Here is a 72,089-nt window from a genome sequence, read left to right on the forward strand (position 1 = left end):
GTGTATGGAATGGATAAATCTAGATATGTTTGGTGTCTAAAGTTATTGTTTGTAATATTTTGATTCAAGAAGGAATCAATTTAAAACGTAAAGGAAAATTTTAGAAACAAAGAGGTTTCTAGAATTAATATTCAAGAAAAACATTTATCTTGCTTGCATATTGAAGTATAAAATACTGAGGGTATTGACTGTGGTCAAACTCACTATTTTAAAGGGGTGACTATTTTAATCAAACTATGGCTAGCAACAAAATTTAAATAAAATAATGAGAGTGTTTAAGTATGCACACATAAGAAAAGAAATGACTCCATGAAATCATTTCTACATCTCAAGGGATGAGACTTAGACTCCCTAAAGAGATTCACGGTTGATGGTAACCTATCGTAATACTAGTAACCAAACTAGTATTAGGCTCAATAGGTAATAACAAGTCAATCAAGTGAATAATAGTACTCAAATTTTGTCCCATATGAGATATGAGTACTAGTGTGTTGCCAAAATGAGGGTTAAAACCGAAAGATTTTTTAATAGAACTCGGTCTTGAAAAGACTAGTATTTTAGGGTAGCAAAATCTCGTAAGAGTTCTACCAATATAGACCTAGGGGTGGTGCCGCCCCTCATGAGAATTGGGAGTCATTCTCAAGAAAAGTCTATGAATGGAATGTGCACATAGCCATTAACAGTGCAAAAGCGAGACATTGAGGTCTCAAGTGAACATAACAAATGTCTATGTGCTATCACCGATTTGTTATCAAGGGATAGTGGTTCAATGCTTCGCAACCAAAATTTCAACAAACTTTGTGATAATTACACTAACGTAAAATTCAAGTCGAAAGACATTTTACTTTATGCACTAATGCAAATGTTTCTATAGGTAGTGATTATTTAATCAAGTGGGGGAATATTATATTTTAATATAATGTTTGATTGATTAAATAAGTGTTACAAAAGTGATTATTTAATCTAGTGGGAGAATGTTATATTATTTCCTATAATATAATGTTAGATTAAATAATGTGACAAAATGTGATTTGTCACACCTTGTAACATATTATTGAAAGTCACAAAATTGGACACATGTGTGTGCCAAAATGTGATATATTTTGAAGTTACATAATCAGTTACAAATTTGTAACTCCAAAATATTATCCAATAATATGTAGATTGTATGTTACACATTTGAGATTGGATTCCACAAAGCCATTATGAAATATAACTATTTTAGACATGTTTTTAACTCCCATTGGGTGTTTGGAGGTTACAAAATCATGTGGGAAAGGATTTTGAACGTTTTAGAATGTTTTGGAAAAATGACATTTTTTATATGAAATTGGCATGTGGCCGTAGCCAGGAGCATTGGTGGCCGGCCTGGGGGATAGCGAGCCATAACCGCGGGCAGGCATGCTAGTGGCTGCGTCCAGAGATGTGTTCAGCCAATTTTCAACCCTTTTTTCCACTTTAAAAGGTTTTAACACCCCAAGTAACTCCCCAAACTCCTTTTTAATTCTATAAACATAAAATTAATCAAACAACCATGGAAGTTGGTGGAATTTAAAATTCAAATGGTGTCTCAAAACTCTATAAATAGAAGCCTAATGCTCACTTGTAAAATAACTCTATTTCTATCCACTAGAGTACTTGACTAGAAATACACCAAAAGTCTTAGAGCATGATTGGTATAGTATTCAAGAATGATTTTATGTTTTTAAAAATTAAAAGATGTGGGACCTACAAATAAAACTTGATTGGTTAAATGTTTTTGAAAACTAATTCGAAAAACTACTTCAATTTTAATGAAGGATTTTGAAAACGAAAATTTATTGTTTTCAGTATAATCTTACTATTTTAAAATATATTTTTTTTCTTGTTAATTTTCTTTTATTCTTCTTATAGTCTTGATTTTTTTTTCTTTTGTCATTTTTACAAGTTAATCTACTTTTTAAAATTTTTATCTATATAAATTTAGTAAAATAATTAATTATAAAATCATATAATAGAATATAATTTAATTCTAATTTACAATATATTTGCTAAAAAAATTATTGATCAAATAAAAATTACAACAAATAAATAAATAAAAAATTTCACTTCAATTATTATTATACCAAAAATAAAAAATATATATTACATATTCAATTTTTAGATTTTCTACTAAAAAATTATTCAATTTTATAAAACTCAAAAATAGTTAACGGACAATACATTCAATCACATTTTCATAAACATATTTTCAGATACTAAATCTAGATTCTTTTTTCAAAATCATACTTTGTCAAAATACAATTTTTAAATCACTAATCAATCATGCCCTAAAAAAATATAACTTTAATATAAAAAAAATCAAAGTTAATGATAATGCAATATTGTTATGAATTTAATTAATGTACTATTATTAAATTTTACTTTCAGCTAAACCAATCACGTATTCAGTTTCTGTTATATTTTCAAATTTAATCCCAATCATAGATTCAGTTTTTCAAAACTCAAAAACAGTTTACTGACATTGAACTAATCACATTTTCAGAAACATATTTTTAGTCACTAAATTCAGATTTTCATTTCAGAATCTCACTTTTCAAAAATACAGTTTTCTAATCGCGAACCAATCAGACCCTTAATTATTCCAGATAGTTATTTCCAATATTGAGATAATCCCTTGGTGCTTGAGATAGGGGAAATAAGCTTTTGGGCAAAGGTTGTAAACCTTGTTCAAGTTGGTGATCCCCAATGCTCTTCACTTTGATTGTGTGAGTGAGAGTGTTTTACTTTTTTGTTCTAGTTATTTCTTCTCCCATTGCTTTTATCTTTTATTCTTCTATTTTATCTTTACATATTTATTTATATCTTTTGTTTTAAAGTTGTAGTCCTTATCATTCTCTTCATATATTTGTATTTTGAATATTGAGTTGTAATCTTATTTAATCAATCATTGTATCTTTGTTTTATTTTGCATAGAGTTATAATAGTATTTCTTATTTTTCATTGAAACAATACAAATATCTCTAACACACGGTACATATGATATATATTACGTGCTGAATTCGAATATCAAATAGATTATGAATACTAGGTTACCCTATTTTACTCTACCTAATCTTTCATAACTTTGTTTTTTGGGGGCATACCTAATCTTTGATATATAATAGTTGTACTTAAGTACTATATCAATTTTTCGGACGGTAATAATACCAAATTTTTACTAATAATTGCACTTATATATCAAATCAACTTTCTTTGATAGCATTAATATCAAATCTATTAATAGTTGCACATAAAAGTACTAAATGATCATTTTTTTAATGTAGTATTTATATCAAAATATTTATTAATATTACACTTATTTTAGGTATTATTACTATATAAAAAAATTAAATTGATATTTATATGTAATTGTTAGTGAAGAATTGGTATTATTACTGTAAAAAAAAAGTTGATTTAGTACTTAAACACAACTATTAGCAAAAATTTAGTATAACTGCCATAAAAAAATTGATATGATACTTAAATGCAAATATTATCAGATTTAATATTTTTCATGCAAACAACCCAATGTTTTATAATGTGATATTTGTATCATACCCGTTAGAAATAATAGAATATAGTATAAGTAAAGCTTTTCTAATAGAATAACATTGTGGAATAGGCAGAATTGGCCTGGTATTTTTAGGGTTCAAATAAAATTGTGTTTAAACAACATCAATTTTTTTAGTAGAATTTACATGGAATATGGGAATTTTCCCAAAAGTTTAATAAATATGGCATTTTAAATATTGTGCATTTTATATGATATTTTGTTTTTTTTTACATTTTTATGGGGTTTGTTTCCCCATATTTTTGTAATAATTTAGTATTAATTCCATATTTTATTGTATGAAATTTTAGTAACTAGTTTTGAAAATTTTGTGAGAATATTTGTAGTAACTTTGATTATAATTTTGATTTATTTTATTAAAATTTTTTATATAATACTTTTTTATATGATATATTTTTAATATAAATATAATATTTTTTATTATTCATGTTTTACAAAAAGTTTTTTTCTTTTTTTTTATATATATATTTTTTTACAAAAATATGAAGATAGTGACTGTTCGTGTCTGTCATGCAAGTACTTAAGTGAATTGTAACTAGTTACTGTCAGATTTGAAAAATAAAATAAAAAAAACATATCAAAATATAACCACTAAAGAATAAGAAGAATGATGTGTAACCGGTTACCCCTATCAAATAACAAACTGAATGATAACTGGTTACTAAGACAAATCTAGAAATAAACTGAAGAAGAAGATGATAGTATCCAGTTACCCTATGGAAATAATAGCTAATTGATAACTAATTATCAACCTAGAAAAAAAAATCAAATCTGAAAAAGAAAAATAATAATGGACTATTAGGGTGAACTTATGCACTTGTTTTAGAACAGCCTAGCATGCAATGACATCTAATTTGATCTTGTTTAATGTTTTTTTAAATGCATTTGTTGCAGATTTTGCACACTAAGTCATGGCTTATGCTTTTACATTTTGGATTTGCATATTAAAGAGGGAGTATGAAACAGTTGTATTAATGAGGCTGCATTTTCTTGCATCACAACAAAGGCGACCAGACCAGTCCAGAAAATATTGTCTCTCTGTATAATCAAGCTTATCTAATATGCCAATCATTTCTATCTAAATTGTCATATTAAAATAGCAGCTTTCTCACTATAAATGCTGAAGAATCTAACTATAAGTGCTCCTTGTATCATACTTTACTTGTATAATTTTTACATATGATTTGAATTTATACATACTATAATAATAGCGACATTATATTATTAATATGTATATTTGTTATCATAACAAACTAATTTGAATGTTTAGTAAAATATTTTAATTTTTAAAATTCAATTTTTTTATTTTATTATTTTTTTTTTAAAAATAACTATTATTAGGGGCGACATATTGACGCAAAAAAAAAAAAAAACACATTGCCACAACTTATTAGGGGAGACACTCGTCGCCCCTAAAAATCTTTTTTGTTGTAGTGTTATTTGTTAATTGTTACAGGTGGGTCGGACATATAGTAGGATAGCTGCGATCTTAGCATTGGTGGGTTGAGCACATAGTAGGATGGTGGTGTTGGTGGGACTCCAGTGTTAGATCCTGTCCCGCTTTGTTGGGCCATGAATTTTCTCAAGAGTTCATCTTGTTGTTGAAGACGCTCTTCTAGACGTTGTGCTTGTTGACGATGTTCTTCTTCTTGTTTCTAAAAGTTTTCTTCAAACTCATTTCTAATGGTGTCATTTGAAGAAAGAGCTTTCAATGTATTTTTCATTGAAGTAGGTGTTAGAGTATTCTAGTATAATGTGCGGGACACACCGTGCCTTCCAACCCTAACACGTCCTCGATTCTCAGGAGTGCCCAACGCCCACGTCAACACATCATCAGAGCCATCAGTTGCCCATTTACCCTCAGCTTGGAGTTCCCGGTAATGATCCTATGAAACAATATTCATAGTGTTAGGAATGAGTTTTCTAATACACAGCGGAATGGTGGTGGGATTGACCCAGTGTACAACAAAAATTTTGTAACATATTTAAACTACCTTTAAATATGCAGATCCATTAATATACATACATTAATCATAAGCAAGTTAGGAATAGAAAGCATACCTCTTGAAGTCTATCAACTCTCCTTGCTATCTTTTCGTAATAAGAACGATCTTCCTATCCAAGCTGCTCCCAGGTACTCACACCAAGATCTTCCACAGCGTTCTCTACACCTCAAGAAGTGTGTAGGCATTTAAAGAATAAATGATAGTTTATTTGTGATTCTACTTGATGTACTCAACACATGAGATCAAGAGAATATGCTTGAGAATTGGTTTTTTATCTTTTCAGAGAGGGAAAAGTATCGTTCTAGTTTTCACAGAGCAAATAATGAATTGTTTGAGTTATCTGTATATTTTTTGATTAGTCATACTTAAAAGAAAGTATTCAAATTTTAAAAAAAATCTGTAATCAACTTACAATTTATCTTTTAATTAATTAATTAATTATCTTATTAATGAAAATATCAAAAAATTAATTTTTTTGAATTATCCATTAATTAAATAAATAAAAATGAAAATCATGTCCCCGAAAAAATAGCAGGACACGACACACAGTCCATGGACTGTGTGTGGTCGTGTACCACCCTAATTTTTAGGGATATTTGATTTTTCTATTTTTATTTAATTATTTATTCAAACTATTTTGTCAGATAAAAATCTAACAACATGATAACTAATTCAAATTTAAATTAAATATATTTTTAAGTAATTATCAAATATAATTAATTAATTGAATAAATATCAATCTTTTAAATTCAAATCCAATTTGAACTTATCAGATTATTATCTCCCACTCAAATCAAGATATTTAATTAATTCTACCAATTAATTAAATCCAATAATTTCGAAAATAAATATTTAATTTATTATAATTTCTAAAATTACAATTAATTAATTATTTAATTAAATTTCGAAATGAATTTGATTATTTAATATAATTTCGAAAAATATATTATAATTAAATATTAATTAATTTTGTTAATCACAACTAATTTGTAATTAATTAATTAATCACTATTATCATATAATTGCATATTTGGCCCGAAGAACAAATTTCTTCTTAAATATGTCTTTCAACTATTTTTCTTTTATATCAACTATTGCCTTGAATAGTATTGATAGAGCCGCTATGGGGACCTATGGACCTATAATTCCAAGCTTCAATAAATTTGAGATTATTAATTAAACTCTTTAATTAAATAATCTTAATGTATTAATCTCATGAATTAATTCCACTATAAATATGAGATTGCACTCTTGTAATTATAGGCATTTCATTTACTGAGTACTTTATAATGATAAAGCGTCCATTGATATAATCATTGCATACAAATTGACCCTCTAATAATGGTTCATAATTAATCGGGAATAAAATTACCGTTGTGCCCTTTTAATTATCTCTTGTTTCCTTAAGTACTATTGACTTTACTAGTGAAGGTTAATTCATAACTTAATTATGAATTTGAGCTCAATAATCTTTCGGTCCAAAAAATCAACTCTTAAGAGAACCATTATTCAATCTCTTGCGAGAAGGCATAGATTCCATATATGTATACTATGTCCCCAACCATTTACATTAATGAGTTCCCAAAACAAAATTTTCTAGCCTGATCATTCTGACAGACCCTAACGAGTGAATCAAATAACTCATATAACATAAACAGGAATTCATAGTAACTTCAGGATTAAGATCTATTTGTATATGATCATCAGTTGATATATTTAATTAATACTTCGAAACGGTATTTAACTAAGTATTAATAAACATATCTGGTCCAATTCTATATATTCTCTAATATATAAAGTACATTCACTAAAGTGTCCTACTACACTAGTGATCCGGATCTAGATCTCATGTATTCATAATACTAGTGGACCGTACTTGGAGTAATTAATCTAAAGATTCCATAACTTTATTTTACTGCGAACTATTCAAGTTCATTTATCTCAAACACAATCCTCTCATACCAATACGTGTTTGAGATCACATATATAAACTTATGAATTTTTCTGATATTTACATAATATTATCACAGAATAATATAGTCCATAAAATATATGCATAACAAATTAAATTTATTTATTTATTTCATAAAACAATGTCTACTACATATGCTTTCAGGGCACAATTCCCAACAATCTCCCACTTGCCCTAAAGCAAATGAGGCATCTCTCTCATTCCCATGTTTCTTACATGCTCCTTAAAAGATTTTATGGATAAATTCTTTGTAAAAGGATCTACAAGATTATGCTCTGAAGCTATCTTCATAACTGCAACATCTCCTCGATGAACTATCTCTCTTAGCAAGTGATACTTCCTCTCGATGGGCTTTCCCATCTTGTGATTTTGTGGTTCCTTTGAGTTAGCTACTGCCCCACTGTTGTTACAGTATAGGACTAATGGCTTATCCACATCTGGCACTACTTCCAGATCAGAATAAATTTTTTTGAGCCACATAGCCTCCTTAGTTGCTTCACAAGCCACTATATACTCGGCTTCCATGGCGGAGTCTACAATGTTGGTTTGTTTAATACTTCGCCAGACTACCGCTCCTTCTCCAAGTGTAAACACTGATCCAGAAGTCGATTTCTGACTATCTCTGTCTGATTGAAAATCATAATGAGTGTAACCTGTAACGCCCCAACTCCAATGACCGTTACGGTGTGCCTTGTAAACAGTGCTAAACTCAGTAATCGAGTTATTTGACCAAAATCGTGTAACTAAGTATGATTAGCGGTTTAGGGGTTAAAATTTTTGGTTAAGATGTAACGTTTCATTAGAACGTTTAATACATATGTTGGGATCCCAAAACTATAATTTCAGAGTCTACTACAAGAAAATATTTACAACAGGTCGTTCTATGCGGCAAAACAGGGTTTAACCCTAGTTCCTCTTTATACCTCGTCCGTGGCGGACGAGCAGCTGCATATGTACATGTCATCACCTAAGATCTCCAACTCAAGGATGGCCTAGCTTTCTTTTTCCTTTACCTGCACCACATAGCACCCGTGAGCCGAAGCCCAGCAAGAAAACACAATATAGCATGTATAATATCAACAGTGATTGTATTACTTAATCAAGACCAACAGTCCAAGCAAATAGGTGACTGCCACAAAAAGTCACAAATATGGGGACAGCACCCTTTAGCCATGTGACGATAGGATCACCAGGGCTAAACAAATAAGTGAGCATCTCACTAGCTTTAACAGGACAGGTGCATGGTGATTAGTCACCAACATAACCTTCCTCCTGACTCTAGAGTCATAACTGTGGAACATCGTTCCCTAGCCATATGACAAACAGTCACTGGGGCCATATGCCCTGGCTCTGAATAACTAGTCTCAGACTAGCCAAGCGCTTATAAGTTCGTCGACCTTAGGGTCGGTCCAGCGTTAATACCCCATATGAGTCATTCTTACTGATATCGATTAGATCTAATCTTCATTTGGCTCGGCGTTCACGACGCTATGCCATCTCTGACTCTTAGGTCAGTAAAACATGACCAGTGTTCAACTCATTGTGAACTTGACTAATAAATCACAGCTTCACAGATGGATCTAACACCATTACCGAATCTGACTAATAAGCCAGTGCCATACACAAGCAAGCCATGCCACCAAACATATATCACATGTCCAATATCCATAAACAAGGTATTCAGCATGCTTATTTAACAGGTACTAGTACAATTAGGACCATGCACGAACACAGAGGCTCAAGCTCTGAATGATATCATACTCAGTATATAAAGCATGTCCTATTCACATGTTTCTTGTGCATCACATGCATTATATTTAACAATCCAACATGCACCAATAATAGCCATGCATGTCACATTTAATAATCAACCAACATGCATCAAGAATAGCCATGCATGTCACATATACACAGGGTGCAATTTTCTTTCCTCAGATTCGAGCTAGAATGATTAAAAGAACGACCATCGAGAATGATCAACTTTTAGTCCTTTAGCGGTCACCTAGTCATAACCAAATATAGGATGCCATCAATAAAAATAATCAACATAGGTTCCCAAACCAATATCTAGCCTCCGGGACATCAATCCACACTTAATCGGGTAGTAGGATCAACCCCGAGGCCTAAAGCTAGCATCCCCAAGTCAAAAACCCATTTCTGGCCAAATGTGCCTCTATGGGCCGCGGCTAACCACAGCCATGCCGTGGCTCACCTCCCTGACAGAGGCAAAACCTCCCCAGAAACCAACATAGGCCGCAACTCACCATAGCCATGCCGCGGCCCTTTACGCAAAACAGCAAGTAACAACCTTTCTTCCCCTGCGTTTTTCCTTGAAACCAAACCTTCAAACCAGTCCTAAACCTCAACCTAACACCCAATTCAACCACTAAACATCATCTACAACTCACCCTCATCAAAACCCAAGTTAAACACCAACCTAGCTTCCAATAATTCCAACTATCCATCAAGAAACCACAAACTAAAACTTAAACCAAAAACAGAGTAAAACTAGAGATTCTATGGCTGAAACTTACCTCAAACTTGAGATTAAACTCTCTTCAATGGTTGAACTAAGTTTCTATAATCCCCAAGCTTTGATTCCCTAGCTTGTCCCTTCAATTTGGCTTCAAAATTCCAAAGAGTGAAAGAGGGAAAATGGTGCACGGGTGAGGGAGAGAGATAAGGTTGATGAGGCTCTGTTTTTGTTTTGTTCTTCTACAGCCTTGAGTTATATAAATCTTAGGGGTGAAAGGACTATTTTGCCCCTAAGTCAAATAAAGGCTTCTAAAGTCTCCCAAGGGTAAAATCATCATTTCCCGCTTATCTCGTTAATTATAATTAACGCTCTCCAATTCCCACTATTCTCAATAATCTCAAATGCCAATAAATCATATCCCATTACCATTTAATTCCCGGTAATGTTCTAATCATCGAAATGACCCCGAGACTCACCCCGAGCCCCGAACTTAAACCCGTTATGACTAGACCGAACACTTACATTCCATGATCGTCTCATGCCGACTAGCTCGAACCAATCCACCTTATAATGTGGCTATATTAATTAATCACAACCATGTACCCAAAATACACAATTATGCCCACAGCGGCCAAATTACCAAAATACTCTTATAATCATAAATACACCCATATGCATGCATTTACCATCATATAATAATATAATTCACATAAACATGCATATGATCATTAAATAGCATCCTAACTCAATTATGGCCCTCCCGGCCTCCTAATCAAGGTCCTAACCCTTATTAGGAAATTCGGGGCATTACATAACCAGTGGGGTTCAGGTCTCCACCTGAATATACAAGCATATAATCTCTAGTATTTCGAAGATACTTGAGAATATTCTTCACTGCAATCCAATGACTCAATCCAAGATTGGATTGATAACGACTGACTATCCCTACTGCATAACAAATATCAGGTCTTGTACACAACATGGCGTAGACACTACAAGAAAACGGGATCTTTACCTACCAATTGTAAGTGTAGGTAAAACTAGTCTAATGGTGGGTAATATGGTTTACCTACCAATATTGAATTGGTAGAGATTGGTAGGTAAAGGTTAGTGGGGAAAGAGTCTTTACCTACACTTATTAATACTGGTAGGTAAAAGAATCAGTGGACCCCACTAAGTTATAAATCAATTGATGAGTCAGCAGATGACGTGTTTGATGATGTGGCATCCTACATGTCTGCTGACATGGTGTCCATAGTTTATGTGTCTGATGACATGGCATCCTACGTGGCATACATCAAAACCGCCACTTGGCATCTTGTGGTTGCACCACGTGTCAAACAATAATTTGTCCACGTGCTACGAGAAATTCGAATGATTGTGTTACTTATCCCCTTTTTATCAGTTATGTGGCACTAAATGATTGGTCCACATAACATGTTGTAGTATACTTATTTTCACCTACACTTATTTATTTGTGAGTAAATATAATATTTTTATGTAGGTAATTTTAATTATGTATAAATTTTATTTAATATAAATAATAAATGAAAGTAATTAATTTGAAAAATATTTAACATTATTAATCAAATAAATTATTTAACTTTAATAAAAAAAATAAGCAAACATATATTATACAATATTCATTGCTTATTAAGAAGCACATTTCATAAAAAAAATATCTATACATTATTTTTAGGTCATTGAAAACTCAATAATGTCATTTTTCTTGACATTCTTCCTATTCTTCACTTTGGGATCATTGCATGAGAGCCTCCTTTTCTCTGACTGAACTTATTGTGAATGTCGATGATGACTTTGGGAGGTGGACACCGACAATGGCCGGAGGTGGGGTTCGAATTGACGCCAGTGAGAATGACTTTATAATTAATTTCAGCAAAATAAATATCCCCAATTTAATCATCATAAGAATTTCAGAAAATATATTACTTATTATTATGAGCATTTACGACACTTGAGATACCAACATATATTAATGTCATATTTCAATAGGAAAACAAAACTAAAAACAAACAATTTTTTTTAGATTAAAAATATCTCCAAAGACAAAAAGAGAATAAAATATGAAAAATCATCATATCATATATCACTATAATTAAACCAACAATAATTAAACCAACAGCATAAAAAGATAACTCATAATATAACTATAGATTGTAATTAGTTGAAAAAAAAACAAAAAAATATCCTTAATTAAGTACTATAAGAATTTCTTTAGATGACAAAAAAAACTCTATTTTTTTCCAAAATAGTGGAGAGAGAGAGAGAGAATCAAAAAGCATAGAGTATGCATTGAGAACAATTTAAACAATAAATATTTAAAACAAGAGCAAAGAACACATCTTTAGACTTCAAAGTCAATTTATTCACTATTTTGCATAACCAACATTCTTAACTAATTGTAAAACTCAATATGAAATAGCCACTACTTCAGAGAAAATTAGACATATTGGATGACTCAAAACACAGATTAAACCAACAATATTCTTATTATTCAAGAACAAGTCTCACGGTTAACCAAAAAAATTATAAATCAATGACAGTAAGAAAAAAATGTGTGTCCCTATCATTGTATTATAATTTTACTTAATCAAGTTTTGATGTCCTCCCAGCCAAATATAATGTAAGAATGAGTTGCCATTTAATATTCAACTAGCAATTTCTTATAAATAACAATAAACTATGGATGTCAAGAGTCTCACCTGTCAACATCCTTGAGCTCCACCACAATTTTCCCAGAACGGTGGTCATCAATATATTCAAACTCACCAATATATACTATAATAAAGAGAGGTAGAAGAACAATACAATTTAAATACAAAATTTTAATGAACTGGACACACATAAAAAGCCAAGTTTCACATATATTTACTATGCTTCTGCATAACCAGCAAAAACTTGGATGGACATTAGTTAAAACCTGCATTTCTAAGAGTTTAAAGAAGACAAAGATAAACAAAATTAAGTATGAGCATGAAATATTTTACATAATAAATTAAAAAATTCATAAACACAAAGAGAGACCTCTGTCAGTTTTCGTACAATCTTATGGAGACACTGGGACAATTGCTCAGGAGCACGATTGGCCATTGCACCAAGTAATTGAACACTACTTTGCTTTGTTGCTAAGCTTTATACTCAAGACCCTACAAAAGTAATGCATTAAATTAAATCCTTCATATAAATACTATATTAGGACAATCTTTCTCTAAACAAACAAAGAAATCTCTTTCAACCCCAAAACACGTCTCTTAATTGGCAACCTATATTACTAACACAAAACCATTGAAAAAAATTCAGTTTCAGCATCAAGTGGAAATAAGAAAACTGTATTTACATAAAAAAAAAATGCTCAACAAATATGTAATAATCAGAACCTAACCTTTTTGCAAACAAAACAAAGAAAAAAGATGAGGCTTTCACCAACAAGTTCCAACCCGACCTGTCATGGGATCAAAACACATAAGCCAAGCATGACAAATGAGATTTAGATGGAGAAAGCAAATTGGAAAAGATAAACAAGTAATCCAGGTTCAGTTAAATCAATCGTATAATAGGAATCAACTAAATGAAGTTCAAGTCCCCATTAATCTCTAAATAAACCCAAGATGAATTCCCACAAAATCAATAGTATATAACCAATTTTGCAAAAAAAATAGAAACTGAGAACTAGATTTTGCTTCCAAAACTTCAATCGACTCATTATATTAAACAAAAACCATCATATCCCAGTACCTATCTGTGTCCCACTAGCATAATTGAAAAAATAAGAAAAATCCATCAAAGCTTGAATAACTAAAAGCTCTGAAAATGAAACGAGATAGAAAGCAAACCTTGTGATTTGACTTCTTCAGATTTAAGAGCTTTCATAATTACCCAGATTCTTTGGTGGCTTTTCATCCTCTCGGTGTCCAGAGCACAACCATTCCCTTGGAATCTAGTTTGGACGACGGTGGAGGTCCGATAAAGCTTCGAAACCCACATAACCAAATGTTTGACAAGAGACAAGCATATATTGTTAGTTCCAAAACATTTAAAAAAAAATTAATCAATCAATCAACATAATGGCTATGCTTACTTGACAGATTTGATATTAAATTGAATGACCAAAGGAAATTTTGTTGTTTTGGAATTAAGATAATTAGTCATATCATCTCAAAAGAATAACAAATAAGTAAAAAGCAAGTTGAAAGTTTCACAACACAAAGACAAACATTACCAGTAGTTGTAGCAAAAAGAAATAAATCAGACAATTTTGGCTCAGTCAACCGAATGTATTGACCAAACTAGTTCCACACTGAACTTTAATGATGATGCAACTTAAATCCAACACATTTGAGGTTAAACAAATGCTCTCAAAGAGAAAATCTCATAGTAATTACAAACTAGAAAACCTAGGACTATGAAACTAAATGATAGTTGTAACAATACAACTGTACAAGTTTACCTCATCTTCGGCGTAGCCCTTAGCTTGCAGTGCAGCTAACAGTTCTCTAGACTTTTCAAACAAACCTCCTCTGACATATACCTTGAGTAAAGTTGTTAATATCACCTGAAAGCAATGTAGAGTACTGAAATGAAGAAACAGTGTATTTAAACTATGAAAAAGTAAACATCAATCTGTGAAGAAAATGAAAAGCAATGTAGGAAAGATTATTACACCAAGCCAACCAAAAATCGCAACATAGTTACAAATATACGTAAATAAATTAAATACATAAACAATGTCTCCTTATTTTTGCATTTGAAATTACTTGCCCTTCTTATTTAGACAGCAATGTGGCCTTTATGGTAGATAATTTCCTTCAGGCTTCATACTTCAAATATGCTCAAGTATGTATGCAAAGTTAAATAAGCCACTTTTTGATAGTGAAAGTACAAAAAACTAGACACAAACTAAACAGAATCATGGAAACAAATATAAATTGAAAAAAAAAAAAAACATTATTTCCATTGTAAGCAAAACCTTGTTTGGAGGTAGCCCAGTCGACTCCATATCTTGAATCAAAATGTCGGCCTTTTTATAGTCTCCACATATAGAGTACGATAATATAGTAACCACAAACAAATTTTCTACTTCTCCATTAAAACAAAGGAAAAGCAGATCATTAAGTTGCCAAACATAACATATAATCTCAAAGTTTTAATTCGTAAAAGTCGCACTTGAATCATTTTTTTTAAATAAATTCAAAAAAACAAAAGAGAAGCATGCATGTTCACTAACATTTATGTGGACAAAGACACACACAGAAACTATATATGACGTGAGGCAAATTAAATGGGCTATATGAGAGACACCGTTAGGAATATATATACATATATATGCGACACTTAGTAATGCATACATAGCCAACTTTGTATGTTCAACAGATGTAGCAATGGAGTGTTCAGCTAAATAATTTGCAAGATGTAGCACATGGGAAAGCTTGTGCCATCTCTTTCGCATTCCAAAATGACGTAATATTGCATTCAAGTCCTGAACTTTTAAAATATCTCCATAGCTGCAAAATAAGGTCTCGTTTAAGTTACAACTTATTGGTTAGGTTACCATTTTATCTTGTCAATTTGAGAGAACTACATTAAGACTAAGCAATCACATAAAAAATCAAGGGATGCACATGATTCTTATAATAAGAGTATCAAAAGAGAAGAAAAACTATCTATATACTAGAAGGCAAAATTCCACATTGAAAATTCTTCATATTTATAAGTAAATAGATTACTGAACATTGGCTTGATACAGGAAAGACCATATAATCAATGAACTACAATTTTAAGAGAAACCCCTCTCAGTTAGTTGAGTTAGGTTCAAATTTTGATATTTTATTGTATCATGTTCCACTAAAAAAGAGACCCCTTTCGAACTTTACAGATATAGGTGTTTTCTTCTTATTTGATACAAAACAAGATTAAAAAATTTAATGTCTGGGTTTCAAGTTGATATTAGTTCATGATCAACACAATATACAAGTGTAAAATCATGGTCCATGATAAAATTGCAACTGAACTTCAACTCTTAAAGATGACTTTGACCCAGCAAACGTTCTTGATAACTAAGAATACAAACCATTTCAGAACAGAGATATTACAAATCCCAGACAGGGTTTCATTTCTCAAATCTAAAAAAAATAACATAACATTAAAATTTTACAATAAATTTCACAACCCAACATGCCAATCGAACCCACAATTTCATTTCATGGCTCACCAAGAAAATTTAACAAGAATAAAATAAACTGACACTGATACAAAAAAAAAAAAAAAAAAACAAACAAACAAATTATTCACACGATCATTTCATCAAACAATACATATGCCAACTACACAATAACATATTGCACTCGAAACCTACTTTCCCATATAAAAAAAAACATCAAAGGCCTATTTAATTTTACAATTGCACACACCATGGATCATTATTATTTCTATGTTGAAATTGAAAATGATCATGTATCATTTCAATACCAAGTCAACACAATCCAAAGATCCCATTATATATAATATAAAATCTTATAATCTACAGATTCTCAAATGATTCCATATATGAACATTTATAGCACTGAGAGATATGGAGAAGAAAAGAGGCACCACGACTCCATGAGAGTGAGAGAAAGGGAGGGACGTTGTCGTGAGTGAGCTGTGACATCAATTAAGGTGAGAGAGGTGCCGAAGTGAGTATGAGAGAGAGAGAGAGAGAGAGAGAGAGAGAGAGAGAGAGAGAGAGAGAGGTGAGGTGGGTTTACCTACAGTGGCGCCACCGTGGGTGTGGGTGTGGGTTTGGAGTGCGGTGGCGGATTGGCGTCTAAGGAGCTTCTTTCTATCGTCTGCTGATGAAGTGAAAGAGAAAAAACTGGGCAAAACGAGAAGAGGATATGTATTCGGAGCTTCTTTCTTTAATTGAAGTTGAAACAAACCTCCACTCAAGCCACTGGTCCGAGTTAGGTCGATATCGTAGGGACTGGACTCAACATCAAGACCAGAACGGACCTTGTCGGGAAGCCTAGAGATGAATTCGGTCCTGAGCGAGTTAATTGAGCATCCTCGGCTGAGTCGGCGATTCCAGCGACCGTTATCACTGGGTCACTGGAATGGTCGGAGAGGCTCCGGCACTAGAATGGTCGGAGCACCTCATCGTCGCACGACCGTTATCACTCGGTCTCTGACTTCGCTCCTCCGGCGACTTAGAGGCTCCTTCCATTCGTTGAGGCTCTTGTAGGAGGTTGCGTTGGAAAGAGGTGGTGGTGTTCAAGATTCGGTCTTTACCAAATTTTTCAACTAGGTTTTAGACAATTGATTAGAAGAAGAAGAGGAAGACGGTAACACGATGGTCAAAAGTGGGTAGAGGTTTGGAAATAAAAAAGTAGAGAAATAAAAAAGAAAAGTAGAATACTTTACTAAAAAGGCGGGCTCCCAAATTTTGTACCGCCCATTTTTTTTTCCCACCAATTGTTTTATTATTTGATATACCATAATACTTATATGTTATGAAAATGGGTATTTGGTGTAGTGTAGGTAGAATTTTTAGTTTTTATTTTAATTTTAAATACAAATTTATTATAAATATATTTTATTTATTTATTTTTTTCCAACTATGTACACACATGGCATGCCACATGTTATACAATGTGTACACATCATATTATTTACTCCACCTAAGCTTCCAAATAAGCATTTATAATAATAAAATAATATAATGAAAATAAAAAATAGGGGGAAAATTGAGCGGGAATGGTTAAAAAATTTCCCTCCATAATATACGTAGGTAAAGATCATTACCTACTGATATTATTAGTAAGTAAAACTATGTTCCGAAATATAATATAATGGACTAGCATTTACCTACTAATATTATCTACCTATAAATATTGGTAGGCAAAACATTACTTTCCCTACCAATATATATTGGTAGGTAAAATATTGGTAGGTAAAGATCAGATTTCTTATAGTGAGATTAGACAACCTACCGCTGAGGCATAGGGATATTGTCTCATGTCTTCCTCTTCCTGAGGTGTTTTAGGACACTGCTCCTTGGAAAGGAATACTCCAGAACGGGTTGGCATATCACCCTTTTTGGAGTTTTGCATATTAAAGCGATCTAGCACCTTATCAATATAAGTTGTTTGAGACAGTGCCAAAGTTTTGTTCTGTCTATCTCTAAGAATCTTAATGCCCAGAAACATACTTGGCTTCTCCCAAATCTTTCCTTTGGAATTGTTCAACTAACCAGTTTTTTACCTTTGATAATGATGTTATGTCATTTCCAATCAGTAATATATCGTCAACATAAAGAACGAGGAATTCTACTACACCATCTTTGATTTGTTTATACACACAAGGTTCGTCGACTTTTTGTTCAAAACCAAACATTTTAATTGTGTCATCAAATCTAACATTCCAAGATCTAGAACCTAGTTTGAGTCCATCAATGGACCTAAGAAGCTTGCAAACCTTTTGTTCTTGACCTTTTAATTCGAACCCTTCTAGTTGAGACATGTAAATGGTTTCGTCAAGGTAACCATTCAGAAAAGCTGTTTTGACATCCATTTGCCAAATCTCATAATCCATGCACGCAGCAATGGACAAGAGTATACAAATGGATTTTAGCATGGCTACTATCATGCCCCGGCTGCCCCGGGACAAGCGACGGTGATCGATGAACCGGAAATATGACTCATTGCCTGAGTCCTTTGGTTAAAAGCGTGCTTCTAGTGTCATTATTAGGTTAAGGAGAAAATCAATAAAAAGGAAAGGATATATTTTATTAAAAACTATTCGTGGGCCCACCAGAACATTTACAAGTTATTTACAACTCAAAATGGCCATTACTATTTAAAATTTACAACCCGCCGACCGAAGCGGCAAAATTAGGGTAAACCCCCTAGTTCCTCTAAGAACTTCTTGGCCCTGGTGGTCAAGCGGCTGCATATGTACACAGCGTCACCTCAGCTCTCCACTCAAGGCTGTGTGAGATTTTCTTTCCCTTTACCTGCACCACATAGCACCCATGAGCCAAATCCCGGCAAGAAAACACAGTATTGCATGTGAACAATATCAGATGATGTAATTACATCACACCGAGCTTATAGCTCTAAACTGATGAGTGACTGTTGGATAAGCCTCTAGCCATCAGGTGAACAGGTGACTAATGAGTCACACCTTGGACAGGTGACTGATGAGTCACACTCCGGTTAGGTGACTAATGAGCCACGCTCAGGATAGGTGACTAATGAGCCACGCTCTGGATAGGTGACTAATGAGCCACGCTCTGGATTGGTGACTAATGAGCCACGCTCTGGAGGTCCCATACCCTCCTAGCCATGTGACTTGTGGGTCACCTTAGCCTTTTCTGGCTCTGGCTCTAGAATTCTAGCCTTGGGCTAGACAAGCGCTTATTAATATTCATTGAACTTGAGGTCGGTCCGGAATTAATGCTCATGTGAGTCATTCAATGCAGATGTCGATTAGATCTAATATTTGTTGGCTTGAATTAAGCATGCAAAAACCATCCTTGACTTATGAGTCAATGCCCTGACTAATGAGTCAGTGCTACCAGGCATATATCATAGGTCAAATATATAAACATGGGCATTCATCATGCTCACTTAACAGTTTCTAGCATAATAATGATCATGCACAAACACAGAGACTCAAGCTCTGAACAGTTTCATAGTCAATATTCATGGCATGCCCTAATGATATCTTTATGCAAATGAGCAAGCTTGCTAAGCATTCAATATGCTATCAATGTCCACATTTAACCATTCAACATGCATCAAAATACAACCATGCATGTCTCATTTAGGGGTGCAGTTCCTTACACTGTTTTCTTACCTCAGATTCGAGCTAGAATGAGTAAAAGAATGACCCTTGAGAACAATCTGACTTTAAGTCCTTTAGCGATCATCTAATCATAACCAAATAAGGAATACCATAAATAAAATGAACATCATAGGTTTCCAAACCAATATCTAGCTTCCGAAAGATCAATCCAAACTAATCCAAGTAGTAGGAACAATCCTGAGGCCTAAAACTATGTTTCCGGGGTCAAAACACGCAAACGGGGCGAAAACTGACCAAGGGCTATGGCCCTAGCACCTTGGGCCGCGACCCCCAACACTCCTTGAAGCAAGGGCCGCGGTTCCCTTCATCAAGGGTCATGGCGCCATTCATCAAGGGCCGCGGCGCCCTGCAGGCACAAAGAGCCTCACCTGCTTCTTCAAGCAAGGGCCGCGGCCCCCAACCCTGGGCCATTCCCAAACACGTTTTTATCACTCCATAGCCTCCAAAATCATACCTAAACATTCCCCAATCATAAAATCAAAGTTCCCAAGCTTCCCAATGGTCCAAAACCCAAGGTTCAATCGAACCAAAAATTCAACGACTCACAAAGTCTAATTCAAAGCTTAGAAACTCTAAAAACTCAAAACTTTAAACTTCGATTACCTTCGATTGGGTTTTTTTCTGTCAAATCCTTCGGTTAAGAAGCTTCTAATATTTCCTAGGATCGCTATGCCTCGATCCTTACACGATTATGACTCCTAGAACTCGAGATTTCTTCGAAAAGGCTTCAGATGGCAAAAATGAACTAACGAAGGAGAACAAGAGGTTTTCTAACGTACGTTCTATCTGATAAGCTACTTCATGCTTAAGTAACCTCAAATAAAACCTAGTGCTCGGGACCCCGAAAACACCCCCGAGGACATTATAGTCAAAACCTCCGAAATTTCCCCCTGATCTCAAGTACTCCCAATTTATCATCAAATAAATATTCTTATTACCCCATATCTGACCCCGTTATGACAAAATCTCTAATCCATTATATATGACTGTCTCATATCAACTAGCTCGAATATATCTCCATAATGATGGAATCTCATTCAGAATTCACAATTTGCACCCAAATACACAATTATGCCCTAAACGGAACAAATTGCCAAAACAGTTCAATTAACAAATGTGGACCCACATGCATGAATATAACATTATATTATGATATAATTCACATAAACATGCACATAATCATCTAATAGCATAATTAAACAAGTATGGCCCTCCCGGCCTACTAATCTCGCCATTAAACCACATCGGAGAATTCGGGGCATTACAGTTACAGGAGAAAATGTTTCTTCATAGTCAACCCCATCTTTCTGTGTGTAACATTTGGCTACAAGCCTTGCCTTGAAAGTCTCTACTTTCCCATCCGCTCCTCTTTTCTTCTTAAATATCCACTTGCAACCAATGGATTTGATATTCTCAGGTGGATCTTCAAGAACCCAGACAGAATTGGAATGCATTGATTCTATTTCTTGGTTTGTGGCTTCTTGCCATTTGTCCTTGTCAGAATCATTCATTGCATCTTTAAATGTCAATGGATCATCTTTGTTTGTGTCAGACACAAGCATTTGAACTTCGTGTTCATAGCGTGTGGGTTGCTTACTAACCCTCCCACTACGACGAGGCTCTTTACTATTCTAACTAGAACTAGCAGTTTCCTTTTGTCGTTTTTCATTGGTTGTTGCTGGTGACTTTGCAACTTCATTTGAGACCATCTCCTCCAGTACAACCTTACTGCAAGGTTTGTGGTTATTAACATAGTCATGTTCAAGAAAAGTTGCATTTGTCGATACAAATGTTTTATCTTCTTTTGGACTATAGAAAATTCCACCTCTATTCTCTTTGGAATATCCCACAAACATGCACACTTCAAAGCATGATTCCAACTTCCTGGTCTTTCCTTTAAGCACATGTGCAGGACACCCCCAAATTTGAAAATGGTGTAAACTAGGTTTACAACCCTTCCATAATTCTATGGGTGTCTTTTGGATAGACTTAGATGGAACAACTGTGACAGTCAGAATCCCGTGATTCGTAGAGGGAAAGACCGAGTAAAAAGTTGTGCAATCCCACATCGCCTGGGGAAGGTCAAGTATGATGATTCTAAGATTGTGTAGGTATGGGACTACACAGTTGAAGATGGCTTAAATGGATTGATGGGTACTACCTATATCAACAAGATGCATCTTCTTTTCGGCAGCCCATCACTTGAGATCTCCAAAGTTAAGCGTGCTTGACCTGGAGTAATCTCAAGATGGGTGACCTCCTAGGAAGTTTTCCCAGGAAGCGTGCGAGTAAGGACAAAGCATGCTGGAAAGACTCGTGTTGGTTTGTAGGGCCAGTCATCATTCTAAGAAGCAGCCATAGTGATGTTAGGGCATTACAAATAGTATTAGAGCCTTGACCCAGCCGGAAGTGTGGCCGACGGGGACGTCAGACTCGTAAGGGGGGGTGATTGTCACAGTCAGAATCCCATAATCCGCAGAGGGAAAAACCAGGTACTAAGTTGTGCAATCCCACATCGCTTAGGGAAGGTCAAGTGTGATGATTCTAAGATTGTGTAGGTATAGGACTACACAGTTCAAGAGAGCTTAAATGGATTGATGGGTACTACCTATATCAACAAGATGCGTCTTATTTTCGATAGCCAATCACTTGAGAACTCCAAAGTTAAACGTATTTGACCTAGAGTAATCTCAAGATGGGTGACCTCCTGAGAAGTTTTCCTAGGAAGCGTGCGAGTGAGGACAAAGCATGCTGGAAAGACTCGTGTTGGTTTGTAGGGTCAGTCGTCATTCCAAAAAGCAGCCATAGTGACGTGGGGCGTTACAACAACATTCAATATGTATAGAGCACATTGAATCGCGTAGCCCCAGAATGACAGTGGTAATGATGAGAAACTCATCATTGATCTAACCATATATAATAATATTATGTTCCGTCTTTCTGAAACATCATTTTGTTGTGCGCGTTCTAGGTGCTGTGGGTTGGGATTGAATACCATGCTCACACAAATGGTCCTCGAATTCAAAATCCAAGTACTCTCCTCCTTGATCAGATCGAAGAGCTTTTAATGATTTACCTAATTGCTTTTCAGTCGTTGCTTGAAATTCTTTGAACTTTCAAAAAGTTTCAGATTTTCTTTGTATTAAGGATAGGTAACCATATCTTGAATAATTGTCAATGAAAGTGACGAAGTATTCATAACCTCCTCTTGCTTGTACATTAAGTGGACTGCAAGCATTCGTATGTACTAGCTGAAGTGGTTCTGTGGCTCTTGAACCTTTAGCAGAGAAAGGTCTCTTCGTCATTTTGCCTTCTAGACATGATTCACAAACAGGGAGAGATCCAATAGATAGTTCTCTTAAATGACCATCCTTTACAAGCCTATTTATTCTGTCTAGACTAATATTGCCCAATATTGTTTCAATACCGGAATCAGTCTTTTGTCGTTTAATAGATCTAGGATTAGCTGTTTTAAATAATTCAGAATTATAAACAGATTTCTCTTTAGCTTGCAGTTTATAAAGCCCATCGATAGATTTTGCAGAACATATCTTAAAACCATATCTTGAAATAACAATCGAATTATTATTAAAAGAAATTTTAAAACTTTTTTCATGCAACATAGAACACAAAAATTAAGTTTCTAGAAAATCCAGGAATATAATAAACGTTCTCTAAAACAAGAAATTTATTCTTCTCAAATTTCAAACGAGCTATTCCAACTGCTGCTGCAGAGACAATCTGACCACTGCCTACCCTCATAGTCACCTCTCCATCAGCAAGCTTCCTCGTCGAACTAAGAATCTGTAGAGAAAAACAAACATGGTTAGTGGCTCCTGAATCTACTATCCAGGATGAGGAATTGTCTTCCACTAAACAAGCTTCTAGCACAAGTAAATCAAATTTACCTTTCTTTTTCTCTTTCAGGTCAGCGAGATACTTTGGACAATTTCTCTTCTAGTGACCATCTTCTTCACAGTGAAAGCAAGTCCCTTTTGGGGTCTTCTTTTTGGAGTTTTGGTGTTCTTGTTCTCTTTGCCTTTAGATGACTTTTTAGGCTTCTTTGTATTCTTGTCTTTCTCCTTGTCCTTGTCCTTGCCATTTCCATTTTTCCTCTTTTTGGTTTTAGCCTTTGAAGAGGATGGGTTAGAATCAGCAACATTTGCTTCTCCTTCTTTCTCAGAACCTTTGTTAAGAGATTCATAAGTTTGCAACTCATTCAACAGTTGTGTCATGTTATATGATAATTTGTTCATGACATAATTGGTTGTGAAACCTTTAAAAGCTGGAGAAAGTGATTCAAGTATAATGCTTACTTGAGTCATTTCATCAATGATTGCCCTATGGATAATGGCATCGTGCATTATATTGATGATGTCTAATACATGTTCTCTGACACAAACTCCTTTCTTCATTTTCTTGGTCATGTAGGATTTGGTGGTCTTATGCCTGCACTAGTTTGACTGCTGCCCAAACATATCTTGAAGGGTATCCCAGATCTAATAAGCATTTTCAGTGTTTTCAAACTTCTTTTTGAGCGCATCGCTCATACTCACAAGCATATAACACTTTGCTTTGTTGTTTGATAAGATTCAATTATCAAATTTTTCCCTTGTAGTTTTGGCAGCAGTAGCAGGAGAGAGCTCAGGACATTCCTCAGTCAAGACAAATTTGTGGTTCTCACATATTAATACAATGTTCAAGTTTGATTTCCATTTCATGTAGTTTTCACCCGTCAACTTTTCATTAGCAAGTAAAGAAGATATAGGATTTGAGCTAGACATAATTTCTGAAAATAAATAAATAAACCAAATGAATTTATGCATATAATAAATATCAGTAATTTTCATAATAGTAAACGTGATGCATGAATGCAACAATTAAAGAACACATAAAAAATAATTACTAATTCCACGATTAATTAATTTGAACATTAATGGACCAGCCTTAGGGTAGGTCAGACTTATTCCAAATTAATTTTGAGACAAGTTCTCAAATTTATAAGTGAAAACTTAAATCAATATTTCTCTTTTGACTTATAAACAACCGCTTATTTGGTCAAGAATACACTAGTCCGCTCGAAAGCCTAATGTACCTTGTGAGTGTAACCCATTATTTTAGATCAATGACTTAACTCAAGAGTGTGCCTTAGGGTCAATCAAACTTGAAATACATCATTAAATTCTATTCTTGAAAAAGAAGTTTTCCTTGAGAATAACACAATCGGAAGCCTTCCTTAGGGGGACACAAGCAATGGTGCCGCGAGACCCTCTCCATGCTACCTCGGTGCCAACTAATAATGGAGACCATGAGACTTATTGTCATAACTGTTGGGGTTTTATGCCCTAATTAAAACTCAAATTCTTTGTAATCTCATTTTATTATCAATAAAAGAATAGAAATCATTTTTTGACTTGGTCAATCACTTTGCTCACATGTTTTATTTTCATGATTATTTATTTAATATAAACTTCTATTAAATCCTGAGCATATAGCTAATCTTATTTATAGTGACGTAATCACAGTGGAATATAAATATGATTATATGTTCAAAATAAGTTAGTCCTAAGATTAGTCAGTGTACAGGATTTACACTGACTTATTAATCTACGATATGATCTACTTACACTTTGCAGTGTTATGTTATTTCCAGAACATTAGCAAAGTAGATAAGATCGGGTGTATTTGTTACATCAGACAAGACCGATATTGGCAGTTGATAAGATAAGTAAACATACCGTTATTATCTATTCTAGTCATATCATATAGTTGACCATAGGTCAATTCAATCTCAATTCTAAGTGGTTAGTATTCTAACTGATTGTATTATTTGAGTTCTTTGACTTGTTCGTTACCAGCTTACTCTACGGACTAGCTCATACTTACATCTTGGGAACTCGGTTATATAATTAAGTGGGAGTGTTAATCATAGATATGAACATCTATAGCTTCTGATAAAGAAGTGAAACGATGGTTTCCCTTTAGTTTGGTTCAAAGTGTTAAATGATAGAGATCTCATTTCAGTAATTAAATTAGTTTACTGAAATATCATTTACAAGGAACTAAGTGTTTTAAGGATAAAATACAATGAGGGGTAAAACGGCATTTTAGTCCTATCTCATTGTAGATCGTCTATAGAGGATTGAGTGACAATTGTGGTTGTAACGATAGATAATTAATAGCGTATCTATATTTGTTATAGAGCGTTCTATGAATTCAAGAGTGCAATTCTGAGTTTATAGTGGAGTCGTGAGGAATTAATAAGTTATTAAATAAGTTAGATTTATGATAACTTATTGGAGCTTAATTTCATAGGTCCATGGTCCCCATTGTACCTTGGATAAAATCATCTAGATAGTCTTAATTAATTGATTTAATTATCAATTAGAATTATCAAAGTTGACCAGGTCAATTTTGGATAGTTTCACAGAGTTATGTAATTTTGAGAAGAAAAGAGAAATTATGGCAGATTTATTAATTAAGATAAATTGGTATCTAAATTAATAAGTAAATTTAAATCAATGTTCAAATTATAAATAATTAATTTGATAAATGATTTAATTAATTAAATCAATAGAAAATAATACAGGCATTGATTCTAAGTCCAATGAGCTTATAATCAAATGAGAAATTTCATGGGCCTAAAGCCCATGATAATTTCAACTTAGGGCTGTTAATTGGCTATTATTTTATTGATTTTTTAATTAAATTAAATGGCCTAATGGAGTCTATAAAAGGAGTGCTTAGAGAGAAGTTAAAACACAACTTCTGACAAGCTTGACAAGTCACAAGTCAGATTTTCTGATAGGTTTTAGATTCTCTCTAAACACAAGTCATTTTCTAAACCTCTTTGTTATTTTCTTTTATTCTCTCTGTATCTATCTCATGTGTTGAGAGTTGACCATACTAGTCTAGGTAATTCTAAGGATACTTTGGAAGACTGTGAAAATTATAGAAGAATGGTTCAGTTTCTTGATAATACTCTGCGACAAAAAGGATACAAGAGTTAGAGAAACTGAAGGAATGACTCTTTCATTCCGTTGCGTATACTGTAAGTATTCTTATCTTTGTTTCTCTTTGAATTCAATTTTAGAAACATGTTTTAGGTTATCTCATATTAATTTTTTTTAATATTAGATCTACATGAAAATAAATAAAGATCCTGTATAAGTTTTCTTAACAATAACTCCCTCTCCCACTCACTATTTTAGAATATGTACTTTCTCAAAACATCCTATGCTTTTTAATTGGTTGTAAAAATAAAGTGATCTATTTTTACCAAATGATATTCTAATAATTACTAATCAAATTAAGAAAAATTAAAATTATAGAACTATGCCATAATTAATTTAATTTTAATTTGCTATAATTACTAGGAATATCATTTATTTATTTAATAAAACAATTTTATTAAATACTAGAAATTAAACAATTTTTAAAATCTATTTCCGCTCGTGAACTAGTTAAAACTAGATTTATTATTATATAGTTCATCACATAAAGCATATAATCACATAGGACAATCCTAAGGCATGTTTCTACTCATATGAGATGCATGCATAATTTTAAATACTGTGTGGGTTATATGTATGACATGTCAAAAATGCATGAAAAAATATTAAACAATTTAATCACATTCAAACATTTAAATAAATAAATACTGAATAAATAAATGCGGGCCGGGTGTCTTGGGTATTTCTAGAAAAATTACAACACTTGCAAAAATATACACAAAAATGTAAGAAACTAAACAAGACCTAAAGAGATCTCTATCTTAAACTTTGGGCCTTCACAAGTAGTCTTGATCCATTAAATCACTTATCTATTTAATTTTGAATTAAAATAATTTTTAATTATCTTAAACATATTTTAAGAATAATTAACTTGGGCTTTAATGTCCAACTAAGTTATTAGGCCCAGTTTTGAATTTGGGCTCATACAATGAATTCAAAATAAAACAATTTTAATTATGAGCTAAAATTAATTAGGCCCATAATTTAAATGGACAATTTTAGATGCAAGCCCTAGGGTGGCGGTTGTATATGGTGGCTCGGCATGGGGCACGACAGCTGTTGAGATGGTGCGCACGGTGCGCGTGCGACAGGCGCAGTCGCAGGGTGCGCTGGGCGCGCGGCTGGCTGAGGTGTTTAGGGGCGCGTTAGGCGCGCAGCAACAGCAGATGCAGGCGTGCGGCTGGGCGAGGTGCGCAGGGGTGCAGGAGTGCGACTGGGTGAGACTCAGGCTTCGGGGCACGGAACCCGGGGCTCGGGCCTTACATAATTTTTTCAAATAATTTAATGCAGAAACTTAAATTACTAAATATTCATATGCCCCAAAATGACTTGCATTTTTCATCTAGAAATTCATGAACAATTCCTAAACCCAAAATACCATATAATTAACGACCCTTAAGAATAAACTATAATCATACATACATCCATCCATCCATTCACATATATTACAATAACATAAGAATGCATATTATGCCCACATAGTAATTAATGTATGCAGAGATTAATGACTGTTCTGATACCAATTGTTAGGAACGAGCTTCTTAATATGCAGCAGAATTGTTGTGGGGTTGGCCCAGTGTACAACAAAAATTTTGTAACATATTTAAACTACCTTTAAATATGCGGATCCATTAATATACTTACATTAATCATAATCAGGTTAGGAATAGAAATCATATCTCTTGAAGCCTATCAAGTGTCATTGCTATCTTTTTGTAATAAGAACGATCTTCCTATCCAAGCTGCTCCCAGGTACTCACACTAAGATTTCCACAGCGTTCTCCACACCTCAAGAAGTGTGTGGGCACTTAGAGAATAAAAGATAGTTTATTTGTGATTCTACTTGATGTACTCAACATATGAGATCAAGAGAATAAGCTTAAGAATTGGTTCTTTATCTATTCAGGGAGAGAAAAGTATCGTTAAAATTTTCACAGAGCAAATAATGACTTGTTTGAGTTATCTGTATATTTTCTGATTAGTGATATTTAAAAAAATATTCAAATTTAAAAAATAAATATGTAACAAACTTATAATTTATCTTTTAATTAATTAATTATCTTATTAATGAAAATATCAAAAAACTGATTTTTTGAATTATCCATTAATTAATTAAATAAATAAAAATGAAAATCATGTCCCTGAAAAAAATAGCAATACACGCCACACACAGTCCGTGTACTATCCTAATTTTTAAGGATATTTGATTTTTCTATTTTTATTTAATTATTTATTTAAACTACTTTGTCAGATAAAAATCTAACAACCTAATAACTAATTTAAATTTAAATTAAATATCTTTTTAAATAATTATCAAATATAATTAATTATTTGAATAAATATCAATATTTTAAATTCAAATCCAATTTGAACTTATCAGATTATTATCTCTCACTCAAATCATGATATTTAATTAATTCTACCAATTAATTAAATCCAATAATTTCGAAAATAAATATTTAATTTATTATAATTTTGAAAATTACAATTAATTAGTTATTTAATTAAATTTCGAAATTAATTTAATTATTTAATATAATTTCGAAAATTATATTATAATTAAATATTAATTAATTCTGTTAATCACAATTAATTTGTAATTAATTAATTAATTAATCACTATTATCATATAATTGTATATTTGGCCTGAAGAACAAATTTCTTCTTAAATATGTCTTTCAACTATTTTTTCATTTATATCAACTCTTGCCTTGAATAGTGTTGATAAAGCAGCTGTGGGGACCTATCAACCTATAATTCCAAGCTCCAATAAATTTGAGATTATTAATTAAAATCTTTAATTAAATAATCTTAATTTATTAATCTCATGATTATTCCACTATAAATATGAGATTGCACTCTTATAATTATAGACATTTCATTTACTGAGTACTTTATAATGATAAAATGTTTATTGATATAATCATTACATACAAATTGACCCTCTAATAATAGTTCATAATTAATCGGGAATAAAATTATCATTTTACCCTTTTAATTATCTCTTGTTTCCTTAAGTACCATTGACTTTACTAGTGAATGTTAATTCATAACTTAATTATGAATTTGAACTCAATAACCTTTCAGTCCCAAAAGTCAACCCTTATGAGAACCATTATTCAATCTCTTGCGAGAAGGCATATATTTCATATCTGTGTACTATGTCCCCAGCCATTTAAATTAATGAGTTTCCAAAACAAAAGTTTATAGCCTGATCATTCTAAGAGACTCTAAAGATTGAATCAAAAAACTCATATAACATAAACAGGAGTTTATAGTAACTTCAGGATTAAGATCTATTTGTATATGATCATCAGTTGATATATTTAATTAATACTTCGAAAAGGTATTTAACTAAGTATTAATAAACATATCTGGTCCAGTTCTATATATTCTCTAATATATAAAGTACCTCCACTAAAGTGTCCTACTACACTGGTGATCCGGATCTAGATTACATCTATTCATAATACTAGTGGACCGTACTTGCAGTAATTAATCCAAAGATTCCATAACCTTATTTTATTGCGAAATATTCAAGTTCATTTATCTCAAACACAATCCTCCCGTACCAATACGTGTTTGATATCACATATATGAACTTATGAATTTTTCTGATATTTACATAATATTATCATAGAATAATATAGTCCATAAAATATATGCATAACAAATTCAATTTATTAATTTATTTCATAAAACAATGTCTACTACATATGCTTTCAGGGCACAATTCCCAACACATAGACAATTATATATACAAGTTGATAATTTGATATACCAATATTATTGAATATGGACACTTACAATATTTTTTTGAATATAAGAGGCATCTCCAACTAGCTCTCCTTTTGCATGCTTACGACCCATGCTCCACAAGTCTACCCTATCAAGTTCAATCAGACTTTTCCCAGTCTATTCCATTGACATATGTAACGCCCTGGTTACCCCAAGACAGTTACGGTGAACTTTGAACCGTGAATTTAACTCGCTAACCGAGTTCTTTGGTTAAAAACGTGCTTCTAGGTGTTATTAATGGGTTAAGGTGGAAAACCAATCAAAAGGAAATGATATATTTTATTTAAAACATAAAACTGCTCATGGGCCCATAAAAACGTTTACAAGTTATTTACAACGCAAAATGGTCAATACAGTTTAAAATTTACAACCCGCCGATCTAAGCGGAAAAAATAGGGTAAACCCCCTAGTTTCCCTGAGAACTCCTTGGTGGTCAAGCGGCCGCATATGTACACATTACCACCTAAGTTCTTCACTCAAGGTTGGGTGAGCTTTTCTTTCCCTTTACCTGCACCGCATAGCACCCATGAGCCAAAGCCCAACAAGAAAACACAATATTGCATGAATATAATATCAAACGATGATCATAATAATCATCTAGGACTTTCAGTCCAAAATAGAGGAGTGACAGTTGTAAAAGTCACTAAGGTGGGTTCCGTTTCCTTTACAGATAAGTGACCATTTCACTAGCTTAAACGAGATAAGTATCTGGTGAAATAGTCACCAGCATAAACCTACCGAGTGACCATAGAGTCACAACTGTGGGATTCCGTTCCCTTAGCCATGTGACAAACAGTCACCTAGGCCTTTGGCCCTGGCTCTGAGTAACTAGTCATAGACTAGACAAGTGCTTATAATTTTCATCGACCTTAGGGTCGGTCCAGCATTAATGCTGATATCGATTAGATCTAATATTTTATTTGCTCTGCGTTCATGACGCTTATGCCGTTTCTGACTCTTAGGTCAGTAACACGCGACCAGTGTTCAAACCGTTGTGAACTTGACTAATAAGTCACAGCCTCACAGACGGATCTGACACTATTGTCGATTCTGACTAGTAAGTCAGTGCCATTCACAAGTAAGCAAGATTTGCTAAGCATTTAATATGCCATCAACGTCCACATTTACACATCAACTGTTAGAGAATATTATTTTATTGCTCAATAGAAAAGTGGAAAAACCAAAAATACAACTCTATGCAAAGAATACAATGGACTAGATGATAGATAAATAGGTTTACAACTCAATGACCAACAATACAAGTAAATGTAGAGAAGAGAGAAAGAAGAGAATTATTAGAACTAAATCTGTAAAACAAGAGATACCAATAAATATGTAAATAGAAATAGAAGAAGAGGATTACAAACTCAATACAATAATAATACAAGAAGAACAACTGAATGAAAAATCAATGGAAAACACAAACTCACACTCAACCAAAGTGTAGAGTAATGGGGATCACAAACTTGAACAAGGTTCAAAACCTTTGTCCAAAAGCTTATTTCCCCCTATTCTCTAAGCACTAAGGGATCTCTCTAAGAAATAGCTCTCTGGAATTATCAAGCCTTTTGGTGTATTTTTCAGCCAAGTGCTTTGTGGATGAAAAAATGTGTCTTACAAGTGAGCATTAGGCTCCTATTTATAGAGTTTGAGATACCCCTTTGAATTTCAAATTCCACCAACCCTCATGACTGTTACCAATGTTTAATTGGATGTTTATGGAATTAAAATGGAGATTTGGGAGTTATTTGGGATGTTAGAACCGTTCAATTTGGAAAAAACTGAAAATTCACATAGGCTGTCAGCCTCATTGGCCGCGGCTAGGACATTTCAGTGGCCGCGGCCACTGGCTTCTGTCCCCCAGGCCGCGGCCACAAGCCATTTTCAGCACAAAAAAGTCATTTTTCCAAAACGTCCCAAATCCTTTCCCACATGATTTTGTAACCTCCAAACACCTATTGGGAGTTAAAAACATGTCTCCAACAGTCATATATCATCATGACTTTATGAAATCCAATCTCAAATGTGTACCATATAATATACACATTATTAGGTAATATTTGGGAGTTACAAATTTGTAACTGATCTTGTAACTCCAAAATATGTCACATTTGGGCACACACATTAGTCCAATTTTATGACTCTCAATAATATGTTACAAGGTGTGACAAATCATATTTGTGTGACAAATCACATTTTGTCACATTATTTAATCTAATATTATATTATATGAAATAATATAACATCAACATGCCTCTATAATAACCATGCATGTCATACACATAGGGTGCAGTTTTCTTACCTCTGGTTCAAGCAAGAATAAGTAAAAGAACGACCCTTGAGAATAATCTGTCTTTTTGTCCTTAGGAGTCATCTAGTCATAACCAAATATGGGATTCCATCAATAAAATGAATAACAAAGGTTCCCGAACCAAAACCTAGCCTCCAGGACATCGAATCCCACTAAAACGGGTAGTAGGAATTATCCCGAGGCGTAAGGCTTGAGTTCCCATGATCAAATCACTCATTTGGCCTCAAAAATCCTCAAGCGTCGCGACCCCAATACCCTGAGCCGCGGCCCCCGGTCAAGACAGGAGCACTAGGGGGAAAGTGCCACGGCGCACCTTCCCCAGTGCCGCGGCCCCAAGTCCTCCTCAACTCCACCGTCCTCAGCTTCAAGCTCGGGCCGCAGCGCCCAAGAACAGGGCCGCGGCCCCACCTGGAAAACCTACCATAACTCCGATTTCTCACTTTTTAAACCTTCCAAAATCCTACTTAAACATCTCCAAATCCATAAATCAAAGTTCCCAAATATCCCAATGATCCAAAATCATCAAATCCCGAGGCTCAAACGAATCAAAAACTCATCAACACACAAAATCCAAATCAAAGCTTAGAAACTCTAAAACTCAAAACTTAAAGCTTAGATTACCTTTATTCAAATTGTTTCTCGCCAAATCCTTCGGTTAAGAAGCTTTTAATTTTTCATAGGATCGCTATGCCTCGATCCTCGCTTGATTCCGACTCGTAGAACCCAAGTTTTCTTCGAAATTGCAACAAACGATAAAAAGGAATAACATGAGAGAGAGAAAGGTGTTTTAACATAAGTTTCTTTATGACAGACTACTTCAAACTTAAGTAACCTCAAATAAATCCTAATGCTCGGGGTCCCAAAAATACCCCCGGGGACAAAATAGTCAAAACTCCCATAATTTCCTCCTGATCTCAATAACTCACAATATATCCTCAAATAAACATTATCATTATCCAATATCTCAATAATTGACCCCGTTATGACAAAACCACTAATTTGCAACCTAAGATCGTCTCATGCCAAATAGCTCGAATATATCCACATAATAATGGGATCTCATCCATAAATCACATCATGCACCAAAATATACAAATCTGCCCTCGACGGGCCAAATTACCAAAATGCTCTTATAATCAAATGTGGACCCACGTGCATGCATTTAACATCATATTATAATATAATTCACATAAACATGCATATAATCATTTAATGGCATAATAAAACAATTATGGCCCTCCCGGCCTACTAATCCAACCATTAAACCGCATTAGGGATTTTGGGGCATTACAACATCTCTTCAATACGCACATAGCCACCTCTAGAGAGGTTGTAGTTATATTTATTCATTGCTCGATAAGCTTTCATCTCTTCTCTCTTTTACGCCACTTGGAAGTTAATCTTGAGTTCCCAAATTTTAACCATTCATTTTTTTTTATCACATTCTCAAATCCAGATTGAATAGCTGGCAGGAAGTCATTTGGGAATTATTTCAAAGTGTTATACATGTTAACCCTTGTGAGATTAGTCTTCTAATTTCGAAATTACTTTGCCGCATCTATCAATATCTACTTCTTTTGTTTATTGTCCAAATCATAAGTTTTCTACAAGTTTGAAAGTAATAAGAATCATATTATTACAACAATATATATTTTAAAAGCATTAAATAAAATATAATTAATAAAACCATACCTTCATTATATCCCATATTTTATTTTTATCCACCATACTAACATTGTTCCAACTATTAGTGTTGATGGATACAGTGGCTCGAACTACAGCTCCAAGTTGTGACAAAGCATTACTTCTATTGTGACCAAGTATTTGACCATACTCGTTGTATTCAACATGTATAAGATATCCTTCATTCCTTTTTTTGGTGTTTTTAGCCATCAAGGTGCGTCCTCTCACATTTTTTTGTCCCTCTTCCATTGGCTAAGAATGAGGGTGAGGCTCCTCTCATCAGAACTACCACCAAAAGGATCACCCTCTATCTGTGAAACATAAATATCATTATTATTACTTACACAAACATTTGAATCAAAAGATGAAACCAAAAAATGAAACTAAAAATGTCATAAATCATAAACATATCAAACTAATCAAATGTTACCTCAAGACCCATTATCAACCCAGAATCCTTCACCTTTCACGGAAACAAATACAATCATCATCAATTTATCCATTATCTTCTATTGCGGTGAATGTGACAAGTTCTTTTTCGAGAGGTATATCATATATATCACCATCTTTGATGTTCCATTCTCTTGTTTGCAATATAAATACAAAATAAACACATGTTTTATAATCAATATTGTGACTGAAATAGGGGTAAAATAATAGGAACAAATGGGCATATGAGATTAACTATGTCCAAAGGATTCCAATCTAAACTACAATATTTGAAAACTTAGAAATTTTACAATAAAATCAATATCAAGACTTAGAAATATTGGAAAAAATCACAACATAATAAAGCAATAAAGTATTATACCCATGGTCAGAACTGAAAACTAACACAGTAGACCCTTTGCTTAGCATTGCTAACCCTGTAAATGGCTAGTCATCGTTGTTCATTGGTGGAGAAGAAGAGCTCCCTCATTGCCTTCGATTGTTGTGATGTTTTGAATCTAGTCCTCCTCCACCCCGATCCTTAGATTTGTCAAAAAATGAGGGGAGCCTCAGATCTCGGCGACGCATCACCTCAAAAAGGCAAGCGAAGTCGGCTTAAACGCAGACCTTTGGGTGGATCTTGTTCACGACGGATAGAGAAAATCAACCATGAGTCTCGTGTCTCCAAGAAAATAGTGATCGTTGTTAGGTTCATTTTAGGTTTGTTTTAGAGAATGTTTTTGGTTTTGTTTTAGTCATTTAGGATTTTTTTTGTTCAAATTTACGCTTGTTTTCTTCTTGTTTCAGGTTTTAATGGTCAAGTACATAATAAGGAGTGAAATGAGAAGAAACATGTTAAATATGATAATTAATATGAATTTAGTATTGATTGTGAAGTTTTAAGACATTATGTGTGGAAAATACTACATTGAAGTTGCTCAACATGCGTCGTTTATGCTCTGTAACGCAAGTCTGAAACTTTAATCTGCATTTTGACTATGATTTCTTCACTTTCTGAAAACACATCTAGAAATATAAGTTGTAGAAATTTCTTTTATTTTTCCATAGCTTTTTGAATAATTCAATTCAGAGTTATATCGAAAGAGTTATGATCAAAATACGATGAGTTGATGTTGTAGGCTGTTTGAAACGAGTTTCAATTTTATTCTATACAATTAGTGCCCAAGCACTAATATATAGCACCCTGCGCTATCGAAGTCAGAGAACACAGTTCCAGGAAGTGTGAAATAGCACCCCTGCATTATGATCTTTACGATTTTCGTAAAAAGCAAGAAAATGGCATTTTTATAGGGGCAAGAAGGTCTTTTCACATAGAATCACCAGGGTTACTATAAAAGCTTAATTTTGAGTGATTTAAATCACTTCTGGGCGTTGGAAATCAAGAGGCTCTTGGAGAACAAGATTAGAAATTTCTTCAAGAGTTTTTTTTTTCTTTAATTTCTTTTTCTTATGTTCTTTTCTAAATCAATGAGTGTTATAAATCTAGTTATGAACTAATTTTATTTTCTAGGGTTTTAATCCAGTCTCATGATACTTTCTTATTGGTTAATGCAATCTCTATGATTTATTTTTCTTCATTGTGATCTATTCAAATTTGTGTTTAATGAATGTGAATAATTTGACGTCGTTATTTGCATTATTTATGACTTTAATTTAAAATCTAAGAGGTGAGAGTAAAATATGCTATGGTTGAATAGATATAGTTCGATATAGGACGAGAATACCTATATGATTTGTGTATCTTCTAGGATTTATATTCTCAATGCTTACTTTATGTTTGGAATTTATCACAGAGATGTAGAAAATTCGCATATAGGTTGAGAGATTTATATATCTTAATAAGAATATAGATTGTTTTAGTAAATTTGCTATTATGATAAGAGATAGAATAATGGAAATTGTATTGATGAAATAATAAGTGGATAGATGATGAAATTAAATAACCTAGGTTTTCATCCATTGAATTAATTTTGATTTTGTTTTTGTTTCTGTTATTTGTTAATTGTTAGTTTGTCAATTCTTGTTTATGTTCTTGATATTCTTGAATCTAAGTTTTATTAGCCAAATAGAATTGGGAAGTTAATTATTGGTAGTTAATAACAATCTTTGTAGAACGATACTCTATTTATCTTTATTATTACTTGTCTACAATTATGTATACTTGCACATTGAAATTTTCGCAACAATCGTCGACAGAGGTCATCGATGGCAATGGAAGAAGAGAAAAAAGGGAAAAGTAGAGGAACTGCTAGTCATTGGGGTTTAATATTTCATGTGGCAATCAGGAACAGTGAGCAAGGGAGCAATGAAGGGGACCAGAAGGAAAAGATCCACAAAACTACGGGGTTGGGCTTAGGGGATGAAGAGGAGAATAGTGATGTTGGGCGTGTTGTCAGACAAAAGACGAAAATGAGGGGATCTCGGGGCAGAGAGGCGACGATCAAGGAGGGGGCAACGGAGAACAGAGAGGACGAAGGTCAGAGGAAGAGGGGGCGGTGATTGTGGGTTTCTAAAGGATAAAACCCTAGCAAAGTTTTCATTTTAGCATTATTTTCCTTTATTGTTTTCGAAGGTTATTGCTTGTTTGGCTTTGGTTGGCTTAGAAATTATATATTAACAATAAAAAAGATAGTACCAACGCTAGTACTACTCATTTTAATAAAAAAAATACTATTACTACTAATAGTACTGTTAGTAGTTCCTGAAAAAAAAAAATAGTACTATTAGTAGTCACTCCTCAAAATTCAATGGTGACGTTGCTGGAATGATGGAGCTATTCATTACATGCTTTGTGCAAAATGGATCACAAGAGTGCGAGAGTTTTCGAAACACCCAACAATAAGATTTCAAGTGACTTCACTAGTAGTTAAGTTCTAATTATTTTTCTTCTTTCATTTCTAGGAATTTAGTATTAATTATTGGAACGAATATGCTTTTAAGAGTTTTATACACTTTAATTGGTATTTTGAAAAATGTTACAAATTTATATTAAAAAAACTACCAAATTCATTTTAAAAATTGAAAATAATTTTCGTCAGAAGAAATTACATTTTATATGAGATTTTTAATAGAGTGTGGAAAAATATAGTTTTTTTTAAAAAAAAAAGTTAATCTATGGTTTTTTTTTAAGAATTTTCACTTTTATGAATTTATTTTCCCACATTTTTGTATAAACGTTGGTTTATGTCATAGTTTTACTCTTAATCAAGTTTTATTAATTTGGAAGAGTGTGTTTGTAATTTGATTATTATTTTTTTAGCTTATTTATTTTTTTATATTAAATTTTTCTTTGGTTGTTTTGCAAATTTTGTTTTTTTTTTTTGTAATATGAATTGTGTTTATAATTATTTTTTATTTATTATAAATATTTTTTTCTTTTTTTTTAGATTGTACGTTTCTTTTTTCAAATCCTAGGTAAGGTAACCAGCTACTTGATTGATCTTTGACAGTTATGCAAAACAAAATCCTAAAGTTAGGTTAAATAACATGTACCAGAAGGGGTAACCAGTTATCCTGAGATGAGTAACTTTCTGCCATAAGAGGGGTAACCAATTACCATAAGAGGGGTAACGAGTTACACATGTTAAATATGAAAAGAAACATCAAATTTGAAGGAAAGAGATGAACATTTCATTAAAAAAGGAAGAAGAAGTATCTATGATTTTAGTAACATAGGTAACCAATTACCATAAAGAACCCAGAAATATACACACACATTAGAACGTGAAGGTAACCAGTTACCCCCAGAAATATACACATAAAGAACGTGAAAGTAACTGGTTACCTATTCACGTTTTCATATCTATTTTTTTTTCTTTTTGAATTTGGATGTTTCTATCAGTGTTACTAGTTACTCATTCAAGTTTTCATACATTTTTTTTCTTCCATATTTGGATGTTGTCACTAGGATAATTGGTTACACATTCACATTTTCATATATTTTTTTTCTAGATTTGAATGTTCTCATCAAGGTAACCGGTTACCCATTTATGTTTTCATATTTTATTAGTTTTCTTTCCAAATTTGGGTGTTCCTATAAGGATTACAGTAAAAAGAAAATGTTGACAAAAATTTATTTGAATTTTTTTACATATAGTGGAAAAAACTATAAAAAAATTACAATAATAAAAGATAATAAATAAAAAATAGAAAATAATTATGTAATGTTAAAATATATATGTGAAAAAAGGAAAAAAAATGGAATGAGAAAAGAATAAGTTCAAAAAATGAAGAAAAAAGAAGGAAAAATAACTGTGGAAAGAAAACTAAGAAAATATGAAGAAAAAAAACAAAACAAAAGAAATGATGAAGGAAAAAAAAAGATGAATAAATAAAAATGAAAATAAGAGGAAAAATAATGGAAAATGGAAAGACAAAAAAAAAAGATGAAAAAATTGGTAGAAAAAAATGAAAAAATGGAAAGAAAAAAAAAGCTCATATGTGTGAAAAAAGAAAAAAATAAAAGGAGAAAAAAATAAATGCAAAAATGAAGTAAAAATAGAAGGAAACAAATGAAAAAAAGGAAAAAAACTGAAAAAAAATATGAACAAAAAAAAATAGATAAATGAATAAAAATAAAAAGAAGAAGAAAAATAGAAAGAAAAAAAAGGATGAAGAAAAAAATTGGTAGGAATAAAAAGAAAAATAAAAAAATAGAAGAAAAAATAAATAAATAAAAAAAAATATAACTATGATAAAAATATGACATTTTCATAATTTATTTAGGTACTTTAATTTTTCTTTTAATAAATTTTCCTATACAAATTAAGAAAACTATAATTATTATATTTTTTGGTATAAAAGCATATTTTTTGAAAATTTTCCTTATTGTTATTAGTTTTTTCCTTTTTTTTTTCTTCATAATTTATATATGTGGAAACAACTAATCAATTGAACATTTAAAGCTATATAATTTTAGAACATTTTCAAATCATATAATTTCAAATTGTCGTTTCAAAGAAAAACAAGGTTCCAACGAACCAATAAACCAAAACCAACCTGTTTATGACTAATTAGAGTTTTTGAATATAAATTAATAAAGAACGGAGTTGGTTTGTTGACAGATGTAATGAACCATGCCAAATAGAATTATATTAATATATGCAATATAATATGTAAATCATTATCGTGTTGAGTGAAAGTTGATATCATGAATTGCATTATCATTGGAAATTAAGCATTAAACATATAGAAATATTGGTGCACTTTAGAGCAAAACCTTTAAGAAAAGAATAAAAAATGAAGTTATAAGTCCACTAACGAGGTATATGCCCCCATGAGTGGACAACAAGTTAAAGTTTTATCAAAGTAATAATTTTCAATTCAAGCCAAAGGTCTTTGGCTAGAACTATTTGTATGGCTTAAACAATTCACTTGGGTAATGTGAGTGTGTGAATTGTGTAGGGATATATAGGAAAAAAATCCTACAATTTTTGGCTACCTATGGAATTATATATTAGAGCTTATATTAATTGTTAGAAATTAAACCAAACATAGCTAGCGATATATTAATTAGAGCTACCTATGGAATTATTAGAAATTAAACCAAACATAGCTAGAGATAGTTGACTATTGTCCAACTTCAGTAAATCAGTTTAAAATTAGATAGTGTTTGCTGCACTTATCTTTGTCCTATGATTCGTTGATTTCAAATGTAATTGACATAAAATTTAATAACTTTAGTTTCCATACCTATTTTTGAGAAGTTAATCATTACACAATTTACTTTTAGCTTCACTTGCTAGCCCCCCGAGAAAAGGGTTCTTTAAGAAGCAAAGAATACCAAACTATATTATATATCATTCTTTAACATAAATTGATGCAAAAGAGAGAAATATATTGTGAGGGCATAGAGAAAGACAAAACAGCTTAAAGTGTTACACGTGCACAAAAAGGCAAGTAAAAGATAATATTTGGCTTTTATAAATCATACTGGAAAGGAAGAAAAGAAAAAGAAAAAAGCTCTAATATTTGAATTGCAAGCTTAAGAAAATATTTACAAAACTCACCAATGGTGGTTTTTCACAGTAATTAAAGTGTTGGACCTAACTAGCTATTTGAGTGGTCATAGTCTTGGATCGGATCCCAAGTAATTTGGGCAAATTAGCCCCACTTAGTTTTGACTTGCTAGTTCATGACCTTGAGTTGAACTTTGTCTGGCCTAAACACTTCGTGCGTGGACTACTTCTTGCCTGAAGGTGGCCTCTTTGAACTCGAATTTGTGGGAGTTCGCTTACTGGTGGTGTAGTACTTGTACAATCCTCCTAGAGGTATAGGCCACATCAAGATCTTAATTATAAGGCAACAACTTGTCTTTTAGCCCTCCTTCTAAATAATGTAAACAATTGAGTACATTCTGAATTACTCCAAGTTGATATTTGAGGTTTAAATTCTTTTTTACATTTATTGTCTCCTATCAATTCTCATCCTAACTTTCTCATTTGAAGATATTTGGCAAATTATCTCACTTCTACCAAACCTTCTAAAAATTACTCATTTTGGCGAACAAATCCCATGAGTCCAACTCTTTTCATCTTATTGAGACAAAATTTTGCACCAATACTAGTTATTTTTAATATAATTTTGTTGCATTGTAGCTTCCAAACAATAAAAAAGATTAAAAAAAATATATTGCATCAAATTATAATTATCTGGGGGATAATAAGTGATATAGTGGTTAGTTTGTACTAAACATTAGTATAAGTTTGATTTTTCTTTCAAAATTTTGTATATCACTAATAAAGATATTAATTATATTGAATCTTAAAAATAAATGAATTAGAAAATATAAATTTCTCCAACGAAAAAAGAATAGAGACTAGAGTGACTTATCATAAATAGTGAGACAAGAGTACCGTGTCCCCACCCTCTTGATTGGTACCATTTTTAAGCCCAAAATAGACTAGTTTCCCCCATCATTACATACATAAATATATTTACTTATATAAAAAATATAGTGTAATTCTTTAGTGTACCCCCAAAAAAAGAAAACATCGGTGCACTTCTTTTCAAATTTTGGCTAAGAAAGAATTTTCAGTTCAATTTTTTTTATTATTTAGATTATCTTACAAATTTTAATAAATTCTGAATAATTTATACTGTGAAAAATAATATTTAAATAAATTATTTTTCACCTACATAGAAAAATAATTACGTTTGCAACAAATTATTTGTACTTTGTTTTTCGGCATTATAAATTTACGAAATTTTTTGAAAAATTACAGATAATTTAAATAATTACAATAAACACAATCATACAAAATTTGCGAGAAAAATATTTTCCAAACAAAAAAAACTAAAAAGGATGCACTAGTGTCCCATTTTTTAGGGGTGCACCCGAAATTTAAGCTTTGAATGTGATTATGTTGCAATTGAAGCAAATTACCGATTTAGACTCCTTTCATACAATTGTGGAATTTGGACCTCCAAAAATAAAAAATAAAAGAAAAATCAATAGAACTTGTGCACTGAAAAAAATCAGTTTTTGTCTCCTGAAAAAAGAATATATTGTAATTTGCCTATTAAAAAAATCTGTGGAATCCACGCTATGAAAAGCAAGTGGTTTTAATTTATTTATTTTATTTATCTATTAATTCTTTTTTTTTTTTGACTAAGTTGTAAAGAAAATGCTAAAACAGACGGCCCGATCTAAAAGTTGGTGGCCCAGAATATAATATTTTGTAATCCAACATTTCTTTTTGAAAATATATTTTATTCCAACATTAAGACAGTATGACTTAGCAGAATAATAGTATTAATATCAATAAATAAAGTGACATGTATGTATCATTAATGACAGGATAATTATAAAGAATAATAAATAAATTATATTAAGAATGATAACATGAGATGAAAGGGTGTGATTGTGATTCCACGCAACTTGTGAAATGGCATGAGTAAAGTTCTAATTTTATTTCATCTAATTAGGGTCAGTTTGGTATAATTATGCTATGGATAAAAATATTTTTACTTGTAGTATAAGAAAATTACAGATTTTAAAGTATTATGAATTGAAAAAATTACACGGAGATGTCATATTTATTTTATTTAAATAAATTTACATATTTAAATTAAATATATTTTTAATATCATAAATAAAAATATTATATTATATAATATATTATTATGTATATATATTATAATTATCGATGTAGTTAATATTTAAATTATAATAATGATAGTATTATAATCTTGTTCATCATATAATTAAATATGTAAAATTTAAGTTATCTCAAAATTCATGTTTTTACATATTTAATTATTTTTCTTTTAATTTTTTTTCCCTAAAACATGAAAATGATAAGTTTTTCATAAATTATAATTTAACATTTTATGAGATACAAAAATAATGTTATAGTGTATAATAAACTCTATATTAAGGTAGTTTGTTAATATTATACTTACTAAAATAAAATAATATTTAATAAATATAAATTATAAAAATATTTTTTGAAATAAATATATTTAAAAATTAAATATTATTTATTTTATTATAATATTAATTTATTTTAAGTATTTTTATTTTGAGTAATATATAATAAATAAGTTAATTTGAAAGCTTTTTTTGAAAGGTATACAGTATCATATGGTTGCACCCAATGTCGAATACTTAATATATTTGACCAAAATTTATTGCACCAATAAATGAATGTCTTGTAAGGTGACCGCACTGCCCCATAACAATATTCATATTTTTATATATTTCAGAAAGGAAAAAAATCATATCTTTATTTATTTATTTAGATATACAAAAAAGCTTTTCTTCATCTCCAATCCAACGTGGGTCCAAACTCGTCAATACTGACTTTTATAAGATAAAATAGCAGTAAAATAGTAAAAATTGGGATCTTTTGCCTCCATCCCAGGTCTCACAAAATTCCCTCCTTCAAAATGTGATACTCATTGTTTTTTCCCACTAATCTAAACTCAACTTGATTTCCACACCTAAACAATCCAGAGTTTATGTATGTAGACTTTTAAATTCTTTTTCTCTGATTGGGTGTTGAAGACTTTCTTTTTATAATATAAAATTTTTGGCTCCATTCCAAATTAACCACCCAACCCTTCTACAAATCTTCATATCCATTCACAAATTTTTCTGTGATATTTTATATATAAATTATTATTGTATTATTTACGGAACCCAGTTTTGGAAACTCTGTTTAGACAAGTTTTAGTGCTTCAAAAAGAATGATGAGGTTGGTGCGTTTGTTTACCTTGGTTCTCTTGTTCTTGTGTCCTGGTGTCGTCCTTTGCCAAAGGCCTGGTTCTGTGAATATTGGAGCAATTTTCTCCTTCAATTCAGTGATTGGCAGAGTTGCAAAGCCGGCTATAGAAGCTGCTGTCTCAGATATTAATGCCGACCCAAGATTACTCAACGGTACTAAACTCAACTTGATTATAGAGGACGCAAACTGTAGTGCCTTTCTGGGATCCATTGAAGGTAAGTTTTTTTTTTTAATAATAATTTTTTCTTTTTCTTTTCTGGGTAGCTTCAGGTTTCATGTTTTTTTCCCTATTGAGTTCACCCCACCTTGAAGTTACTTTCTTTTATGTATCTGCTATTATTTTCTTGATTATATAAGGTTTTAATCTAGAACTGGAGTTGTTCAAAGTTCTATCTTAAATTGTACATTTTCTTTGGGCAGCATTTCAGGTACTTGAGCAAGAGGTTTTGGCTATAATAGGTCCACAATCTTCTGCAATAGCTCATATACTTTCTGAAATTGCCAATGGTCTCCAAGTGCCTCTTGTATCTTACGGTGCAACTGATCCCACTCTATCTGCTCTCCAATTCCCTTACTTCTTCCGAACGACTCATAGCGATGCCTTACAAATGGATGCCATGGCTAGTCTTATAGATTTTTATGGATGGAAACAAGTCATAACTATATATGTGGATAATGAGTATGGCAGGAATGGTATTTCAGCATTAGAGGATGAGCTTGAAAAGAGGAGCTTGAGAATTGCTTATAAACTGCCTCTTTCTACCAACTTTAACTCGAGCCATGTCGCTGAAATGCTCAACGCTTCCAAGCTATTTGGTACTCGTGTCTATGTTGTTCATGTTGATTCTGACCCCTCTTTGAAAATCTTCACAGTTGCCAAGAAACTTCAAATGATGACAAGCAACTATGTGTGGTTTGCAACAGATTGGCTGTCTTCTACCATTGATTCTTTCTCTCCAAGGGCTCGAAATTCGCTCAAGTCTGTGCAAGGTGTAGTTTCTCTTCGCCAACACACTTTAGACTCCAGGAAAAAGCAGGCCTTTTTGTCTAGATGGAAAGATTTAAAGCAAACAGGTTTATCAAGCTCTGAGATGAATGTCTATGGTCTTTATGCTTATGATACAGTTTGGGCAGTTGCATATGCTGTTGATAGATTCTTAAATGAGACTGGAAATATGTCATTCTCTCTCAATGATAAGTTACTTAGTGTTAATTCAACTGATCTTCTGCTGAGCAAGCTTAGAGTATTTGATGGTGGCTCCAATCTTCGTTTGAAATTATTGGAGACAAATTTCACTGGTTTAACTGGTCATGTTAGATTTAATTTAGACAGCAGGAATATCATTAGTAGCGGTTATGAAGTCATTAACATTGACAATATGAAGATTAATAGACTTGGTTTTTGGTCTGAAGTCACTGGATTTTCAGTTTCTCCACCAGAAACCCTGAAAGCAAATCAGAATGGATCTTCAATTTTGGATCAAAAGCTTGACAATGCTACTTGGCCTGGTGGAGGCACAGAAACACCACGTGGTTGGGTGATTGCGGTTAATGAAAGACCTTTGAGAATTGTAGTGCCAAACAGAACAAGTTTTAAGGATTTTGTTACAGTATACCATCCTCATGATATCAGGGGATACTGTATTGATGTGTTCCTTGAAGCGCGAAAATTGATCCCTTATGATGTTCCTTATACATTTGAGCCTTTTGGAGATGGTCATTCCAATCCCAAATACGATCAGCTTTCAAAACTGGTTGCAGATGGTGTAAGTAGAACTTGTCCACTCAGTGTAAATTATATTTGTCCACTCAGTGTAAATTATATCTTGAATTGTAGTTTTATCCTGTATTTGCAGAGCTTTGTTTCTGATATAATTAAGCTTGGTGACAGGTATTTGATGCTGCTGTTGGGGACATTGCAATTGTCAAGAACCGGACAGCGATGGTAGATTTCTCTCAGCCTTATGCTAGTACTGGTCTTGTGATAGTGGCACCTATAAGCCGTCCACAGTCAAATGCTTGGGTGTTTCTCAAGCCATTTTCCTGGGAGTTGTGGTGTGTCACAATAGCTTCTTTTCTGATGATTGCAATCGTTATTTGGACTCTTGAACATCGAGTCAACGATGATTTTCGTGGTCCTCCTGGAAGGCAACTTGTAACAATGTTTCTGTAAGTCATATTAGTGTCTGTCATTATTAGGGTAGAATTTCTTGATATACATAGGAGACTAGTCTAAAGCTCAATTTAACTGTTTCATCATTGCAGTTTTAGCTTCTCAACATTGTTCAAGAGAAACCGTAAGGATTCCTTCACCTTCTGCAATCTAAATATTTACTTAGTACTTTTGTGAACAACATCAACTCCTTACAACAATTTCAAATGGTTCATCATATTACAGAAGAAGATACTGTGAGCCCACTTGGGCGGATGGTGATGGTGGTATGGCTTTTCCTCTTGATGGTGGTTACATCAAGCTACACAGCAAGCTTAACTTCAATCCTTACAATACAACAGCTTCCTTCTTCGATCACTGGAATTGATAGCTTGTTGGCAACCGAATCGCCTATTGGTTACCAAGTAGGCTCATTTGTGTATAACTATCTGACTGAGATTCTTTTCATACCAAGGAAAAGACTTATTTCACTACGGTCTCCAGAAGAGTACGAAAGGGCACTGAGGCTGGGACCAAGTGCTGGAGGTGTGGTGGCCATCATAGATGAGCTGCCTTATGTTGAATTGTTTCTATCAGACCAAACTGATTTTGGAATAGTTGGACAGCCATTCACCCGGGGTGGATGGGGATTTGTAAGTATATAGCTATCTCATAAAAGTTGGTTTTGTAATGATCTTGTTATTATGCCATTTTCTTACTTAGTTATCTTAATTTACCACATCAGGCTTTTCAAAGAGACTCTCCTCTGGCTGTGGACATGTCAACTGCAATCTTGAAACTTTCTGAGACTGGAAAACTCCAGGAGATTCACAAGCATTGGTTTTGTAAGATAGGGTGTCCTGGTGATAATGAACAAGACAATGAGCCTAACCAGCTTCATTTGATCAGCTTCTGGGGTCTATATCTACTATGTGGAGCCTTTTGTCTTGCTGCCCTTGTAATATTTCTTCTCAGAATGATTTACCAATTCGTCCGGTACAAACGCCATGAGAATCAGAATGTTGCCTCTCTTCCACATTCTCCTACAAGAGCATCATCAGGTCACTGTTCTGGTGTCATTTCTAGCTTTGTTGACTTTGTTGATGAGAGGGAAGAATCTATCAAGAACATGTTTTCTCAGGCTAGTAGACCTCATCAAGAATCAATTTCAGAGAACACTAGATCAATAAAAATGTAAATAACGATATAGTAGTGCTAAGGATTTAGTTTTTTTAATTTATTTTCTTTTTATACGGTGATTTGTTTGTAACACAAGCAAAACGTTTTGTAGATCATGTAGTAACAGTAGTGCTCTGTTACACTTTCCCCTGTACAGATATATATCCCTCTTTTTGAATGATGACATGAATGTCATATACACATATATAGGCATAATAATATTAATATATCTCGGTTCTGACATGTTCTTTTTGCTGTTATGATTTCCTTCAATTTCTACACTCTAGTACTCTACATAAAATAGGGTAGTAGCCAGTACATTGTGTTTCATTAAACACTCATAAAGTTCTTCGTGATTGTGTGATCCAATTCAATTTTTTTATTCTTTCTAAATAGTAAATAGTAAATAGTTACGTGTGTAAAGAATATAATAGAAAAGTCATTTATTGATGACTATCGTTCAATGTGAATATGGTGATGATTCTTTCATTTATTTCGTATTGATATGTGAACAAAGCAATGATGTAATATGTATAATAAATCTCTGAAATATTACATAAGTAAGTCAAAGTCAATCTTAAGCTTAATTAGAAATATTATTATTACATGGGCTTATACAATTTTAGTATGCTCTATTTTTTTAGTACCAATTTAGATTTTTGGTTTAAATAATTATAAACAGTTGTAAATTAAAACAAAAATGGTGCCCTATCTTAATCTTTTTGTATTCTTCTTACTTTTAATCACTCTCTTCTTTTTTTTTTATGAACTTCATTTGTTACAGGAGAACAACAACAAAAATTTAGACTATTTTTGAGTTTATTATTGATAAGTTTAGTCGAGGGTACTATTTTCTTACCAATTTATAAAATAAATGATTTAAAAGTCGCAATCCAAATTGGTATTAAGAGAAAAGTAAAACAGATTGAATCAAAATACTATAAATTGAATAGAAGTGAAGTGTGAAAAAAAGTGACTAGGATGGTATGTATTGTTTTGATACCCACCAAAGGCCTTATCAAGAGGCAGGCCCACAGCACTCAGACAAATTTGAAAGAAAGAATATGTCCAAAACAATACCAAGTGAAGTGAGCCACTTCATAAGGGCACAAATGTCCACCACACCCCACATTATAATTACACCATGCTTTTAACTTTGTGAGCACTTGTTTATGTTGTTTTGTTTCATCATTAAACTTGTATAATGAAAATGAAGTGACCAATGACAATGACAATATATTGTTTAAGTTGTGGTCTACATGTTAGGTTATATATAGCTACAAAATAATACTGAATGTATGTATGTATGAATGAATCAACTACCCTTTTAGGTTTTCAACATGTGCTCTCAATTTGTCATTACATTCACAAGATTCCATTTTCTCTACCCATTTTTTTCTTCACTTCTATAGTGAGATACTTTTTGGTAGTGGAGCCCATTTTATTGATTCTTCAATTCAAAACCAAGTTGAAGTTGGGTTCTTATTTGATTGGGAAAATCTAATCAACTTTGCATTGCACTACTCTCAAATTCTGTATATAAACTTAATGAGGTAATCATGAAAAATTTTGCTTAATTATTTATGTGCCAATAAGAAAGTAATTAAGTTAAAAGGGTATTTGTTTGAGTAGTTGAGTCACCTTGAAAAATATAGAGAGATTTATGATGAATGTAATATTAAACTCAAGTGTATAAAATTGTTCACTTTACTCTTAAAATACATGGATGCCTACGAAAATTATTAATTTTACTCCCTACAAAATTGAAACAAACATGAGAAGTATTTTAAATTTTCATTCCCACTATCACTTTACATCATATCAAATATCTCTAATGGATTGTTTGTTTTGAGTAGTTGAGTTGTTTTGGAAAGTGTAAAAGTACTTAAGATGAATGTGATATTAAACTCTTGTATACAAAATAATTCACTTTACTCTTAAAATACATATAAAGCTCACACACATTATTAATTTTACCATTTTAAAATTTAAATCACACCTAACAACAAGAGTTTTAAATTATTATTTCCACAGTTACTTTACCATGTACCAAACACCCGTAACAGTAATCTAAAACCGTGCTGACTTTGTCATATGTATAGCATTAATTATTATGGTCCTCACCACATCTGAAGTCAAATTATTGTACTCAGACAGATGGGGTTATTTATTTGAAATTAGTAAAAATAAAAATAAAAAGTGAGAGTTCCGTACTAAATATGTACGTGGCTCTTATATAAGCATGGTGTTTTGTAAGTACTTTGGTAAGTGGGGACACATTCACGTGTTTAATTAGCTAACTTCCATGTGTATACTCGGCCGTGTTCCCTCTATTGTCTACGACTACGTACCTAACATTATTGCCTTTGGAATTAATAGTATTTATCACAAATACTATAATAAGATCACCCACACATTAAGATGAAATTTTTATAGCCAAGAGGTGAAGATTTCCAATCTCCTTTCATAAGAATTCTTTTATTATATATATAAATATAGTACTCCTAATTAAGGGTGTGTATTGTTTGGATTTTATGTTTTTACAAAACCACATTTTTTTATATAATTAATTCATTATTAATAAAGTAGTGGATATTTACATGTTTTATTACATGATTAATTATTACTAATACAAACATTTATAAAATCTCGAACATATGTATACTCGGTCATAATAAATTATAATTGTAATTATATGTTTAAAAGTATTTTATCCTAAGATTAAATCAGTATTAAATTTTTACTAGTTGGGTAATCTACGATAAGATCTACTTACATATCTGGTGTGTGTCATATCTATGACATTAGCCAAGTAGATAAGATCAGATGTATTTTGTTACATTAGACTGGATCGATATTGATTTTGATAAGATAAGTAAGTATCATTATTATCAAATCTAGCTATATCACAACGCTGAGCATAACTCAATTCAATCTTAACTCTGAGTGACTAATATTTTGCTAATTGTATTATTCATTCCTTTTGATTTGTTCGTTGCCAGGTTATCCTACGGACTAGCTTATACTTACATATTGGAGATTTTGTAGTATAATTGAGTGAGAATATTTATCATAGACATGAAATCTATAGCTTCTGTTTATGAAGTGAAACGATGATTTCCTTATGGCTTGGTTCAAGTGTTCAATGATAGAGACTTATTTCTGTAATTAAGTTTATGAAAATATCATTTACAAGGAATTTAGTGATAGTTAAGGATAAAATACAAATAAGGGGTAAAACAGTAATTTTCACTTGTCTCATTAGTAGATCATCTATAGAGGATTGCATGATGATTATGGTTATAACAATATATAACGTATTTACATTTTGTGTAAAGCGTTCTATGAATTCAAGAGTACAATTCTAAGTCTATTGTGTAGTCACGAGGAATTAATAAGGTAGAGAGCTTATTTGTTATAAATAAATTAATGGTAACTTATTGAAGCTTGAGTTCATGGATCTATGGTCCCCATGTCATCTCTTATAAAAAATTGAACATAATAGTCTTGAATAATTAAGTTAATTATTAATTGTAAAAAATATATCATATTGACTAGGTCAATTAAAATAATAATGTTAAATTATTTATTGATATTTTGTGAGAAAAGAAATAGAAGAAACTTTGAGATTTCTATTGCAAAGTCTCAAAAAGAGAGTATTATAGCCAATTGAGACAATTTTGTTAATATTGATATATTTGTATTAATATTAATAAAATGAATTAAATAATGATCAAAATTATAATTGGTTAATTTTGACAAGTATTTAATTAATTATAATTATTAAATAATTAAAAATAAAATGGGAAACTAAAATCTATTTTATGTCCTAGCTAATTGCCTATATATACTAGTTAGGTCAGATGGTCAGATGAATTTAATAAAGTAAAAATTCACCACTAATATTCTATACCTAGTCGTCCACTCTCTCTTAGTTTTCTCTCTAGGAATTCTCTTCTTATGTGTTGAGACTTACACACACAAACACTAGGTTGTTTTAGATAAAGACTTAGAAGACTGTGGTCTTGTTTTAAAGCGATTTGGATTTTCTTGCAATACCTAGCATTCAATAAGTACAAAAGGTTAGAGAATCCAAAAATTGTAGTCATTATTCTACTACGCATCCCATAAATACTTTATGTTATTATATTTACGTATTTTTTGTAATATTAATATGATTTGTATGATTTTATATTTTTTATTATGTATATTATTTAAAAAATATATTTACAGTAAACATGCGTGTAGTAAATATATTTATAGTTGGTAGTGGTAGTTATGTCTTATTTTTTTTGGGGAGAGAATGTATTGTAAAAATAAAAATTATTCATTAACATGCATGCATTGTTATATGTAAGGAACTAAAAAAAATATTTATTTATTATATTTTATAGCTAGTCGAAAAATATCTGAGATAATATGACAAATAAAATAAATATGTGTCACATCCCGTTAATGGCATCTCTGGCTGCATGAGTTATGATCAAGATAATTACAATTGATCTAATAAAATCTTAATATCGAAATTTAAAAAAAAAAAAAAAAACAGTTTATGATAGGCTTTTTGTTTTTTATATATGGTGATAGGCTGATAGTGAGAGCCAATTTGTTCGAACATTTTTTTGCATTTATTTTCGTTATGGAATTGGAATATGGATACGTGCTTAAATTTAATTCCTTTTATTTCAGCCAAACAAATTTCAACAATAGTCAAATCAATATTTTCTATTATTATTATTATGTCACCTTAAATAGTATTAGAATACCTTTCAAAAAAATAGTATTCTTTTTTTATTTCTTTGCCCAGTCTCAATCAATGGCTGTAGTTATTTTGCGGCTGTTACTATTCGTTTATTACGTACTTTAAGAATGTTTAGTGATTTACATATGAATTAAAATATTCGACAAATAATAAATTGCAGTACCCATGATTAGGGTATCCCTTCTCCTTTGTATAAAAAATGTGTAGACGGAAATTTTTCGTTTTTATTATTTTGTTTTTGTTAATTTTAATAAAATATTCTGAATATTTGACTGAATATATATTTAAAATTAATTAAAAATAAATAATTATTAATTATATTAATATAAATTTAAATATTATAAAATATTATTTTTATAATAATATTTAATATAAAATTACATATTTAATAACTATATTAATATAAAAAATTCAAATTCAAATGTTATTAATTATTATTATTATAATAATACATAATATAAGACTAAATATTTAATAATTATATTAATATAAATTTAAATGTTATCAAAATTTATTATTATAATAATATATAATCATAATTTTTACTAATTATATTAATATGAATTTAAATACTATAAAATATTATTATTATAATCAAATATTATTATTATTATCAAATTTCACTGGTTTAACTGGTCATGTTAGATTTAATTTAGACAGCAGGAATATCATTAGTAGCGGTTATGAAGTCATTAACATTGACAATATGAAGATTAATAGACTTGGTTTTTGGTCTGAAGTCACTGGATTTTCAGTTTCTCCACCAGAAACCCTGAAAGCAAACCAGAATGGATCTTCAATTTTGGATCAAAAGCTTGACAATGCTACTTGGCCTGGTGGAGGCACAGAAACACCACGTGGTTGGGTGATTGCGGTTAATGAAAGACCTTTGAGAATTGTAGTGCCAAACAGAACAAGTTTTAAGGATTTTGTTACAGTATACCATCCTCATGATATCAGGGGATACTGTATTGATGTGTTCCTTGAAGCGCGAAAATTGATCCCTTATGATGTTCCTTATACATTTGAGCCTTTTGGAGATGGTCATTCCAATCCCAAATACGATCAGCTTTCAAAACTGGTTGCAGATGGTGTAAGTAGAACTTGTCCACTCAGTGTAAATTATATCTTGAATTGTAGTTTTATCATGTATTTGCAGAGCTTTGTTTCTGATATAATTAAGCTTGGTGACAGGTATTTGATGCTGCTGTTGGGGACATTGCAATTGTCAAGAACCGGACAGCGATGGTAGATTTCTCTCAGCCTTATGCTAGTACTGGTCTTGTGATAGTGGCACCTATAAGCCGTCCACAGTCAAATGCTTGGGTGTTTCTCAAGCCATTTTCCTGGGAGTTGTGGTGTGTCACAATAGCTTCTTTTCTGATGATTGCAATCGTTATTTGGACTCTTGAACATCGAGTCAACGATGATTTTCGTGGTCCTCCTGGAAGGCAACTTGTAACAATGTTTCTGTAAGTCATATTAGTGTCTGTCATTATTAGGGTAGAATTTCTTGATATACATAGGAGACTAGTCTAAAGCTCAATTTAACTCTTTCATCATTGCAGTTTTAGCTTCTCAACATTGTTCAAGAGAAACCGTAAGGATTCCTTCACCTTCTGCAATCTAAATATTTACTTAGTACTTTTGTGAACAACATCAACTCCTTACAACAATTTCAAATGGTTCATCATATTACAGAAGAAGATACTGTGAGCCCACTTGGGCGGATGGTGATGGTGGTATGGCTTTTCCTCTTGATGGTGGTTACATCAAGCTACACAGCAAGCTTAACTTCAATCCTTACAATACAACAGCTTCCTTCTTCGATCACTGGAATTGATAGCTTGTTGGCAACCGAATCGCCTATTGGTTACCAAGTAGGCTCATTTGTGTATAACTATCTGACTGAGATTCTTTTCATACCAAGGAAAAGACTTATTTCACTACGGTCTCCAGAAGAGTACGAAAGGGCACTGAGGCTGGGACCAAGTGCTGGAGGTGTGGTGGCCATCATAGATGAGCTGCCTTATGTTGAATTGTTTCTATCAGACCAAACTGATTTTGGAATAGTTGGACAGCCATTCACCCGGGGTGGATGGGGATTTGTAAGTATATAGCTATCTCATAAAAGTTGGTTTTGTAATGATCTTGTTATTATGCCATTTTCTTACTTAGTTATCTTAATTTACCACATCAGGCTTTTCAAAGAGATTCTCCTCTGGCTGTGGACATGTCAACTGCAATCTTGAAACTTTCTGAGACTGGAAAACTCCAGGAGATTCACAAGCATTGGTTTTGTAAGATAGGGTGTCCTGGTGATAATGAACAAGACAATGAGCCTAACCAGCTTCATTTGATCAGCTTCTGGGGTCTATATCTACTATGTGGAGCCTCTTGTCTTGCTGCCCTTGTAATATTTCTTCTCAGAATGATTTACCAATTCGTCCGGTACAAACGCCATGAGAATCAGAATGTTGCCTCTCTTCCACATTCTCCTACAAGAGCATCATCAGGTCACTGTTCTGGTGTCATTTCTAGCTTTGTTGACTTTGTTGATGAGAGGGAAGAATCTATCAAGAACATGTTTTCTCAGGCTAGTAGACCTCATCAAGAATCAATTTCAGAGAACACTAGATCAATAAAAATGTAAATAACGATATAGTAGTACTAAGGATTTATTTTTTTCATTTATTTTCTTTTTATACGGTGATTTGTTTGTAACACAAGCAAAACGTTTTGTAGATCATGCAGTAACAGTAGTGCTCTGTTACACTTTCCCCTGTACAGATATATATCCCTCTTTTTGAATGATGACATGAATGTCATATACACATATATAGGCATAATAATATTAATATATCTCGGTTCTGACATGTTCTTTTTGCTGTTATGATTTCCTTCAATTTCTACACTCTAGTACTCTACATAAAATAGGGTAGTAGCCAGTACATTGTGTTTCATTAAACACTCATAAAGTTCTTCGTGATTGTGTGATCCAATTCAATTTTTTTATTCTTTTTAAATAGTAAATAGTTATGTGTGTAAAGAATATAATAAAAAGTCATTTATTGATGACTATAGTTTAATGTGAATATGGTGATGATTCTTTCGTTTATTTCGTATTGATATGTGAACAAAGCAATGACGTAATATATATAATAAATCTCTGAAATATTACATAAGTCAAAGTCAATCTTAAGCTTAATTAGAAATATTATTATTACATGGGCTTATACAATTTTAGTATGCTCTATTTTTTTAGTACCAATTTAGATTTTTGGTTTAAATAATTATAAACAGTTGTAAATTAAAACAAAAACGGTGCCCTATCTTAATCTTTTTGTATTCTTCTTACTTTTAATCACTCTCTTTTTTTTTTTATGAACTTCATTTGTTACAGTAGAACAACAACAAAAATTTAGACTATGTTTTAGTTTATTATTGATTAAATTTGAATCGAGAGTACTATTTTCTTACCAATTTATAAAATAAATTATTTAAAAGTCGCAATCCAATTTGGTATTAAGAGAAAAGTAAAACAGATTGAATCAAAATATTATAAATGGAATAGAAGTGAAGTGTGAAAAAAAGTGGCAAGGATGGTATCTATGGTTTTGATACCCACCAAAGGCCTTATCAAGAGGCAGGCCCACAGCACTCAGACAAATTTGAAAGAAGGAATATGTCCAAAACAATACCAAGTGAAGTGAGCCACTTCATAAGGGCACAATGTCCACCACACCCCACATTATAATTACACCATGCTTTTAACTTTGTGAGCACTTGTTTATGTTGTTTTGTTTCATTATTAAACTTGTATAATGAAAATGAAGTGACCAATGACAATGACAATATATTGTTTAAGTTGTGGTCTACATGTTAGCTTATATATAGCTACAAAATAATACTGAATGTATGTATGTATGAATGAATCAACTACCCTTTTAGGTTTTCAACATGTGCTCTCAATTTGTCATTTCATTCACAAGATTCCATTTTCTCTCCCCATTTTTTTCTTCACTTCTATGGTGAGATACTTTTTGGTAGTGGAGCCCATTTTATTGATTCTTCAATTCAAAACCCAGTTGAAGTTGGGTTCTTATTTTATTGGGAAAATCTAATCAACTTTGCATTGCCCTACTCTCAAATTCTGTACATAAACTTAATGAGGTAATCATGAAAATTTTTGCTTAATTATTTATGTGCCAATAAGAAAGTAATTAAGTTAAGGGGTGTTTGTTTGAGTAGTTGAGTGATATTGGAAAGTGTAAAAGAGCTTGGGATAAATGTAATATTAAACTCATGTGTATAAAATTGTTCACTTTACCTTTATGAAATTATTAATTTTACTCTTAAAAATTTTGAACAAAACATAAAAAGTATTTTAAATTCTCATTCTCACTTTTACTTTACCCCATACCAAACACCCGTAAAGAGTATTTATTTTGAGTAATTGAGTTGTCTTAGAAAGTATAAAGAGACTCAGAATAAAAGTAATATTAAACTCTTGTGTACAAAAAAATTCAATTTACTCTTAAAATACATATGAGACTCACACAAATTATTAACATTCTACTCTTAAAATTTTTAATCAAACATACCATCTTTACTTTACCCAAAACCGTACTGACTTTGCCATATGTATAGCATTAATTATTATGGTCCTCACCTCATATGAAGTCAAACAGACAGACGGGGTTATTTATTTGAAATTAGTAAAAATAAAAATAAAAATTGAGAGTTCCGTACTAAATATGTACGTGGCTCTTATATAAGCATGGTGTTTTGTAAGTACTTTGGTAAGTGGGCACACATTCACGTGTTTAATTAGCTAACTTCCATGTGTATACTCGGCCGTGTTCCCTCTATTGTCTACGACTACGTACCTAACATTATTGCCTTTGGAATTAATAGTCATGTCATATACTATTTATCACAAATACTATAATAAGATCACCCACACATTAAGATGAAATTTTTATAGCCAAGAGGTGAAGATTTCCAATCTCCTTTCATAAGAATTCTTTTATTATATATATAAATATAGTACTCCAAATTAAGGGTGTGTATTGTTTGGATTGTATGTTTTTATAAAACCACATTTTTTTATATAATTAATTCATTATTAATAAAGTAGTGGATATTTACATGTTTTATTACATGATTAATTATTACTAATACAAACGTTTATAAAATCTCGAACATATGTATACTCGGTCACAGTAAATTATAATTGTAATTATATGTTTAAAAGCATTTTATCCTAAGATTAAATCAGTATTAGATTTTTACTGGTTGGGTAATCTACGATAAGATCTATTTACATATCTGGTGTGATGTCATATCTATGACATTGATCAAGTAGATAAGATCAGATGTATTTTGTTACATTAGACTTGATCGATATTGATTTTGATAAGATAAGTAAGTATCATTATTATCTAATCTAACTATATCACAACGTTGAGCATAACTCAATTCAATCTTAACTCTGAGTGACTAATATTCTGCTAATTGTACTATTCATTCCTTTTGATTTGTTCGTTGCCAGGTTATCCTACGGACTAGCTCATACTTACATATTAGAGATTTTGTAGTATAATTGAGTGAGAATATTTATCATAGACATGAAATCTATAGCTTCTGTTTATGAAGTGAAACGATGATTTCCTTATGGCTTGGTTCAAGTGTTCAATGATAGAGACTCATTTCTGTAATTAAGTTTATGAAAATATCATTTACAAGGAACTTAGTGATAGTTAATGATAAAATACCAATGAGGGGTAAAACAGTAATTTTCACTCGTCTCATTAGTAGATCATCTATAGAGGATTGAATAATGATTATGGTTATAACAATATATAACGTATTTACATATTGTGTAAAGCGTTCTATGAATTCAAGAGTACAATTCTAAGTCTATTGTGTAGTCACGAGGAATTAATAAGGTAGTGAGTTTATTTGTTATAAATAAATTAATGGTAACTTATTGAAGCTTGAGTTCATGGATCTATGGTCCCCATGTCATCTCTTATAAAAAATTGAACATAGTAGTATTGAATAATTAAGTTAATTATTAATTGTAAAAAATATATCATATTGACTAGGTCAATTAAAATAATAATGTTAAATTATTTATTGATATTTTGTGAGAAAAGAAATAGAAAAAACTTTGAGATTTCTATTGCAAAGTCTCAAAAAGAGAGTATTATAGCCAATTGAGACAATTTTGTTAATATTGATATATTTGTATTAATATTAATAAAATGAATTAAATAATGATCAAAATTATAATTAGTTAATTTTGATAATTATTTAATTAATTATAATTATTAAATAATTAAAAATAAAATGGGAAACTAAAATCTATTTTATATCCTAGCTAATTGCCTATATATACTAGTTAGGTCAGATGAATTTAACAAAGTAAAAATTCACCACTAATATTCTATACCTAGTCGCCCATTCTCTTTTAGTTTTCTCTTCTTATGTGTTGATACTTACACACACAAACACTATGTTGTTTTAGATAAAGACTTAGAAAACTGTGGTCTTGTTTCAAAACGATTTGGATTTTCTTGCAATACCTCAATAAGCACAAAAGGTTAGGAAATCCAAAAATTATAGTCATTGTTCTGCTACGCATCTCATAAATACTCTATGTTATTATATTTACGTATTTTTGTAATATTAATATGATTTGTATGATTTTATATTTTTTACTATGTATATTATTTTTAAAATATATTTACAGTAAACATGCGTGTAGTAAATATATTTATAGTTGGTAGTGGTAGTTATGTCTTATTTTTTTTGGGTAGAGAATGTATTGTAAAAATAAAAATTATTCATTAACATGCATGCATTGTTATATGTAAGGAACTAAAAAATTATTTATTTATTATATTTTATAGCTAGTCGAAAAATATCTGAGATAATATGACAAATAAAATAAATATGTGTCACATCCCGTTAATGGCATCTCTGGCTGCATGAGTTATGATCAAGATAATTACAATTGATCTAATAAAATCTTAATATCGAAATTTAAAAAAAAAAAAAAAAAAACAGTTTATGATAGACTTTTTGTTTTTTATATATGGTGATAGGCTGATAGTGAGAGCCAATTTGTTCGAACATTTTTTTGCATTTATTTTCGTTATGGAATTGGAATATGGATACGTGCTTAAATTTAATTCCTTTTATTTCAGCCAAACAAATTTCAACAATAGTCAAATCAATATTTTTTATTATTATTATTATGTCACCTTAAATAGTATTAGAATACCTTTCAAAAAAATAGTATTCTTTTTTTATTTCTTTGCCCAGTCTCAATGGCTGTAGTTATTTTGCGGCTGTTACTATTCGTTTATTACGTACTTTAAGAATGTTTAGTGATTTACATATGAATTAAAATATTCGACAAATACTAAATTGCAGTACCCATGATTAGGTAGGGTATCCCTTCTCCTTTGTATAAAAAATGTGTAGACGAAAATTTTTCGTTTTAATTATTTTGTTTTTGTTAATTTTAATAAAATATTCTGAATATTTAACTGAATATATATTTAAAATTAATTAAAAATAAATATTTATTAATTATATTAATATAAATTTAAATATTATAAAATATTTTTTTATAATAATATTTACTATAAAATTACATATTTAATAACTATATTAATATAAAAAATTTAAATTCAAATGTTATTAAATATCATTATTATAATATTATATAATACAAGACTAAATATTTAATAATTATATTAATATAAATTTAAATGTTGTCAAAATTTATTATTATAATAAAATATAATTATAATTTTTACTAATTATATTAATATGAATTTAAATACTATAAAATATTATTATTATAATAATAATATTTAATACTAGATATTTAATACTTATATTAATAAAATTTAAATATTATAAAATATCATTGTAACAATAATATATAATACACAATGTTAATTTTTATTAAAAAAATTATCATTTATATTTTTAAAAGTTATCATATTATATATATATTTAAATTATAAATAATTTTTTGGTTTAATTTTTATTTTAATATATTTATGTCATCATTTTATATATAATATTTTTATTTATTTAAAATTTATATGACAATCATATAAATTTAATAAAAATAATTAATAAATTCTATAAATAAAACGATGTAAATCAGAATTGCACCTAGTTTGACATCAAATAGTATTTATCCATTTTTGAGTTAATTTTATGGTTGTATTATAAATATATATCTCTCTATGTATATATAAAAAAAAGTATTATTAGCATTTACAATTATTAGTATTTGTAATGGAGCTAGTATTAATCTATCTATCTACTAAGGGCAACTCCCCCTTTCAAAATAAAAGTCTACTCCAATCTATAGTACAAAAATTGTGTTGAACCAATATAAAAATTAAGTAATTTTAACACTATATTATATTTCCATTTCTAACCATACCACTCAAAATTAAACAAAAAAGTAATATATATTCTATATTATTATATTATAAACTACACAACTTCAATTTATAGTATTAAAGGGAAAAAGGTAACCACGGCAGTTTGCGGTGGTGGGTTTGATTTGATTTTTGTGCCTCATCAATTTTAAACAAGTGAGACTAGAGTATCATTTTCGTAGTTTAGATAATAAGATAATAAAGGAGTGACAGTAAATATAAAAGTATTTAGACAGTAGATGTGGACAGTAATAGTAAAATGTCATAATATCATGAAGTTTTATCTCAAAATCAATTTTTATATTATTCTAATAATATAATATTTTGATTAAATAAATTGGAACAAATAAAAGACAATTCAGTTTGTTCGATTGTAACATACAATAAGAGGTTGCAAATCTAGTGTTTGGATTTGTAACTCCTAAGTCTTATTCGCCATTAGATATGTAAGAGGAGTTAGAGTATCACTAATGATATGTCAAATTAGTGATGCATTGCTAAAATATAACCCACTTTAGAAAATACTTGCTTCGATGGTGTGCCAAAAGTTGTACCAAATTTGGCACATAGTAAAAGTTATGCCAAATTTGGCACATACTAAAAGTTATAACAAATTTGGCATACAATATAACCTGAAGCATATTTTGCATCACCATAAATGCTATACTTTTTTTTTATTTACTTTTATGTCATTTTTGTCAACCTCTTATTTCAACCTCTTAGTCAACTTCCGTCTCCAAAAATATATGTCGAAGTTTTTTTTTCCAAATTTTTTTCATGGTGGTATTTGTTGTAGTTACAACATCCTTCTTGCAAATTTTCAAAAAATTCAGAATAGTTTACAATGTCGAAAACAAAGTTCCTAATATTCTGGTTTACCACGAGTGTTCGAAAAAATACAAACCTGTTTTCGACACAGTAAATTATTCGGAATTTTTCGAAAATTTGCAGGCACTACTACAAAAAGGCTTTTTAGGGCTCGCAAAGTTTCCCGCAAGTCCTCTATTTGAGAGCCTTAAAAACTGAGATTTTTTAGGATTCGCATTGCGAGCCCTAAAAGAATGGCCAGAGTAAGTGGCGGCGCCACCACTCCACGGTAGCCATTGGGTCTAATTTTGTATTGGGTTTTGAAGCCTAAGATTTAAGGAATATGGTGGTGGTGGTGGTGGTGGTTCATCTCATGGTGGCCGGAAAGTTTGGGAAAACCCAAAATCGCATAAACTTCGACGAGCACTTTGAGGGTCTTAGGCGGCGCGTGAGGGGCTAAGCTCTGGGGGTTAGAGGTTTCGAGGGGCGGCACATCTCTTGGGGCAGCGCATGGCGTTCGGTGGCAACAGCAAGGCGATCGTTTGGCCACGGCAGAGACGAGCTAGAGAGAGGGGAGCTTCAGGAGAGAGAGAGAGAGAGAACCAAGGAGAGAGAGAGAGAGTGATTTGAGTTATTTTTGTGTTTTTTTTATAATATTGAGTGATTTTAGGGATTGGAGGGAATTTGTGATTTTTTAAAATTCAAACTTTTAGGACACACATAAGTTTTTAGGTCTTGCACCGCGTGTCCTATAAAAAATTTCTTTAAGGACTCGCAATGAGTTTCCTAAAAAGTCCAGAAGGTGTTTGTTAAAAAAAAATCAAACTTTTAGGATACACATAGTTTTTAGGACTCGCAATGCGAGTCCTAAAAAGTCCATGAGGTGTTTGTTAAAAAAAAATCAAACTTTTAGGACATACATAGTTTTAGGACTCGCGCCAGGAGCTGTTTTCAGGACTCGCATCTAGGTGAGTGTCCTAAAAAAGTGTCCTAAAATAGTGTTTTTGTAGTAGTGAGGATATATATTGTAACTATAACGAACACTACTGTAAAACACAATTTGGAAAAAAATACTCTGGCATGTATTTTCGGAGGCAGAGGTTGACTAAGAGGTTGAAATAGGAGGTTGTTGTTGGCACTCTTCTTATCTTTATCTATCAGCATCAAATGCTAGAGTTTTACCTTATTATTTTATTATTAACTTTAATTATCAGTAATAAAATATAAAAGAAAATTATTATTTTTTGTATATTTTCAATAAATATCAAATGTGCATTAATGAAATATTGATTTTTACATTAGCTTTTACAATTGTGCATTTGTACATAGTGCTAAAAATTGTGTAAAATATATCACATATTGATTTTTTGTGTCAAATATAGCACAACATTTACATCTCTCATTAGACATGGTCTTACACATCTTAAATTTGATTTTCATGACCTATAATGTCTTATAGATATTAAAGATGTTATTTTGACAGTCAATAAGTGTTTGGATGTTACAAAATTGTATAGGATAAGATTTGGAGCGGTTTGGCAATTATTTCAAAATTGGGGCACAAGGGCCAAGCGACACATCATCCATTGTGTGGCGACATGCCGTCGCCTAGCCCTGGCAGCTTCGATTTTGGAGAATCTTTTTTACGCTTTGAATGTTGTAACAACCCAAGTAACCCCCAAATCTTCACTTTAATTCCATAACTCCTCAATTTATAATTGGTAACCATAACGCCTTGGATAACCAAGACCGTTACACTGTGTGTTTGAAATAGTGCGAGACTTGCTAATCAAGTCATTTAAATAAAAATGTGAATCTAATGACACAAACAGGTTAGGTTTAAAAGATTTTGTTTAAAAATGAATAATTTTCATTAAAATAAATATTTGGTACATGGGATCCCAAATCAGGGTTTAAGTAGCGTAATTACTGAATTTCCAAATCGAATAAATAGTCAAGTAACTCTAATGGCAAAATACACGTTTTAGGTTCCCGTCCCTATACAATCCCTCGACCGAGGCAGCCGAGCAGCTGACAATGTACACCTCGCCCCCAGAGCTCTCCAACTCATGGTCAACTCCTCTTACCCTTACCTTTACCTGCACCACGTAGCACCCGTGAGCCGAGGCCCAGCAAGAAAACATAATATCATAGCATAATCAGTATTAACAACTAAGTAATACATAGAGCATAACCAAATGATCTACAAGACACTAATCAATTACCAAGCAAGCCATTGCATTCATTCAATCCAAGGTATCAGTCAATAATCAATGATTTGGTTCCAGATTTTCAGCATATCATACATAACAAATTAACAATGGTATACATGCCAAGCAACAACTAGGTTTGATGCCCATAGGCCGCACCCTCTATTTAATCCACTGTCTATGGCTCGCTTAGGCCAAGCCCAGTGTTATACCCACTGACTCCGGCCAGCTTAACTGAGCTCAGTGATTAATAAGTTGTCCTCAGCTACCAGTGGCTGAGTCGCGCCCTGTGCGCAAGTATTGATTTCGGCACCCTTAAGTCGTTCATCACATGTCCCCATGGCATAATACCACCTCATGACATTCATACAATTATAGGGAGCTCTTAGTCCCAACATATTCACATGGTTTATCACAATCATATAACAATGCATACAAATATAAGGAACACTTAGTCCCATCCTATCCACATATACAGGTGCAGTTTTCTTACCTTTAATTCCAAGTGCTTTAATTAGGAAAGATGAACCCCGAACACGATCCTACCCCGAGCCCAAGCGTACACCTAGTCACAACCATGATAAAGGATTCCATCAATAATTGTATAAGGGTTTCCGGATAGAGTTCTAGCCTTCGGGACATCGAATTCCACCAAACACGGTAGTGGGATCGATCCCGAGCACCCTAGGTTAAGTTCCCATGCTTTAAAACCCAAAAACACAAATATCCTTAAGGGTCGCGGCTCAAGCCTCCCCATGCCGCGGCATGGCCCTAAACATAGGCTCAACCTTGCCCAGAAATAGACACGGGCCGCGGCCCTACATGCCCCATGCCATGGCCCGCCCTCCTTCTTCAGCACCCATCAGCTTCAAAGGGTCGCGACTCACCAAGAACTATGCCGCGGCCCGACCCATTCGAACCCAGAAAAACCACCATTTTCAACTCTCAAACCTCACTCAAAACCTCTCATAATCATCCCAATAACATACTCCAATTATCACAAACATTCCTGCATGATTTTAGTAACATAAGCCAGCAGAAATCTAGTCTAGAAACCCATCAAAACACCATTTTAATTTTTGAAACCCACACACTCAAGAACCCCAAAACCAGTCAAGAAAACACTAAAATTCATACATTAGATCATAAATTCAAGCTTACCTTCACTGAAAACTCAATCCTCAAAGCAATTACTAAGCTAACACCCAAGCTTTCTGCCTTAATTCTGTTGACCACAGATTTGTCCAACGACGAGTAGACGTCAAAACTACACTAAACCTTCAAGAGAAAAAATGACACTGATGATTTTTATAGTGGTTCAGCCCCAATGCGTTGGTAATAGCCTAGTCCACTTAGAGTTACGATTTATAGATCTACACTAAAGATCAGATAAACTTGAGTCAACAGAGTTTCTTCAGTGTAAATGTAAAGAATACAATACTTCTCTCAAAATGCAAATACTCTCTTAGGAAAATTAGAATCTGAATCCCTAAATGATGCCATGAGCTCTGTATTTATAGGCCCAGGATCGTACAAACTGAAATCCCTCATAATCGGGATCTTTCTATTACTCTCACAATATTTAGTTAATAATAATATTTAAAATACAATAATACACGACTTCTTTGGGATAATCTGAGAGATTCCCGTGTAGGCACGACTGATTCTAGTCTAAGCCGTTGCTGGAATTTCGCTTGCATAACAATAATCTGTTCAGTAAGTCGACGTCACTTCTTGGAGAAAAACTGGTCGAGCAAAACACTTGACCGGTCGGCCATGCACTCCACCGGTCGGCCAAACACCTCACTTATAACGATCCAAATTCACTAATAAGGCTTAAGGGCCTTGATTAGTGTGCCTGGAGGGCATAATGGGAATTATGTGTGACTTTAATGATTAAGATGCATGATTATGATTTAAAGCATGTTGTACAACTATTTGAATATTTGAGATGCATGACTATGTGTATTAGTATGCATATAGACCCTGATTAGGTTAGGAGGGCATAATCGTAATTTTGGCCATTATGGGAATAACTGTACTGATATATGTGATAATTGTCGAGACCACATTATTATGTGGATATATCTGTGATCTGTGACTTGAGACGATCCTAATGAGCAAAGTAGCAAAAAAGTCATAGTGGGGATTTATACCCGGCACGGGGTGAGCCCAGGGGTATAAATGGGAATTTAGCGAGTATATTGGAGTCTATTCTGACATTGAGGAATATTATTGGTGACTAATTAGGTATTGGGAATTAAGCGGGAAATATTAGAGACACTCGAGGAATTAGCGGGAATTGGGTAAAATGACTAAAATGCCCTTAAGTGGATTAAAGGGTTTAGACTTAATAGGGAGGGCATACTAGTCATTTGGCTTACAGAAGTTAAGTAATACCAAGGCTTTATGTTAGTGGGATTTGTAGAATATTATAGAAGTCTGAAAAAGGAAGGAAAAGGAAGGGAAAAGAAAGAGAGAAAAACAGAGAGAGTTTCTCTCAGTCGGTTTACATTTCCTTCACTTGGTTCTTGAGGATTTCTGGAGTAAAGCTCAGAGGAGAGCTGGGATAATTAAGCATCAAGGATCCTAGTCTAAGATTGAGAAATTGGCAGAGATTTAGCAAGGATTCATCAGCACTTGAGGTAAGACCCTAGAGTTCTTCAATTTCTATTTCTAGTTTTTGAGCTATGGTGCTTAAGTTGAATTGGATGGAACCTTAGGGAATTCAGGCTTAAGGCTGAGGGGAAGCAAGCCAAGAAGGTCTAGAGACAGCTTGTGGTCGAAATTATATCAAAGGTATAAAGCCTAAACTCTAACTTTGTTGTTCAGCTGGTTTTTACTAAGTTTTAGAGCTTAGGAGTGGTTATGGTGAATTCTTAGTTTGTGGATGCATGTGCTTGACTTCTAGGTGTTTGGGGTGCTTGGGATGAGTGGAGTATGTTCATGGGGTTGTTTTTGAGTTTGGGAAAGAGTTGGAAGAGTTTTTGTTGAGGTTGGTTCGAGAAAATCGCAGAAGAGGAAAATTGGTGCTGGGCTGTCTGTGACTAGCGCTACAGCGCTAGCCTTTGGGCGCTGTAGCGCTAGGCCATTATGCTGAGGGGATTTTAGCTTCTGTTTGTAGCGCTGTAGCGCCCTCCCAAGAGCGCTGTAGTGCTACCCTGCTTCCTGAAGGGGATTTTAGGGTTATTTGCAAGGGTTTTTTACCTAAGGTTTGGGGTTTGTTTCCACCACCTTGTTTGGTGGAACTAGGACTTCCCGGGGGCTCGGGATTGGCCCCGAGGCTAGGTTTTGAACTTGGGGGTTGATAATGACTTTGGCCATGATTGTGATTAGGTGAGCGCTAGGGCTCGAGGGGGATCGCGCTCAAGGAGTCGAGAGATCAAAGCCAGTGAGTTGAAAGGTAAGAAAACTGCACCCGATTATATGTTTGTGATGGGACTAAGTGCTCCCGAGAATTGTATCATGTCAATGAAGGTATTACGCCATGGGACATGTAAAGTGGCCTAAGAGTGCCGTACACAGTATTTGCGCACAGGGCGCGGCTTGGCCACTGGTAGCCGAGAGTATTCACTGAGCTCGGCGTAAGCGGGCCGGAGTCAGTGGGATAACGGAGGGAGCAGCCTGAGAGCGCTAGCCCTGGTTATCATTTGTGCAGTGATATGTGATATGAATTGATATGCTTCGCATGTTGGATACCTAATTATACTGAATGGTTATGTGATTAAGGTTATGTGATGCAGTGTGAGATATTGATTTGTCTGCTAATTGTTTATGCTCTATTGTTGTGTTTTCTTGCTGGGCCTTGGCTCACGGGTGCTACGTGGTGCAGGTAAAGGCAAGGGCAAACGGGACCAGTCCTGAGGTGGAGAGCTGCGGGGATGAATGTACATAGCTAGCTGTTCGATCGCCATGGTCGAGGAGTGGATCAGGACAGGGATTACCTAACCGCTTGTTTTGCCTTAGTATGGCTGGTTATTGTATCTGAATCTTATAACTTTTGTAAACGATCTTTAAACTTGTATTTTTGGGATCCTGTGTAAACGAGTAATGTTTCTTAATGAAAATGCAGCTTTTGAGACCAAAACATTTTAAACCCTAGCTCCTTTATAGTCTCAGTAACACAATTTTGTTCAAGTGACTTGGTTAGCAAGTCTGGCACTTTATAAACACACAATGTAACGGTCTTGGCTATCCAGGGCGTTACATCACTGGTCGGCCACGCACTCCTCCCGTCGGTCAAGCACCTCACCGGTTGGCCAAACACTTGACTGGTTGGCCACGCACCTCACTGGTCGGCCAAACACCTATCTGGTCGGCCAAGCACTCCTCCGGTCGGCCAAACACCTAACCGATCAGCCAAGCACCTGACCGGTCGGCCGGAGCAGGTAACTGATCAGTCAAGTATCTCTTGCCACTTGTCACCTTTATTGCCACGTCACCATTTTCAAATTTTGGGGATAGCAAATTCAACCTTGAAATTAAGAACCTATGAACTCTTAGAACTCAGCCCCAAAACCACATAATCAATTGATCAAAAATGTAATTCAGTGCTTACCTTAGTTTCTAATTAGATTCCTTAGCCACCACTGAGTTAATCCTCCAAATCTTCCATTCAATTCCCTGTGTTTCAAGCTAATCCCCTTAGTTTTCAGTAGTTTTTCCTTGAGAGAGAAGAAAATGGAGAGGGGAGGGTCGGTTCTTGATGTTTCCACCAATTTCCAAGTTTTGTCTAACCTATTCTAACTTAATCAAGTCAATCTCGAGGCTCGGGGTACCGAAAACGTCCCCGATGGAAAAATGGTAAGATTCCCCGGTATTCCCACCTAGGCTTCCTAGCCTCAAATATATCTCAAATTATTTATTTCTATAACCTGATAACCCAAATAACCACCTAACACCCGAAGTACCCCTTGACTTGCCCCAAGTCAAGTATCGGGTCCCATTGTGATTTTTTTCCCGCTACTTGCTCCCTAGGATCGCCTCGTGCCAAAAGCTACAAACACATATATCCACATAATAATGTGGTCTCAACAGTTTATCACAAATAATCATGTTTATGCCCTAATGCCCAAAATTACAATTATGCCCTTACCAGCCAAATAGGGCCTGCATGCTTACCCGATACTCATAAACATGCTTTCTCACCATTAATTCCCATAGCCTCCAATTATTCCCTCCTGGCACACTAATCAAGCCCCTTACGCCTTATTATTAGTAATTTTGGGTCGTTACAACTATCCTCTCCTTATAATAATTTTGTCCTTGAAATTTACTCGAACACACCAGACGGTAAACCTCATACCCCTGACTATAATTCCCAAGGTCTAACGCATTTACTCTTAATCTTCGATAACACTCAAACGTGAGTAACAATATTGTTCCACAAGATCTTCTCTGATAACTATACTTTCTTTGACTTTTGCTTGCGCATCAGATCTGCAGAAACTCCAGAGTCAGTTTAGTTCACGACGATCACTTCATTGATTTATTCTCGATGCCAGAAATACTTATGAGTCATCTCCCCTACCAGAGTAAAATCAGCTTATAGGCCATCGGCCTAACCCTTGGTACAACCTCAGAAATCCTGTTGAATCGAGAGTCAGAACTCCCCTTTCTTTCCCAGAATAACATACTTTTCCTTGTCTGCACTTACTTGGAGAGATACAAATCTCTCATCCTGGAACTTTGTATTCCAAAGTTAACAATTTACAAGTTCCTATGACCTTTCAGATAGGCAGACACTCCTGCCTTAAGAATTCCAATAACCTCTTGGTTCTCCCCTTGAACTAATACTGAACCCCAGTATCCACTATCTTTCACTTCTCTACTTTGCATAGCACTCCTTGCTTTTTATCTTACTATATCCTATGCCGTGTCACCTTAGCTGTACTCCAGCATCCATTACCGTGACTGTCTCATCAAAGAGTACGCTTTCCTTAATATCCCAAATATTTACACTTTCAACGCCTAATCCCTTAACATAACTGTTAAGCCTTCAGATTGCTATCCTATCTGCAATCAATCTGTAATTCCAAATTCCCACTCTGTTCTCTTCGTTCTCTGGTCCCTTTCCAAAACTCGGAAAACTATGGGGTCTCAATTTAGCGTTAGCAATGCTCTGCCCCATTACCAGTTCATACGAACCAAATTATGCTAACTCATTCAGCTGAGTTATAATTTTCTCTGTCTAATCAACTTACTTATAATCTAATGTGGTCCATTCCCATTATCTACCATCATATCACTTTACCTTTCAACATTCGAGCTTACTAGATTCTGTCACCCGCTCAATCTTCCTGGTACAACATACCCTAGGAGGTGGAACGATATCCATTTAGAATTCCCATCTCCACGCCAAATTCTCATCGGATCGTTCATCCGATCCTGGTATCCTAACTCATAATACCTTGACAGGGTTCTTCCCTGTTTCCACCTAACCATTACTTTGGATTCCATTCTCCAAAGGAATACGTACCTGTCTATCACCACACACTAAGGCTATATTAACTCAATCGCTACCTTGTCCAGTCCATTATAATCCATGACGTTCTTTTTAACTGACACACACCTCCCTAGTAAGAGATCCGCCTCCAATCAAACCTTCCCCTCGTACAGTCGAGGACTTCCAACACCAACCACCCATCCATTACATTTCACTAAATCTTGGCCTCAACGTTATCTTTCTTACAAATGACCAAACGCTCATCACCTTACTCTATACATACACTGCCTACCTATCGCTTCAGGTATATTGACCATGCTCCATTTTACCTTCCGCGAGACTAAATCCATCCTCACGCTAGCTTGAGTCTAGGCGTGCCCCAACCTGTGATGCACCCTCACAGTTTGTATCTTTATCAGAAATTAGGTCCTTTATGCTACCCTTCTATATCCAACCATAAAACACATATTCCAGCATCACCAAGTGCTAATCAATTCTTACCTTGTCTTCTGAACTTCTGATCTAACACTATCCATTCAGTCTAACTTTAAGTTTTACTGTTCCTTTAATCTCTGGTGTAGCTGTCTGCGATGATACTTATGTGATAGATAACGCGCTTACTAGTCTTGTTGTGCTTCCTGTCCTTCAGACATTCTTCAGTAGCTGCTTTGTGGCATCAAATCAAATTTCTTCATACTTGACCCCTCTTCTTCTTGTAGCACTATTCTAAATACCCCTGGCGAGACCAAACTGACACTTCATAGAGCCTTACCTTTGACCCTACTTCCTTAGTACTAACATCATCAGCGTAATAGTCGCTTGCTTTCCACTTCTGACTGGAGAGTAATCCAATATACCGCCCATAAACTTGAAGGAGACTTGTCCATACCATTCTTATATTTTCTGCTTAAAGAACTTACCTGTGTTGCTGAAGCTTGAATCAGTTAAGAACCTTTGTTACCAATTCATCACACCCTACTCGGTACAAGTAGTAATTCCTGAGATGTCTCTTTCCTTGATCTCCAGCTAGTAATAACCAAATCGTAGATCAATTCCTGGAGAAATTGTCATGTCTTGTAACCGGGTATTTAAACTCTTTGTCCCTAACAGACGATGCTGACAATTCCCATAATATGATGCTTTGCCTAATTCAAGGTCAAACTTCTTCGACTGCTTCGGTAATTCTTCCTATCAAACCAGTACCGTCTTCCACAATGTTCCTGATACCGAACCTACCTGTAGCCCGACCCTGAAGCACACCCAATCTTTCCTTGAGTACCCATCTGAATTCCCTACTGGTCAGCTTAGTTTCCATTCAGTCCAATTGAAGTACTCCAAATGATATCCCCTACAATCCATGGTTGTCTCGTAATAGATTCACTCTCACTTTGACTCATGTCGAGGATTCCATATGACGAGCTCTATTGCTCTCACCACGAACCTCTCGATTAATTGTATCCCAATTCCTCTGCCAGAAGTTTCTAATTCCTCCCCAACAAATACTAATATCTTCAGCCTCTCGCACAGTACCCTTGAGGCATATTCTCTATGTCTGAATCTCTCTTGGGACATTCTCAACACTGAACTCTTCCAGCTCGTTACATAACTAGAAACATGAACTATCTAGTTAACTAATCATCTTCGAGGAACTAGTCTCGAGCTTTGAATGTA

General features: G+C 32.9%; 3 protein-coding genes across 8 annotated transcripts; 2 read left to right on the plus strand and 1 right to left on the minus strand.

Moving 5' to 3' along the window:
• Positions 1-12,323: 12,323 nt before the first annotated feature.
• Positions 12,324-17,484, minus strand: LOC133817583 (uncharacterized). 6 transcript variants are annotated; one of them, XM_062250134.1, is made up of 7 exons: positions 16,811-17,482; positions 16,656-16,704; positions 15,484-15,568; positions 14,515-14,619; positions 13,901-14,036; positions 13,450-13,509; positions 12,900-13,213 (listed from the first exon to the last, which is right to left on the minus strand). In XM_062250134.1, the coding sequence occupies exons 2-6, from the start codon at positions 16,664-16,666 to the stop codon at positions 13,487-13,489; spliced, it is 360 nt and encodes a 119-aa protein (XP_062106118.1). In that variant the 5' UTR covers positions 16,667-16,704; positions 16,811-17,482; the 3' UTR covers positions 12,900-13,213; positions 13,450-13,486. The 6 variants fall into 6 exon arrangements, 2 of the variants coding, with proteins under 2 accessions (XP_062106118.1, XP_062106119.1); XR_009885591.1 differs by lacking the exon at positions 16,656-16,704 and having other exon boundaries at positions 12,324-13,213; positions 15,413-15,568; positions 16,811-17,484; XR_009885592.1 differs by lacking the exon at positions 16,656-16,704 and having other exon boundaries at positions 12,324-13,213; positions 16,811-17,479.
• A 26,566-nt stretch (positions 17,485-44,050) lies between these two features.
• Positions 44,051-47,963, plus strand: LOC133817584 (glutamate receptor 3.7-like). The gene is made up of 6 exons (XM_062250136.1): positions 44,051-44,604; positions 44,810-46,155; positions 46,281-46,558; positions 46,655-46,686; positions 46,788-47,194; positions 47,287-47,963. The coding sequence occupies exons 1-6, from the start codon at positions 44,352-44,354 to the stop codon at positions 47,737-47,739; spliced, it is 2,769 nt and encodes a 922-aa protein (XP_062106120.1). The 5' UTR covers positions 44,051-44,351; the 3' UTR covers positions 47,740-47,963.
• Positions 47,964-53,080: 5,117 nt separating this feature from the next.
• LOC133817585 (glutamate receptor 3.7-like) lies at positions 53,081-55,358 on the plus strand (the record flags this gene model as incomplete). Its single annotated transcript, XM_062250137.1, has 5 exons — positions 53,081-53,575; positions 53,677-53,954; positions 54,051-54,082; positions 54,184-54,590; positions 54,683-55,358. Coding segments are annotated over 5 exons (1,665 nt in total), but the record flags the coding sequence as incomplete, so codon positions are not given.
• Between the last annotated feature and the right edge of the window lie 16,731 nt (positions 55,359-72,089).

Source organism: Humulus lupulus, chromosome 2 (assembly GCF_963169125.1).
Source record: "Humulus lupulus chromosome 2, drHumLupu1.1, whole genome shotgun sequence".
Classification (NCBI taxonomy): Eukaryota; Viridiplantae; Streptophyta; class Magnoliopsida; order Rosales; family Cannabaceae; genus Humulus; species Humulus lupulus.

Coding starts and splice junctions, on each gene's coding strand:
- LOC133817583 (XM_062250134.1), bottom strand. Junction 14,620..15,483: donor GATGGCACAAGCTTTCCCAT/GTGCTACATCTT, acceptor CATTGCTTTCAG/GTGATATTAACAACTTTACT. Junction 14,037..14,514: donor AGGGCTACGCCGAAGATGAG/GTAAACTTGTAC, acceptor TGGGTTTCGAAG/CTTTATCGGACCTCCACCGT.
- LOC133817584 (XM_062250136.1), top strand. CDS start 44,352: ATGATGAGGTTGGTGCGTTTGTTTACCTTGGTTCTCTTGTTCTTGTGT. Junction 46,559..46,654: donor CAACTTGTAACAATGTTTCT/GTAAGTCATATT, acceptor TCATCATTGCAG/TTTTAGCTTCTCAACATTGT. Junction 47,195..47,286: donor CCCGGGGTGGATGGGGATTT/GTAAGTATATAG, acceptor TTACCACATCAG/GCTTTTCAAAGAGACTCTCC.